We start from the raw sequence: 72,089 nt of genomic DNA, 5'->3' as shown, positions 1-72,089 counted from the left end.
GCTTTCAAGGCCCGACGGACATTTAGAAAAAGCAGATTTAAAAGAAGAAATTAAAACATTTGAAGGGACCACCTAGGTAAATGACGAAGGGGGGGACACTTTGCACGACTTAAGACCCATTACTTAAGTGAATAAAGTAATGCAGAAATAGAACCCAAAGGGTTTTTTTATCAGACATTTTGAGTGATTAAAAAAATAAACCCTTAACCCTTAAAGACCTAGAACAAATTTAGAAGCAACTAATAGAATACCTGACTCAAAATTTCAAAAAAATTTCCAATTATGGGAAAAGAAAAACCCACTTCTTAAACATTGATAACACCTTGGCTTCACTAATGCACATAGGTTTGGCCTAGAGCTCATGTGTTTTTTCATGCTCACATGGGTTAATATCACACATATCTCAATTCACACATCAGTAGGTCCAAAACAATATTTACATATAAATGGAAGAAACACATGTCAAGCACATAGCATTCAATTTCACATTGTAACATGTAATGATCTCCTAATTCAAGAACAATAGAGATAGAATTCAATTTGTTTTTCCTAACAATCCACATGTGGCCATTTACTTATTTGCAAACATCATTGAAATCATATAAAGAAACTATCAAATAGGCATGCATGAATGGGTTAGAACACCATCACTCATAAGTACTAAAATAAAACATAAAGTAGGATACTTATGTTAGAATCAATGATATTCCCAAAGACACTTAGAGGGGGGGGTGAATCAGTGTCTAACCGGTTTACAAAATATTTATACTTATTAAGAACTTTGTCTCTCAAAACAATATACCGGTAAATAAGAATTAATGCAACAAATAAGGATAACAGAGACATCATAGAGAACACACCATAACACAAGATATTTAATGAGGAAACCCGGTGTGGGAAAAACCTTGGTGGGATTTGTGACCCACAATATTCACTCACTGGCCAATGAATAAATATTACTTACAATGAGGGGCCTACACATGCAGGGAGGCTAGCAACCTAGAGCTCACTGCTCAACTACAAAATAGAAGTCTCACTGACTTACAAAATGGATTATCAAAATCTAATACAATGTACTGCTTCAAATCAACATCAACTATGCCAGGTTCAGTACCGCTTTAAGCTCAGTCTATAACCAAAACCTTTGCTGTCAACTATATCACCTTATACACAATTGTCTTATACATCTCATCTATATCCTCCTCTCTCATATCAAAATGACCTATAAGAACTCATACATATATGAGTCTTTTACAATATGCCATGTCAGATTTTACAAGAGATAATTACATTATAAAACAATAAACAAAAGTTTATTCCATGTCGGCTTGAGTGTCGGTATGCATTATTGTCGCTACCAGTGTATGTAGAAGTCTATTGTCAGTGTCGGTAATTGTCGGTTGGTTGCCATCAATGACAACATCAACTATTCTCATAAGAGTGTAGAATGCCAATAATCTCCCCCTTTGGCATTGATGGCAACACTCATGAGAAAAATCCAAAAATTGAAGTCCAAAAAGTTTCCAAAAAGATATGCTCCCCCTGAGCAAGTGATCTCCTCTGTATAATTATTTTTCTCTCCACTACTCCCCCTTTAACATCAATGACAAAGGTTGTCAAAGATAGTCAGATGAGTGCAAAAATTTCACCTCAAAGTCTATAATTGGTTGGTTACAATCTGAAAAAATATCTGCCAAAACTAGATTTAGACTCTACATAAACCATTTGCTATTATTCAAGGTTGCCTTAGTCTGTTGGATCGTGCCGATGAGATAGTGCATGTGTTCTTCCGATGATCACTCTCCTTGAAGTAATGCCTTAGATATTTCAATTCTCTGAGAGATAAGATTGTCCAACCTGGGACCAAGTTTGTTTTTAAGTTCCCAGACATTTGACCTTACCCTTTCCTTCTCTTTCTCAAGTTTCTCTAATTTCTCCTCAAAAACTATCATTTCCTGCTCAAAAAATGATATATGTCCAGATGAACCAATTATATTATCAGCTATGTCATCAATTTTTTTGTGTGTTTTATTGATCTCCTTATCTATGTCCTCTATCAAAAGGTGAGGTTTGAATGTTTCCCTATAAAGCTCTTTGTATTCCAAAATTGTAGAGTTAAGTGTCGGTAATAATGTATTCAAATGTTTTGGACACTTCTTTATAGTGTCTTCAAAGAACTTTTTCTTCTCTTTTTCAACTCTCTCCTTGATTGTGTCCTCATTCACCTTGTCAATAGTTATTACATTATCAACAATAAATTTGGACAATGTGTCCAATTTACCTAAAGAATCCTTAATATGATCTATTTCACAATTTGGTGCAATCAACTTAAGAACTGGTAAAGTGTTGGCAATTGGCTTGTAGGCCAATGCATTGCAATCCGTTATCTTCTTGATTGAATCCAAAAGTACCTATGTAACATTGGTAAGTCTAAATTCACATGTAGATGTGTCGGATGTCTGACCAATTATCTTTATTACCTCTGTTCTTCCAACGGGTGTAACCTTTTTGCTTGAATTTTCCTCCAATGGATCAGTCTTGGTTTGCATCTCAACCTGCAAAGGTTTCTCAGACTATTTTAATGTCTTTGTGATTGCCAATTTCTCTATTTCTGTGTGTACCTCTACCTCAGTTTGTTTTTTTGAAAGATCAACTGCCAGTATCTCTGTCTTCAGTGGCCCTGTGCCAGCATCTTTATCTTTAGTAGGTTTTTCAGTTTCTAATAGTTGCTTTGTTTGGGTTGGGATCTCAACTTCAACAGTTTCTACCAGTTTCTCTGCCATGTTGCCATTGTCAACATTGTTTGCCTTAACCTCTGAATTATCCTTATCCATAATAATGTTTACTTCTTGAGTATCCACATTCATGGTAAAGAGTATCTCAGATTTAGGATTTGTATCATCATGTGTAATACCTTCAGTGTCGATAATCAGCAGATCTTCTGAGTGTACCAGTGCATTATCCAAAGGTGGTGGTGGTAGATTGTCAGTAATCTTGATGTTTGGAACTCCACCAATTTTTCCTTTTCCCTTGTCCTTGTCCTTTTGATACACTTTGAATGTCTTTTTAGGTTGGTTCATTTCCTCTTGTTTTTCTTTCTCCACAAAAAATATATCCCAATTATCTACAATCTCATCTGCAATCTCTTTTACTCTTCCTACCATTAAGCTCACTTGCCGGTGCCCACTGACAAAAATGGGTTGATTTGCTTCAGATATCAATTCATCAATTTCTTCTCTTTAGTTAACAAGATGTACAGCTAGAAGTTTTTCAATTTTCAATTTCTTATCCAACTCCATTATTGCTATCCTTTTTGCTTCCAATCTTCTATAAATTTCATTTGGTAAATCATCCACAACTTCAATTAGAACCTTCTTATAAATGTACAAGTGTAAAATAATAATGTTCTCAATGTTCTCCTTGTTAGAATCATTAAATGTATTATACAGTTTATGCACATTAGCCAAAATGTCATCATCAGTTATTTCATTCAATAAATAATTCAAAGAAGGGGTAACCAGTTGTTGTTTCTTCTTTGGTGTTAGTTTCTTAGGCAGTCCCCTTACTGCTTGTTGTTTCTTTCTCAAAGTCCTTGTTCTCTTAGGTGAAGGAGAGGGTACTGGTGAAGTTTTTCTCTTCCTCCTTTCAACTCTTTTAATTTTTTTTTCCTTCTCACTATCAGTTCCAGAAGATGTGTCAACCAGTGAAATATGTGCCTCTGGTTGAAGTCCTTCAATCTCACTAGTCGATATGCCACTAAGGTTCATGACATTTTCTTTGATTTCCTTTACTTTCTTAGAAGCATCTCTAATGTATTTTTCTCTTTTCTTTCTTTTCTTCAATGGATTTACATTACTCTCAATAGTCTCAGCACTACCAAAGACCTTTTCTGATGGGTCTCTTGGTGCATCCAGTAAAACTTTGGCATATGTCTCCAGAATAGTAAGATCTACTTCATATCCCATCTCAGTGACCCAAATAGTCCTAGGGAGTACTGCCTCCATCCATTTCTCATCTCTTTTGATAACAAAACAAATCTCTTTGTCATATTTATCTACTATACTCTGTGGTAACCTTTCCCTAGCTCGCATCTTAGCATTGAAAGTTTTAAAGTAATCTATTATGTTGTTGTCTCTAGCAGTTCCCATGCCGGTAATGTTGGTATTATGGATGTGTTGCATTGGTTTTGTCATTGATGTCAACACTTGTCAACACTTAGAGATTCTTGGTTATGTTCATCGGCATGTTCAATGACTTATGCATAGTCACCAATATCTGGTTAACTAGCAGGTTATATTAATCACCAACACTGAGGATGATCTGTTATCATCTGGAGATGAATTGGTTATGTTGAAGACATTATTTGGACACTTGGTTTTGGTGATTTGATTATCGGTACAATCAAGTTTGCATATTTGTTGTTATCGGCAAATAGGTCTAGGTTATGGACTGGCAAGCATTATCTATTTCAAATCAGCACGACACGTTATGGAGATGTTTTATTTATTGGTTATTGTTGTAAATGCATTGAGCCAACATCATGCATCGCATATTGATTCATTTGTAATTGATTTAATTGTAATATCTTAGTGAGCCAACCTACATAATTGGTCTTAGGTTTTGGTATATATGTAAGATCTCATATGTGAGATTATGTAGAGTAGAAGAAAAGGTGAAAAAGGATTGTAATAAGGTATATGCGAATATAAGAAGAGCTATACACACAAACATCATTTGAATATTCAAGGAAGGTTTGAAGAAGGCAATTAGAGCTTAACTGATACTGAATCCAACATATGAAGATGTTATTTTGAGCAGTACATTATCATTGGATTTAACCATCCAATTGTAGTCAGTGTGACTCCCATTTTGTGATTGAATAGTGAGCTCTAGGAAGTTGGCCTTTCTGCATGTGCAGACCCCATTTGTACACACATACTATCTGTAGTAGTATCATCTGATTGTGGGTAAGGTTTCCCACTATGGTTTTTCCCCTTATAGGGTTTCCACGTACAAATAATTGTGTTATGTGTTGTGTATGTTATTTGTCTTTCTGTTTCATGCATTAAACTTTACCAGTATTACAATTAACTGTTAAACTGTCTACCGACATTAAAGTTTGGTTTACTGGTATTATGCACTAAGTTTGGTTAAGTTATATTTGGGTTGAAATTAATAGACAACTGATTCACCCCCCCTCTTAGTTGCCTCTGGGTCCTAACAATTGGTATCAGAGCTAAGTTCTCTTTTTGCAGAAGCTTAACATCTTGAGGAGATTCTATGACAACTAACTATTTCAGGAAGGACAATTTGAAGCTTAATGGAACTAACTATGGTATATGGAAGATCAGAATGGAGACTCATCCAAATTGCATTGGAAAAGACATATGGGATGTTACAAAGAATGGCTATATTGTTCCTACTCAAAGTCAACCTAATCCACCAACCTTGGCTGAAGATCAGGAGAATGATTGCAAAGCAAGAGAAGCACTTTTGAGTGCATTGTCAGATCAACAAATCATGGGATTATCAGACCGATCTATTGCTAAAGCTATTTGGGATAAATTGGAAACATTGAATGAAGGTGATACCACTATCAAAATTACAAAACCGGAATGCTTCTGGGTTAGGTATGAAAATCTGAAAATAAAAGAAGATGAAAGGATTTCTACTTTTATGGAAAGAGTTAATGAAATTGTATTGGGTATACAATGTTGTGGAGGATCCTTAAGTGAAGATGAAATTGTTTCTAAAGTTTTAAGAGCTTTGCCACCAGCATACAAAATGAAAGTAATTGATATTAATGAATTGATAACAATGCCTAATGCATCAGTATCTAGAGATACTTTGGTTGGAAAACTTTCAGCTTTTGAACTTGAGTAATTTGGTCCTATTGCTACAATTAGGACAGATTTGGCTTTCAAAGCTTCATCATCTGTAGCATCATCATCATCATCTGAAAAATCTAATTAGAAAGAACTCTATGCTAGAGAACTTGAAGAAATCAGAAGAGAAAATGAAGAACTTGAAGAGCTTGAAGCACTATTTGCAAGGAAAATGCCTAAAGGTCTAGTTGGAAGTAAGTATGAAGGTAAAGAACCATTTAAATGTTTTAACTACAATAAAATTGGTCATATGGCATCTAGGTGTCCTGATAGACATGTAAGATTGAAAGAAGAAGCTAAAAGAACATATAAGCCTAACCCTGAATATCATAAATACAGATTTAAGAAGAATAGAGACAAATCATGTTACTATGCTGATGACGAAGTTACTAATGATTCTGATGAGGAATCGACAGACAATGGATGGGCTTTTGTTGCAATAATAGAAGATCAACTGGCACCTACTGTTCAACTGGTAGAGCAGGCCCTGACAGCTAAAATTGAAGAAAAGGATGAATGGATCATTGATTCTAGATGTTCACATCATATGACTGGTGATAAGAGTAAATTCTTAACCTTTCAAGAATACAATGGAGGTCTAGTAAGATTTGGAGATGACAAAGCTAGTTTGATCAGAGGAAAAGGCACTATATCTTTTGTGTTAGGATTCCCAAAGATACTGAGAGGGGGGGGTCAATCAGTATCTAACCGGTTAACGGATTTTCTGAACTTATTAAATGAATTGCATTCCAAAACAGTGTACCGGTAAACCAGAAATAATGCAGTAAATAAGATTAATAAACACAACATAGAAAGCACACCATAACACAATATTTTTTACGAGGAAACCCAGTGTGGGAAAAACCTCGGTGGGATTTGTGACCCACAATATTTGTTCATTGGCCAATAAGTCAATATTACTGATACAATAGGGGCCTACATATGCAGGAAGGCCAACTGCCTAAAGCTCACTACTTACATACAAAAAGGGAAGTCTCACTGCTTCGGATCAGCATCTACTATGCCAGGTTCAGTACCGGTTTAAGCTCTTGCAATAATCATAAACCTTATTCCATAATCTACCTTAATATTCGCACATATTATCCATCTCGCATATTCTTATACTTACTAATGTTCTATAAGATCTCATACTTATATATGATCCTTATTACAATTCTCCTTGTTGGCTTACAAAAAGATTTTACAAATAAATAAAAAATACAATAAACAAAATCTTGTCAGCCAGGGTGCCAGTGAACATCTTTGTCGCGGCCGCTACCGGTGTCTGTGCCTATGCTGGTGTCTGTCGGTGCCATAGGATTGTAAGGTTGCCATCAATGACAATACCTTCAATCACCTACAATTTCTCAATGGAGTGTGCATTTGCCAACATTTTGATGGTAAGCACAATACTGATAATATTTACTATGTTCAAGGTTTAAAGCATAATCTTTTGAGTGTTGGTCAATTAGTTGAAAAGGGATTTCAATTATAATTCAAGAATGGTAAATGCAAAATCATGAATAGAATTGATTTGGAAATTACAACCAGTAATCAGACTAGAGGTAATATCTTTCATTTGAATAACAATGAGAAGACATGCTTGATTGCACATATTGATGAAAGTTGTTAATGGCATAAGAGACTGTGTCATGTAAATTTTGATTGCATTGTGAAAAACAATAAAACTAAGGTAGTAAGGGATTTACCTAAGATTGTTAAACCTGACAATCCAGTATGTAAGGAATGTCAATTTGGAAAGCAAGTTAGAGAAAATTTTAAGAGTATTCCAGAAAAATCCAATAATCTTCTTGACTTAATTCATACTGATTTATGTGGTCCAACAAGAACTAGAAGTTTACAAGGAGATAGATATTTTATGCTAATCATTGATGATTATTCTAGAATGTGTTGGGTTACTTTTCTCAGGGAGAAATCATAAGCTTTTGGGAAATTCAAACTATTGAAAGTGATGGTAGAGAATGAAACCAGTAAGAAAATCAAATGTTTGAGATCAGATCAAGGAGGTGAATTCACATCTAAGGAATTTAATACATTTTGTGAAGTGAATGCAATTAGAAGACAATTATCAGCACCTCAAACACCCCAGCAAAATGGAGTTGTGGAAAGGAAGAACATAACTATTTTGGATGCAGCTAGAAGCATGATATCAGAAGCAAACCGACCTCATGTATATTGGAGAAAAGTAGTCAATATAGTTGTTTATACATTCAATAGAGTTCACATCAAAGGTGAAACCGATAAGACCCCTCATGAACTATGGTTTGGTAATACTCCTACTCTTAAATATTTCAGAATATTTGGAAGCAGATGTTATACTAGGAGAGATGATTATATTGGAAAATTTGATCCTAGAAGTGATGAAGGAATATTTCTTGGTTATTCATCTAAGAGCAAGGTATATAGATGTTTTAATAAGAGACTGTAGAAAATCATTGAAAGTGCAAATCTGAAGATTGATGAATAGTTTAGAAGGTCTATAGACTCTGAACCGGTAGTTGAGATAATCACAAATGAACCTACAATGAGTACACTGGTACAGAATGTTGATCCAATCACACCAGCATCATCTGAGAATTCCATAGTGACTGAAGAACAACAAGAAGTGAATACACCTAGGTATGTAAGACTGAATCACTCTGAAAGTCAAATAATTGGGAATAAGTATCAAGGAGTTATGACTAGAGGAAGATTGGCAAATGAAGAGGTATGTCTAATTTCTCAATTTGAACCAACAACTATTAATGAGGCATGTGAAGATAAACATTGGATTAAAGATATGGAAGATGAATTGGAACAAATTGAAAAGAATAACACATGGACATTGGTTCCTCGGCCTAAAAACAAAAATGTAATTGGAACTGAATGGGTATTCAGAAATAAACTTAATGAAGATGGTAAGGTAATTAGAAACAAAGAAAGATTAGTGTGTAAGGGATATTCACAGAAAGAAGGAATTGATTACAATGAAACCTTTGCACCGGTAGCTAGAATTGAGGTAGTCAGATTATTCTTAGCTTTTGCAGCACACAAGAACTATAAAGTATATCAAATGGATGTTAAATGTGCATTTCTGAATGGTGATCTTGAAGAGGAAGTTTATATTGAACAACCTGATGGATTTTCTTTGACAAATGACAAAGATATGGTTTGTAGGTTAAGGAAAGCTTTATATGGATTGAAGCAAGCTCCTAGAGCTTGGTATGCTAGATTGGACAAATATCTTTTGAAGCTTGGTTACACTAAAGGTAATGCTAATAGCAATCTATATTACAAAGTGACTAATCATGACATCTTCGTTATTGAATTTTTTGTCGATGATATCTATTGGGACTCATCAAAATTGAGTCAAGTTTAGAGGCCTATTTCAAAATTTTGCTCTGCTTGTCAAAAAAGTACTTGAATAAGTCAGTTTGAATGGCCTAGTTAGAAAGCGGGTAAATGGAGCCGGTTGATTTTCAGAGGGTAAGGCTCGAGATTCATGTCCCACACCTTTCATTTTGCCTATTCAGTGATGTGAAACTTTCAGAATTCAGTTTGGAGAAGTTTACCAAGTACCCATTTCGAGGGGTGATCTGAAAGTGCATTTTAGGCATCAAATGCAAATTTTATTGAGTAGCCTATTTTGAGTGATTACATCTTTTTCCCTATTGATCATCATGGAGAAATTCAAAGTGGATTCAATTCTATGCATAAATGTGAGTTAGCTTGAAAAATTTCAAGTCTTAATGAATCCATTTGCTCAGTTTTCATAGCCAAATCTGTTTGAAGTTTGTGTGTTTTGACTAGTCCCTGTTTCGACAGCTAGTCGGAGCCCTATTTCGCACAACTATAAAAGTTGCCTTAGTAAGCGTCATGCCATAATGTTTGTTCCGAGCTAATTCTGGTATAAATGATGAGCTACATTTAAAATTTAAGCCTTTATCAATCCGTTTGATCGGTTTTCAAAAGGATTCATTTAGCTATCATTTTCAGTTATCCGCACTTCCATTGTTATATCAGTTAATGTAGCCATTTTTGTGTGCATGTCGTTTGCATCCTGTCAGTCTGGTGATCGAACTAAGAATTCAAAGATTTATTATGTACTTTAAGGTACCTATGTTCTGAATTTGAGGACCCACGGAGGTTGTTTGATATTTTTGAGAAAGGTGTCATGTGTTGCCAGGACATTGACTTCATCAGGTCCGCAGTGTCGACAAAGCCAATTGGGCATTTTTGAAAATTAATATATCTTCGCTCGGGACTCGTCTTGAGAAACCGTTTGGTAGAAGTCATCCTTGTATATCAGAGTACATGCCTGTCAGATGGTGAGCTCCAGAAAGGTGTTTTGATAGGTCTGAAAATTACGTCTTCGCGATTAAATGAGAAAATTGTGGCGTAATCGCCTGAAGGTTGTAAAATGCGGATTAATAATCTGAAAATGATGTCGATCATTTCCAGAGGTATGTTTAAAGTTCCTAAAGCATTCCGAAGGTCAGTTGCATGAAAACAAAAAAAAATTTAGTCAGACCCACTTTGGGGCCCGACTTGGCTGGCCACTTCATGTTTTTTTTTCAGGCAAAGCTTTGAATTGTTGTTTTAAATCATATGTTATATGATTTAATAATAAAACAAAAACATTTAGAGGAAGAATGAGAAAACCAGAGGAGGAGAGGAACTGGAAAGAACAAATGAATCTTGTTCCTCTATTGACCGATGGAAGGCTCCAGCAGATGCATCGCCAAGTCAAAATGGTAGCAATATCCCTCTCCATGGTGGTTAACCCAAGCGTGTACAAATCAAGAAAATGCAATAATAGAAGATGCAGCTGCATTTGAGGTGAAGTATGGAAGAAATTCAATATTTTTTTAAAGCTTTCAAAATTTGCCTTTGGCTGGTGTAAAGCCCAGACTTTACAATCTTTCAGCATACTCCTCTCCCCAAGTGGAAATTAATGAAGCCCCTGTATTGAGAGTGGGAAGGTTTAAAACAAAAATGCAATTACCTAGTGTAAAGCCCAACTCTAGTGCCTTTTGCCAATCCTCCCTCCTTCATGAGAGGTGAGTGAAACTTTAAAAAAATAAAAGATGAAACTTCTAGCCAATGCAAACATCAGTTTGACTATTTGCATGGAGTTTTTGGTGGGGGAAATTTGAAATCAAATGCAATGCCAACAATGTCTTCCAGTGTGGCTGGTAAAAGGAAAGTTATAGAAACCTTCAAGCAATTAAATGCTGGAGGAGTAGCGCTGGAGTTTTGAGAAAATGCAAATAGAGACAAATTAATGCCAATGTGGAGTGGGCATTTTGTTTTATAAACAAGAGTCACATGCAAATTCCAAAGTTCACGTGGTGTGGCATGTAAAGGGGCATCTTGAGAGATCTTAGCAGCAGCATTAAACTTCAAATTAAATCCAAACTTCATGCCAATTTGCCAACACTCCTTCTCTGTTGTAACTGTTGAAAAGACCATAGAAAACATTAAGCAAAATGCAAACAACAGCATCCTCCCTCCACGTGAGCCCTCCAAGCGAGTGCAGATGGCATGAAATAAGAAGAAGGAACTTTCAAGTTTCAATAGACCCAATTGGCAGCTATTAAAACCCAGGAAGAAAGCTTCAAAACATAGCTACAGGCACAATAGCAATATCCCACATTGACTGTGGAAGGGAATTTAATAATGTTTATAAGCAAAAACAAACCCATCTATAATGTCTAAGCCATAAAGGCTTTTGACGGATGGTGCCTGTGGGTGCCCAAAGTGGGCCCACGCGCAAGTATGGATACCGAGGCGACGGAGGAGATGACTGAGCGGTGACTAGGTGGACCCCACGTAGGCATGCTTCTCGAGGTAGATAGGCGAAATTTTGCAAAGGAAGGTCAGCTTAATGAGTGAGCAAGTTCGAGATGGATCAACGGTGCGCGCGGTTTCGCGAAGGCGAGATGCACAAATGTTAGACCCTGCGAAGTTGCGAAAGCCAGGTGGCGCACAGGTGGCAGGTACAGTCAGCGGTCCAGCAGGCGGGTCCAGGTGAGGTGGCGATGACGTGGCACAAAGGTGGCGATGATGTGGCACTGAGGTGGTTTACATGTCGCGGCCAAGTGATGGATGAGCAAGTGAACATGTGGCGGTGATGAGGTGTCATCCTAGGTGGCATCCGATCAACCCCATCAACCAATTGGAGGCCGCCACATGCCAAGGCGTTGGAGCAGATTCAGGGCAAAAAATCAAAATTAAAATGAGTAAATGATATAGTCTAAACTATATTAAATTTCAAAAAATTTAAATGATTGAGCACATTGGGGAATTAATTCGCCTAGGGTCTAAATTTTGGCCAAAATATAAAGTGTTATATGTTTTCGGAAAGCTCTTGGAGTGAGGAATCCGATGATGGGGTTAATTTTGACAAATGTGGGATATCTTGGAAGCAGTTTGGCGAGGAGTAAAATTCAGTTAGAGAGAAGATATTTGATATTTTCAATTGTAGATTTGATTTTCTTCCCTCCTCTTTTTATTCCCAATTCTTCTCAGTTGTAAGGGTTCCAAAAATTTAGAAAATGCTCCAGATTTGATGGCTTCCATTTTCTAAAGATCTTGACCCAAGTTTGTAAATGCTTTTGTTTGGTTTCAGGGTATAGAGATTGCAGTGCAGTGTTGTAAATATGGTTTTAATTGCAGGTCTTACTTGTGTCATGCATGAGTAATTTCCCACAAGATTGTCTCTGTGATATGTTTTTTCATTATTATGAATTCAATCCTTAAGGAGGATGAAATTTGTCATCTCAAGGAGATTGTATGATTGTTTGTAGGCATTCTTCAATGAAGAGTTTAAATTCTATAGTCAGTCATAAATAATGAAATATGTATCCAGATATGATGAATTTGTGAATGAATCAAATAGTGCATTAATATAAGGTATTGATGCATGAATATCTTGTTTAAGGAAAACAAACTTGCATCTATGATTTATATTTGTAGTTCTGTGAGTGACTCTGTTGCTCGATGAACAAGGCACTAGTCTTTGACAGATTTGGGAATGGTCTCAGATATACTTTTTAAAAGATAAATCTATTTCCCTTTATGTGTAGGTCTGTGTTCCATTTTTTCCAAGCTCTGTTTCATCCTATTGTTTGTACAGATCTAGCCAATTTGTAATGTTTCCTAACCTATTGAGCTTGTGAAATGATATATCTGCTTAGTGTTGATGCAGTTATGTGTCTGTAATTGTTGTATTCAATGCATCAAAAGGGTGTCCCCCCCTAGGTCTAGTAGAACCTAAAGTGCAGGAGGATCAATTAGGGTCCTATGTTATGTTGTCCAAGCCTTGATGTGTTTTGTAGACTGAAATTGGCCATTTCATAGAAAGATTTGTAGGTGTTCTTGGGTTATCACTTTTGGTGAACAACAAAAATGGCGACTCTGTTGGGGATGGTTGGATATAAATACTTGATTGATATGGTTAAAGATTGAATGTATTCCTAGTCCTGTCAATTTCATATCGATCCAGTCAGTCCATTATGTATGCACAGAGTGTAAATTGATTTTATGGTGAAGAGAATAGTTCTTGTTTTGGATCTGTAACATGATATGTTTTACATGTCATATATTGTATGAAGGAGTAACAATAAAAGTCATATTGCTTAGTTGTGAGAAAGTCCTTGTAGCTGTATGCAAATCTTTCCCCAATTCCTTATTGGGTGGCAACTCTAGTCTCTGTACCGGTGCTTGAAGGAAGTTTGTATTCCAAGACTTTCACAAGATTAGTAGATAATCTTATGAATCATATTAAGGTGCAGATGGTTTAATTAGTAGATTCACACATAAGTGCTTTCATCATAAAAGCTTGAGGAGAAAAGTGCAGTAATAGCCTAGAAGAGTGAATTGGTTGCAACAAGATTGAAAGAGAAACAGATAATTAAACAAGTGTTGGATGGCGTTCTGTTGTTCAAAATATCCTCTATGCAAGAGGTGGCGACTTTGTGATAAAAGACAGTGCTAAAGGTGAAGTAAATCTTCAGATCTACAAGTTTTATAGCTGCAAATCTCCAGGTATTTTCAAAGGATTCAAATGCAAAACAATTTCCTCTGAAAATTTGAATTACTAAAATAGTTTTCCCATTTAGTGAACAACACTAGTAAAGGGGGAAAGAGGGGATCTCAAAGTCCATTTGCATATTTATTCTATTGAAATGTCCAGAGTATATGTTCTTTTGTTATAGTATGCAAATTTGGAAAAGCTCTGTGTCAAGCAGTGTTATGAATAGATTTGAATAAGGATATGTGCTTGAAGTTTTCTATCCAAGATTTTATAATCATTTGTGAAAGTAAGGAAAATGAAAAGTGAAGTTTTTCAACCTTGTGTATTTCCACATAGAGCCATGCCTAATGAAGTGTCACAATCGTATAATAGGAGAAGTTTCATCATGAACCATTATGCTGCTCTAAATTTCAGAGATATTCCGGGTTACCCAAATCCCATACCCACAGAAATTAGAAAGTATTTGCCCATATTCAGTGGGAAGAAATCAAAATCAGCATGTCAACATGTTAAAAGACTTTCAGATTTGATAGGAGAATTCAAAATTTGTCAAGAAGATGTATGCATGAAGTTGTTTATTCAGTCATTAAAAGAGGATGCACGAGATTGGTTTTCTTTTTTGCCAGTGAATTCTATTACCTCATGGCAAGAATTGATTTCAGATTTCATGGATCAATTCGATGAGAAGGTGAGTGATTCTGACTTATTGAAAGAATTCACTTATATACAAATCGGGGAAGATGAATTGGTACCAACGTTTAATATCAGATTTTCACAAGCTTTGTCCAAAATTTCTAGAAAGTATAAACTTGATGATAAAGTATGTCTGGATGTTTATATGAGTTCTTTTGGTAAGAAGATGGGTTTCCTATTGAGAAACAAAGAACCTAAGACTTTGTATGAAGTTTTTAACACAACTAGACACATCGAAAATAATTTGAAATTTGGGATAGCCAAGAGATCTGTGTCTGCTGTAGTTTCATACCAAAGCACCTTCAATGGTGGAATACCATATGAAGTTGAGCAAATCATTCCTTGTCTAGGTGCATCAAGCTCTGCAGTTCCAAATGGCTTTTATGATGCATGTGTTTCAGATTTAAATGAGAGTCAAGAACCTCTGCTGTTAATGCTGATTGTCTCTCATAGTAATGATGGAATGATCAGTGGGAAGTGTTGTGAAAATGTTGATACAGAGGTAGATATATACAAGGGATATGTACCATTTGATTTGTATGCCGGTTATGCTGATTATGTGACTGCTAGTTACCAAGTGAATCATGCATCTCTTCTAAATAATATTAATGAAAATAATGATGGTGATGACCATCAATCTTTACATGATGCTGATGAATTTGATGTTGAAATTCCAAATACAAAGGGATTACTAAGTGTTGTTGTTTGTGCAAGCGAAAATGTGCCATATGATGAAAATCATAATTGTTTAGTGCAAACAATAGTTGATCCTCACTTAGATATTGATAATCTTAATTGTGTTGAGGATGAAGTAAATCTATTTTCAGATTTCACTTCAGATTTCACTTCTTGTAATCATGATGATGATCTTTCTATTTTGAAAGTTATGCACAATGTTAATTCAGAAAATTGTGATGGTATGGGTGATTGCAATGAAGATATAACACACATGGATGGAGAAAATTTTATGAAATCTCAAACGGAACAACAAAGTGCAATGCAATTCCAAAAGATTGCAGAACTTAAGAAAGCTCTTGAAGTTGTGGACAAGAAGGTTCAAATGTTGGAGAGCCTTCAAGCTGTTGACAAAGACCTTCTGCAATATAGTGAAGAGAATTCTTCGGAAAAGGACTGTGAATTGAATGTTTGTATACTTGATGAACATGCTGATCTAACAAATGGTTTTATGATAGAAGATTTTAGTGAACATGCTGAAAACCCATCTGATAAAGTAAATTGCAGCGATGTTTATTTTCATTCTTTGGCTGATGACGAGTATTCTATTGGTGAAGAAGATCAGTTGTGCCAAGATAAGTATGATTATCTTGATTTTCAGAATGATGGTCATAGGATAAAATCTAATGAATGTGAAACATGGAACACTGAGGATTGTTCCAGCCAAGTTTCATTTTTTTCTTTGTCTGATGAAGATGATTATGATGATCGAATGGATGGTGTCTTTAGCAATTTTGCTAATGCTTTATTCAATGCTGATATAGATACGGACCAGCCACTTCAGTGTCATAATGTTCATAATGGGGTTCTTCATTTTGTTTCTAACCCTTTGTATGAAGAAATAACTGATCAGCCAGATGTTGTAAATGATGAACCAGTCCATAATACTGATGGAATTCCGAACAATAATAGCATGGGTTGTAAGAAATTATTTCATGATGAAGGTAAGAGGCATGGATTATGTGATGATCATTTAAAACCACAAATGAAAGTGTTTCAAGTGGATATAAGTTTGGATGAAAAAGATTCAACTGGGGATTTGCTTCAGCTAGAGGTATGCATTATTTTCCATGAATGGGATGTTGAGAATGCAGAGATTTTCAATTTGATAAGCAAAGATAGTACGAGGTGTGATCAGCATAGTGAAGTATCACATCTGAATGGTAATGTTCATGTTCCTTGTTTGCATCAGTTGATTAGTATCCCTCGTTCTATTGATTTAAATGGTAACAAGACATGTGCTGATAGGAATTGCAATGTTGAAAATGAGTGTTTTGTTTTTCAAGTTTAGCATGATGATGTCTTTGCAAGTGGTAGAATTGATTGGGATAATGAGATGTATGGTATCTTGTGGGAAGGCCTCTATGGTGAATTGTCTCATATTTTTACTTGTGTTGAAGTAGTGTGTGATTACAAAGTTCAGAATCAGACAAGAGGTAAGCACACTAGCTGTTTCAGTAATGAGACAAAAGAGGTGGATTTTAAAAGATATGCTCAGTTGTTACTGGAAGGTGCCTTTGTTTGGATCATGGTATCAAGAGATGAGAATCAGATTTTTGACAGAGGTAAATGATTGATTGAGCAGTTTGTAAGTAGTTGTGAGCATGTTTGTATCTATTGTATAGTTGCTTTGCTTCAGTTGTGTGGTTTTCAATAAAGTACCCTACTGTTTGGGTAGAATAAGGATGCCCTATTTTTGAAAACAGATGAGAAGAGAAGAATTGAGAGAAGAATGATTCGTTTTTGGGTGGTTTGCTTAACCAAAGATATCTGGATTCTTGTGTTGACCTTGCAATCAACCATCCCTAGTCAGAGCCACTGTTGGGACTCATCAAAATTGAGTCAAGTTTAGAGGCCTATTTCAAAATTTTGCTCTGCTTGTCAGAAAAGTACCCGAATAAGTCAGTTTGAATGGCCTAGTTAGAAAGCGGGTAAATGGAGCCGGTTGATTTTCAGAGGGTAAGGCTCGAGATTCATGTCCCACACCTTTCATTTTGCCTATTCAGTGATGTGAAACTTTCAAAATTCAGTTTGGAGAAGTTTACCAGGTACCCATTTCGAGGGGTGATCTGAAAGTGCATTTTAGGCATCAAATGCAGATTTTATTGAGTAGCCTACTTTGAGCGATTACATCTTTTGCCCTGTTGATTTTCATGGAGAAATTCAAATTGGATTCAATTCTATGCATAAATGTGAGTTATCTTGCAAAATTTCAAGTCTTAACGAATCCATTTGCTCAGTTTTCATAGCCAAATCTGTTTGCAGTTTGTGTTTTGACTAGTCCCTGTTTCGACAGCTAGTCGGAGCCTTGTTTCGCACAAGTGTAAAATTTGCCTTAGTAAGCGTCATGCCATAATGTTTTCTTCGGGATAATTTTGGTATAAATGATGAGCTATGTTTAAAATTTCAAGCCTTTATCAATCCGTTTGATTGGTTTTCAAAAGGATTCATTTAGCTATCATTTTCAGTTATCCGCACTTCCATTGTTATATCAATTAATGTAGCCATTTTTGTGTGTGCGTCGTTTGCATCCTGTCAGTCTGGTGATCGAACTGAGAATTCAAAGATTTAATATGTACTTTAAAGTACCTATGTTTTGAATTTGAGGACCCATGGAGGTCGTTTGATATTTTTGAGAAAGGCATCATGTGGTGCCAGGACATTGACTTCATCAGGTCCGCAGTGTTAACAAAGCCAGTTGGGCATTTTTGAAAATTAATATCTCTTCGCTCGGGACTTTTCTTGAGAAACCATTTGGTAGAAGTCATCTTTGTATATCAGAGTACATGCCTGTCAGATGGCGAGCTCCAGAAAGGTGTTTTGATAGGTTTGAAAATTACGTCTTCGCAATTAAATGCGAAAATTGTGGCGTAATCGCCTGAAGGTTGTAAAATGCGGATTAATGATCCAAAAATGATGCCGATCATTTCTAGAGGTGTCTTTAAAGTTCCCGAAGCATTCTGAAGGTCAGTTGCATGAAAACGAATTTTTTTTTAGTCAGACCCACTTTGGGGCCCGACTTGGCTGGCCACTTCATGTTTTTTTTTTCAGGCAAAGCTTTGAATTGTTGTTTTAAATCATATGTTATATGATTTAATAATAAAAGAGAAACATTTAGAGGAAGAAAGAGCAAACCAGAGGAGGAGAGGAACTGGAAAGAACAAATGAATCTTGTTCCTCTATTGACCGATGGAGGGCTCCAGTAGATGCATCGCCAAGTCAAAATGGTAGCAATATCCCTCTCCATGGTGGTTAACCCAAGCGTGTACAAATCAAGCAAATGCAATAATAGCAGAGGCAGCTGCATTTGAGGTGAAGTATGGAAGAAATTCAATATTTTTTTAAAGCTTTCAAAATTTGCCTTTGGCTGGTGTAAAGCCCAGACTTTACAATCTTTCAGTATACTCCTCTCCCCAAGTGGAAATTAATGAAGCCCCTATAAGGAGAGTGGGGAGGTTTAAAACAAAAATGCAATTACCTGGTGTAAAACCCAACTCTAGTGCCTTTTGCCAATCCTCCCTCCTTCACGAGAGGTGAGTGAAACTTAAAAAAAATAAAAAATGAAACTTCCAGCCAATGCAAACAGTAGTTTGACTATTTGCATGGAGTTTTTGGTGGGCGAAATTTGAAATCAAATGCAATGCGAGCAATGTCTTCCAGTGTGGTTGGTAAAAGGAAAGTTATAGAAACCTTCAAGCAAATTAAATGGTGGAGGAGTAGCGCTGGAGTTTTGAGAAAATGCAAACAGAGACAAATTAATGCCAATGTGGAGTGGGCATTTTGTTTTATAAACAAGAGTCACATGCAAATTCCAAAGCTCACGTGGTGTGGCATGTAAAGGGGCATCTTGAGAGATGTTAGCAGTAGCATTAAACTTCAAATTAAATCCAAACTTCATGCCATTTTGTCAACACTCCCTCTCTACTGTAACTGTTGAAAAGACCTGTAAAGCGGAAAATCGCGATCAAACCCTAGTTGCTCTCCCCTCTTCCAACTCCAAGGAGAGAGAAGGGAGATTCACTAGGGTTGATGGTTTTCACTTAGGGGAGAGACTTTACATTCAAAAGAGGGGTTGAAACCCACAAGATCCAATCCCACGCAATGCAAGATTGGATGCTAAATGAGTTTCAAGGGTTATGACAGCAAGGCTACCCTCTTTTGTAAAGAATGTGCATAGAAGAATTAAGCTAGGAATGCATAGAAAGTGAGAAAGATTCACTTATAAACTGAGATAGGAATACAGTATGAAGCTGCGGACCTGGAATTAGCAATAAAATGTCGATACGGCGTTGTCCTGCAAATTTGAGCGAAAGTTGCCGGGACGATGGCGCCCGAGCGCCACGGTCCTCCGAAAAATCCGCGAAACGAAGGGGGATCTGTTCGTCTCTGCACAAGGATTCTAGATCTTCAATTTCAGCTGCGTACCTGCAACCTACACACAGAAAAGCGAAGATGATTGGGGGGTTAGGGATTAGGGGTTTGCCTTTAGGTCAAACCCCGGTTTTGGAATTAACCAAGAAATGAGCAATGCAGTAAATGTAAATGTCTGTAATGTAAAACAAGTACTAATACCTTGTTGTAAGGATGTTTGTATCCTTATGTGTGAAGGTATAGATGTTGTATGTTGTAAGTGATCTCCTCTTCAATGGTTGAATCCTTGTCTTGAATGCAACACTTAGCCTTGAATGGAGACTTGAAATGATCAATTGCTTGAAGGAATGCTTGAATGCTTGAATGCTTGAGTATAGTTTCCACGCTTGTACACATATGACCTTCTTACCCAAATGGGAGAGGAAAATGTAGTTTATATACTTGCCAATTAGGGTTAAAAGACTGATTTTCCCGACCTTAGGCCGACCAGGAAATATTATTTCCAATTTGCAAACAAAAAGACCCGAAGTCCCATAAGAGACCGGGCCCAAAATAGGGCCAGGGACCAGGGCACTGGGCGCCATGGTCCCGGGGGACCAGGGCGCTGGGCGCCCTGGTCCTGAAGGACCAGGGCGCTGGGCGCTTTGGTCCCACCTCCCGGGACAGCAGGGTGCAAAGGAGGTTCAAGCCAAGGTGCTTGAAAATGCAGTTTTTGGTGTCGTGGACAAGTTTCGGGGTCTCCATTCAGGTTCCGTGTTGCGTCGCCATCGTGAAGACCGAAATGCAGTCGAAATTGCAAGTGTCACAATTTTAGGACGCTACAAGACCATAGAAAACATTAAGCAAAATGCAAACAGCAGCATCCTCCCTCCACGTGAGCCCTCCAAGGGAGTGCAGATGGCATGAAATAAGAAGAAGGAACTTTCAAGTTTCAGTAGACCCAATTGGCAGCCATTAAAACCCAGGAAGAAAGCTTCAAAACACAGCTATAGGCAAAATAGCAATATCCCACATTGACTGTGGAAGGGAATTTTATAATGTTTATAAGCAAAAACAAACCCATCTATAATGTCTAAGCCATAAAGGCTTTTGACGGATGGTGCCTATGGGTGCCCAAGGTGGGCCCACGTGCAAGCACAGATACTGAGGCGACAAAGGAGATGACTGAGCAGCAACTAGGTGGACCCCATGCAGGCACGCTTCCCGAGGTAGATAGGCAAAATTTTGCAAAGGAAGGTCGGCTTAACGAGTGAGCAAGTTCGAGATGGATCAACGGTGTGTGCGATTTCGCGAAGGTGAGGTGCACGAACGTTAGACCGTACGAAGTTGCGAAAGCCAGGTGGCGCACAGGTGGCGGGTACAGTCAGCGATCTAGCAGGCAGGTCCTGATGAGGTGGCGATAACGTGGCACAGAGGTGGCAATGACATGGCGCAAAGGTGGTGTACATGTGATGGCCAAGTGACGGATGAGCAAGCGAACATGTGGCAGTGATGAGGTGTCATCCCAAGTTTCGTCTGGTCAACCCCATTGACCAATCGGAGGCCGCCACGTGGCAAGGCATCAGAGTAGATTGAGGGCAAAAAATCAAAATTAAAATGAGTAAATGATATAGTCTAAACAATATTAAATTTCAAAAAATTTAAATGATTGAGCACATTGGGGAATTAATTCACCTAGGGTCTAAATTTTGGCCAAAATATAAAGTGTTGTATGTTTTCGGAAAGCTCTCAGAGTGAGGAATTTGATTATGGGGTTAATTTTGACAAATGTGGGATATTTTGGAAGCAGTTTGGTCGGGAGTAAAATTCAGTTAGAGAGAAGATATTTGATATTTTCAGTTGCAGATTTGATTTTCTTCCCTCCTCTTTTTATTCCCAATTCTTCTCAGTTGTAAGGGTTCCAGAAATTTGGAAAATGCTCCAGATTTGATGGCTTCCATTTTCTGAAGATCTTGACCCAAGTTTGTAAATGCTTCTGTTTGGTTTCAGGGTATAGAGATTGTAGTGTAGTGTTATAAATATGGTTTTAATTGCAGGTCTTACTTGTGTCATGCATGAGTAATTTCCCACAAGATTGTCTCTGTGATGTGTTTTTTCATTATTATGAATTCAATCCTCAAGGAGGATGAAATTTGTCATCTCAAGGAGATTGTATGATTGTTTGTAGGCATTCTTCAATGAAGAGTTTAAATTCTATAGTTAGTAATAAATAGTGAAATATGTATCAAGATCTGATGAATTTGTGAATGAATCAAATAGTGCATTAATATAAGGTATTGATGCATGAATATCTTGTTTAAGGAAAACAAACTTGCATCTATGATTTATATTTGTAGTTCTGTGAGTGACTCTGTTTCCCGATGAACAAGGCACTAGTCTTTGACAGATTTGGGAATGGTCTCAGATATACTTTTTAAAAGATAAATCTATTTCCCTTTATGTGTAGGTGTGTGTTCCATTCTTTCCAAGCTCTGTTTCATCATATTGTTTGTACAGATCTAGCCAATTTGTAATGTTTCCTAACCTGTTGAGCTTGTGAAATGATCTATCTTCTTAGTGTTGATGCAGTTATGTGTCTGTAATTGTTGTATTCAATGCATCAAAAGGGTGTCCCCCCCTAGGTCTAGCAGAATCTGAAGTGCAGGAGGATCAATTAGGGTCCTATGTTATGTTGCCCAAGCCCTGATGTGTTTTGTAGACTGAAATTGGCCATTTCATAGAAAGATTTGCAGGTGTTCTTGGGTTATCACTTTTGGTGAACAACAATATCATTTTTGGAGGAGAAGATATATTGTGTAAAGACTTCTCTAATAAGATGCAGGAAGAATTTGAAATGTCTATGATTGGGGAGATAAAATTCTTTTTAGGATTGTAGATTTCACAGACTAATAAAGGTATATTCATAAATCAATCGAACTACTTGAAGGAATTACTTAAGAAATTTGGCATGGAAAACTCTAAACCGGTAAGTACACCTATGACTACAACTGATAAACTATCATTGAAGGATGAATCAACACCTGTTAATCCAACAAGATACAAGTCTATGATAGGAGGTTTATTGTATTTGACACAAACAAGACCTAATATTATGAATGGATTATGTCTTGTTTCAAGATTTCAGAGTAATCCTAAGGAAAATCATGAATCAGTAGTAAAAAGGATTTTCCAGTACCTACAAGGCACAACAAATCTTGGTTTATGGTATCCTAAAGATGAAAATTTTGAATTATGTGCATACACAGATGCAAATTGGGCAGGAGATGTAGATGACAAAAAAAGCACCACCGGTGGAGCATTTTTTCTTAGCAACAGACTATTTTCATGGTTGATCAAGAAACAAAGTTGTACATCACTATCAATAGTAGAATCAGAATATGTTGCAGCAGCAACTAATTGTACACAGGTATTATGGATTAAGAAAATGTTGAAGGACATAAAGGTAAAATGCAAAGAACCTATAATCATTTACTGTGATAATATGGTAGCAATTGATATATCAAAGAATTTGGTATTTCACTCTAAAACTAAACATGTTTCTATCAAATTCAATTTTCTAAAAGAGAATGTTGAAGCAAAAGAAGTGAAATTGGTTTATGTGAATACTAAAGAGCAAATTGCAGATATCTTTACTAAGCCTTTGCCTAAAGAAACTTTTGAATATCTAAGAGAGCAGCTTGGAGTTATACCCTCATCAGTAGAAACTTAGACAGTTGGAGCATGGCATCAGACCGACTAAATTAACAGAGAAATCTTTTTTCTGACTTTGATGAAGGAGAGCTACTTCTCAGGGGGATTAGATTGAATAAATTTGGTTATAGCAATTGGTATTTGTAATAAGTTCTATGAACTAATTGTATTTGGTTTTGTATTGTTTTGGCATTTAATGTCAAAGGGGGAGAGATATCTATGAAAAAACACATTATCTTCTAGGGAGAGATTGTTACTCTCCGTATCTATATTTTAATGATCTCTTTGGGAGATTATTGGTTTTTGGTTTTTGGCATTTCTGCTTTGGCACTTAGATGGTTTTTCCATCTTGTGTTGCCATCAATGCCAAAGGGGGAGATTGTTGGTATTATGGATGTGTTGCATTGGTTTTGTCATTGATTTCAACACTTTTCAACACTTGAGAACACTTGTCAACACTTAGAGATTCTTGGTTATGTTCACCAGCATGTTCAATGACTTATGCACAATCACTGATATCTAGTTAATTGACAAGTTATATTATTCACCGACATTGAGGATGATTTGTTATCATCTAGAGATTACTTGGTTATGTCAAAGACATTATTTGGACACTTGGTTTTGGTGATTTGATTATTGGTACAATCGAGTTTGCATATTTGTTGTTACCGACAAATAGGTCTAGGTTATGGACCGACAAACATTATCTATTCCAGATCAGCACAACACATTATGGAGATGTTTTATTTATTGGTTATTGTTGTAAATGCATTGATATGACATCATGCATCGCATATTGATTCATTTGTAATTGATTTAATTGTAATATCTTAGTGAGCCGACCTACACAATTGGTCTTAGGTTTTGTTATATATGTAAGATCTCATTTGTGAGATTATGTAGAGTAGAAGAAAAGGTGAAAAAGGATTGTAATAAGGTATATGTGAATATAAGTAGAGCTATACACGCATACATCATTTGAAGAATCAAGGAAGGTTTGAAGAAGGCAATCAAAGCTTAACCGGTACTGAATCCAGCATATGAAGTTTTTTTTTTGAGTAGTACATTATCATTGGATTTAACCATCCAATTGTAGTCAGTGTGACTCCCATTTTGTGATTGAGCAGTGAGCTCTAGGCAGTTGGCCTTTCTGCATGTGCAGACCCCATTTGTACACACATACTATATGCAGTAGTATCATCTGATTGTGAGTAAGGTTTCCCACCATGGTTTTTCCCCTTATAGGGTTTCCACGTACAAATAATTTTATTATGTGTTGTGTATATTATTTGTCTTTCTATTTCATGCATTAAACTTTACCAGTATTGCAATTAACTGTTAAACTGTCTACCGGCATTAAAGTTTGATTTACCGGTATTATGCACTAAGTTTGGTTAAGTTATATTTGGGTTTAAATTAATAGACAACTGATTCACCACCCCCCCCCCCTCTCAGTTTCCTTTGGGTCCTAACAGGTAAAAGCTTCCTATAGTTGTTTTCCTACCGGTATATCATAACCAAAATCTTTAGGTCCAGTACCGGGGGTCTCTTTGGTGAAATATAACATTAAACATACCAACAAATTTCCAAAATGAAATGTTCCTTTCTTGTCTCCCTTAATTTTTTTCAAATTGTCAATAAGCTCATCTTTTAACCATTCACACACATATATCATTGCATTATTGTTTACCATCTCATAAGCACTATGTATATAGAGACTAGAAACAGAATTTAGCCTATTAGCATGTGTGGCCTTGTATCCTAGCACCATACTTACAAACCTCACATTGATGTCCTTAATATCATTTACTCTAAGTGATCTATTGTCAGATATTTCTTTGGTTAGGCTTATCACTTTGTTTTTGGGAATCTTCTTAGTCTTATCAGGTCTACTACCAGTTGAGGGTAAACCAGTAACTGCCCTAATTGCTTGTCGAGTTATCTTGCAAACAAAATCCAACCATAAGAATTATCCATGTTCTCTACTCAATACAATCCTTACCACTTCCTTTGGAAATTGAGGGATATTAAGTATCTCCACAAGACCTAAAGTTTCCACAATCTTGTGTTCAGGTTTAACAGTGCCATGTTCATCACAAATGACCTTATTAAATATTTTCATTAATTCCTCAGATCCTAGAACTTCTATATTGCAATGTATATAAATCCTAGGGTCTTCTGCAAATGCTACACCTTTAGGAATTTTTGAAAATGCCCCTATAGAGTCATCTTGCTTCGCAATTTCAGGAAGTATCTTAAACACGGGCCTAGGGCATTTCACATTTTCCACAATGGTAGGGTTCAAAATAAATTTGAGAATAGAAGAAGAGGCCATTGAAAATACCTTTTACTGCCTGAAAATATTCTGAATGTCTAAAGAAGTCACTTCACACCTTCGTCTTGAATGCCTTCGCTCAGTTTTTACACTTTGATAATTTGAATGTTCGGTGAGTCAAAAATGAGGGAAATCAGCTGATTTATAATGACATATCTTCCACCAACCACATTAAATGCTTGTCGGTTAAGTGAAAATTTAACACATCTACTGGTAAAGAAGAAATCCATCTTCTCACCATCAACTGAGGGTAATCTGCATGATTTTCAACTTGCTGCAATACCCCCAAAGGGTTACTTCTTAGTTGGATGAAGAATCTCTTGCTGGTGGATGATTACTCTATTCTACCAGTGCAGAGACTATTTCATCAACTTTCTGATCTCTCTTCTTAGTCCATTGTTTTGAAAATTCTTGCTTTACCTCATCTACCTTTTCTTTGTCTTTCAAGCCGGATCCTTTATTGTTTGTCAGTGAAGTCTTGCTTGTACAAAATTTAGCAATATGTCCAATCTTGTTATAAGCATAACAAGTTACATTATTCCTCTGAATAACCTTTCCATATCCTACACCGGTTTGTGTTCTGCATTGATTAGATAAGTACCCATATCTTCCACAAGCATAACATTTCACATTCATTCTGCAATTTTTTTGAATTATGACCAACTTTGTTGCATTTAGAACATTGACCGGTGGGTGCATTGTTATTTTGATTATTTCTAAATCTACATTGATTTTCTCTATGACCATATTTGTTGCAATTGAAACATTTTCCATTAAACTTATAAGCATTAGGTTGTCTTACTGGTTTGTTCTGATCTAGATTGTTTGCAGTACCAGAACATTCTCCAACTTCAAATCCAAGTCCATTAGTATCTCCATTAGGTTTTTGACTTTTTAGCATGTCATCAAGCTCCTCTGAACTTTTATTGAATTTGTCTTTGTGTTTATTTGCAGTAGCCAACTCATTTTCTAGAATTCCCATTTGTCTCATATGTTGACAAATGCACACTCCAATGAGATATTGTAGGTGATTGAAGGTATTGTCATTGATGGAAACCTTACAATCATATGATACCAACAAGTAGACACCGGCACTGGCACCGACAGACTCTACACTGACATACAGAACACCGACACCGAAAAGGAAGATTACCGACACCCTGACCGACAATAATTTTATATTAATGTATTTTGTAATTAATTGTAAAATCTTTTATAATTCAACATGGTGGATTGTAATATGACTCATATATGTATGAGATCATTGTAGATCATTTAACATACGATAGGATATGACATGATGCGGAATATGAATAGAAGGTGGCAGGCCTAATATGCAAATTAGTCGTTAAGGGTTTATGTATGTAGCAGAGCTTAAACCGGTACTAAATCTGGCATAGTAGATGCTAATCTGAAGCAGCACAAGACATTGGATTAGTATAATCCATTTTTCCAAGTCAATGAGACTTCCTTCGTATTTGAGTAGTGAGCTTTAGGCACTTGGCCTTCCTGGATGTGCAGGCCCCTATTGTAGTAGTAATATTCTCTTATTGGCCAGTAAGTGAATATTGTGGGTCACAAATCCCACCGAGGTTTTTCCCACATTGGGTTTCCTCATTAAAATATTGTGTTATGGTGTGCTTTTCATGTTGTGGTTGTTATTCTTATTTGCTGCATTATTTCTGGTTTACCGATACACAGTTTTAATATGCTTTTCATGTTATAAGTTAATAAAATATTATTACCGGTCAGATACTGATTCAACCCCCCCTCTCAATATCTTTGGGAATCTTAACAATTGGTATCAGAGCTTGGTCCTCTATTTTCAGAAGCCTAATAGCTTGAGGAAGATCTTGTCACCGGTAGAGATGAAAATTTTTAGAAAGCAATTGGAAACAACTCTTTCAGACTATGATGCAGAAAAGGTGAAGAATATCAAACTTGAAGATGATCTGATGGCTGCTTAGGATATCATTCAAGCACTTCAAGAAAATTACACTATAGCAAGGAAGAAAAGAAGAGAACTTTGTGAGAAGATGCAGAAAAAGGAAGTAGAAAAGGAAACTCTTAATGATCTGGTGAACCAACTGAGACAAGATAACTGTACAATGAAGAATGAGATGCAAGATATGACTATGAGATTTTGTAAAGAAATTGAAGTCAGAAAGAAGAATGAAGAAGACTTGGTTAGAAGACTAAATGATGTTGGAAATGAAAACACAAGACTCAGTCATGAAAATGATATGTTGAAGATAGATCTGATGCATACACAAAATGACAGAATTGAACTCATGAGACAGAAAGGAATCTTGGAGAATTAACTGACTACTGCAAATCAACACAAAGAGAAATTCAAGAAAAGTTCAGAAGAACTTGTTGACATGCTGAAGAATCAGAAACCAAATGGTGATACAAATGGCCTTGGCTTTGAAGTTGGTGAAAGCTCTGGTACTGCAAACAATCATGATCATATCAAACTGGTAAGACAACCTAATGCTTACAAATTCAATGGGAAATGCTTTAACTGTAACAAGTATGGTCATAGATCAAATTAGTGTAGATCTAGAAATTATCAGAACACTAATACACCCACCGGTCAATGTTCTAAATGCAACAAAGTTGGTCATAACTCAGAAAATTGCAGAATGAATGTAAGATGTTATGTTTGTGGAAGATTTGGACATCTATCTAATCAATGCAAAACACATACCGGCATAGGATATGGGAAAGCTATTCAGAAAATAACAATGTGACTTGTTATGCTTGTAACAAAATTGGACTTATTGCAAAATTTTGTAGAAGCAAGTCCCCACCAGAAAATAACAAAGGTCCTAGTTTGAAAGGTAAATAAAAGGTTGAAGAGGTAAAGCAAGAATTCTCAAAACAATGGATCAGAAAGTCAAATTAGAATGTTGATGGGAATACTCCTCCATCGGTAGAACATAGTATCACTCCACTGGCAGGACATTCTTCATCTAACTGAAGGAAAATCCCTTGGGGGTTTAGCAACAAAATGAAAAACATGCTATTATTCCCTCGGTTGATGGTGAGAAGTTGAAATTACTTCTATATCGACAGATGACTTAAGTTGTGACTTAACCGACAAGCAATAAATGTGGTAGTTGGAGAAAATAACATTATAAAACAAGTGTTTTGGCTCCTTTTTCATTCATTGAGCATTCAAACCTTTGAGAGTGCGAAAATTCCCGAGCGAAGGCATTCTTAGTGAACAAGTGAAGCAATTCATCCAAGCATTCATCCTTAAGGAAGATTGAGGTATTTATAACTATGGCTTCTTCATCCACTCCTGAATTTATTGTTAACCCTACTGTGATTGAGGTTGTTAAGCACCCTAGACCCGTTTTCAAACTGGTTCCCGAAATAGCGAAGAAAGATGATAGCATAGGTGCATTCTCTCAAATTCCTAAGGGAGTAGTATATGCTGAAGACCCTAGGATATACATACATTGTCATATAGAGGAATTAGGTGATGATGAGATCAAAAATATGTATAGGACTGTGATTTGTGATGAATCTGAAAATATCAAGCCAGAACATAAGATAGTGGAAACCCTAGGTTTTACTAAAATCCTTAGTGTCTCGGATTTTCCCAAGGATATTATAAGGATTGTGCTAAGCAGAGTTCATGGTGAATTCTTCTGGTTGGGTTCAATTCATAAAATCACAAAGGAAGCCGTTAAGGCAGTAACAGGGTTACCTTCCACCGGTAGCAGACTTGACAGAGCAAAGAAGGTCTCAAATGACATAGTGATAAACCTAACCGGTGCAACATTTGACAAAAGGTCTCTAAGGGTAAATGATGTAAAGGACATAAATGTGAGATTTATCACTATGATCTTAGGCTACAAAACTACACATGCAAATAGGTTGAACTCAGTTTCTAGCCTATGTATTAAAAGTGCATATGACATGGTTAATGATAATGCAAGAGTAGATGTATGTGAATGGCTCAAAGATGAATTGATAGAAAATCTGGGGAAGATTAAAGGAGATAAGAAAGGAACATTCAGATTTGGAAATTTGTTTGTTTGTCTAATGTTGTACATAACTAGACAAGTACCCAGTATTGGTGCAAGAGATTTTGGCTTTGACATTCCGGTAGGAAAGTAACTATTGGATCTACTAAACAACATGGGAGAAAACAATGAGAAAAACTTAAATGAACATTTTCAAGCATTGAAACCTCAAATGAAAACTAGGATAAGACTGTCATAGGCTATTATCGACAAATATTAGAAAGAAATTTGTTTTGTAATCAAGAAAGATGAAATCTAGATGGAGGCAGTTGTCCCTAGAACTATCTGGGTAACTGAAATGGGCTATGAGACAAATGACAACATTATTGAAACTTATGCAAAAGCCCTCCTTGAAGCACCAAAGGAACCCACTGAGAAAGTCTTTGGAAATGTTGAAACAATAGAAAGTGGAATTCAGTCTAGGAAAAGGGTTAAGAAGGTTGAAGAAACAGTAAGGAAAGGAACCCGACAGGAAAAAGCAATTAAGGAAGATGTTTTGAAACAAACTGGTATAAAGGAAAGTGAGTTGGAAGGACTTCAACCGGAAGCTCATCTTTCACTGGTTGGAACCTCCTCTAAGAGTGATATGCTAGCGGTATTTAAAAGGGTAGAAAGGAAAAGAAAAACCTCACCGGTACCCTCACCTACACCTAGGAAAACAAGGCAAAAGCAACAAGTAGTGAGGCCTCCAGTGAAAAAGAAGTTGACTCCTAAGAAGAAAAGGAAGGTAAAACAAGATATTGCTCCACTGGATAAACTCTTATAAAATAGTTGAAGATGGATAATTGAAAAACATCAGCAAAATATACAACACACTATATGCAGATGACAAGGAAAGCATAGAGAACAATGTAATCTTACACTTGGATATATATAAGAAATTTTTGATGGAAATTGTTGATGAGATACCAAATGATTTGTATAGGAGACTAGAAGCTAGAAGGTTAGCCATCGTTGTGCTGGACAAGAAAATTAAAATTAAAAAATTACTTGCAGTTTGTCATGCCCAAACTTTTGGGCACGAACGGAATAATTTTTTTTTTTTAAACTTAACCTAATAAAACTAAATTTGCTAAAATAGTACATTAACAAGTTTAGTCTTAACTAAGTTTTGAACTAATCTAATAACTAAATCAATCTGGTAAAAAAAAATACTTTAAATTTAAAAGCGGAATGTTGTTTCTCCAAAAGAGTTATTATTATCTCTTCAATTAATTAATAATTAATTAACTCATTTAAACCAAAGGCTCAAAATTAAATTGACAGAGACATAATTAAATCTCCAATAGCCTTTTAATTGCTAGGAAATAAATTAATGAGACCTAACACTTAGATTATTAAAACCTATATTGCAAAATTGACATTATTTAAAATGTGCCTAATAAACTTGAATTAAATGGCCATCATGACTTACAAACATCACTATAAATCCCTAAAAGTTAATCTCCAAAGAGTTTAAAATTTAAGGCATCATATATATATATATATATATATATATATATATATACAGGGTTTCTTTATTAAAACAAAACTAACACATATTATTAAGTTAAAGGGATGGGGAAAACCCTATTCAAAATTCGTATGGGTATTTCCCCCCTTTTTCCTTTTCTATTTCTTTTTTTTTAAAAAGAATCTAAAAGTCTCTATGCTAACCCTAACCCGAATTGGGTTAGGGTTGCATATATATCTTTGGTGAAGCAACCCTAAACTTGTTCCCCTTTTTTTTTAATCTTATTATTTTTTTTTGTTAACAACATATTTTCCCTAAGGCCGAAACCCATGAGTTTGTTGCAGGGCCGAAGAGAGAGGAGGCGGCGGTCATTTCCAACGGCCCCTCCATACCATAGTGGTGGCGTAGCGGCGTAGAAGTTAGCACAGGAAAAGGGATGGCGGAGGGCTACCTACAAGAGCTCCCTGCAGGGATGACCGCAGTCGTGCCTACGAGTCGCGGCCCATAGAGGCGACCAAGACCATTGTTGTGGTACGCGGCCCGCAGACCCGGCTATGTCGCCGCTGTGGGGCACCACCCACAGGGGGGGCTGAAGCGTCCCCAACTGTGGGTTGCGGCCCACAGAGGCGGTTGCAGCCGCCGCTGGGGGTCACCACCCACAGCGCGGGGGTGCTTCCCCTTCTCCCACCTATGTGCATTTCACAGGGCCGAGGGGGGGGGTAAAACTTAGTTGCTATATTTTTTTGTTTTAAAATATATATATATATATATAAACACGTATATATATATATATAACTATTTTTTTTTTAAATATATAGACTCCCAGAATAAAATATTTAAATGCATATATATATATATATAAAATTATAGGTATATTTTTACAATAACACACTTAAGCAAAACTATGAGTTTTCTTTCTAAATAATCCCTTTGTACATGCAGAATTTAATAATTTCATTTACAACATGATATTAAGTGCAATATTCATTTCTAATAGGCTGATATGTGAGTTTTATATTCTGCCTTATTTTTTTGTTTTAAGCATTCTGTAATTTATTATTTAAAATAAACACTAACAGCAAGCTCCATTTTATTTCTTTTCCCCTTTTTTTTTTTTTCTATCTAAATGCTAACTTTGGGATTAGATGACTATTTAATTTTAAATACATTTTCTGTAGTAATTAAGTGACAGAATGAAATAAACTAGATTTTATATTCTGCAATAGATAAAATGGCAGAATGTAATAAATTAAACCAGTAACTACAATAGCCTAGAAAACATTTAAAATCAACTTAAAGATAGATATATTAAACCTATTTAACTAAATTTGTATTTGTATTTAACTCAAAGGCCTATGTGCATGCTTTTCCCATTTTCCACAAGTTTATTTGCATGAGGAAATAAATGAACTCTACATTTCAAAAATAACATGAATGCAACAACTTTATTTTTTTTGTAAATGAAGGACTTAATAAAACTCATACATTTCATTTTTTTTGCAAAAATAACTAAGTAGAATAATGCATTTCTTTAAGCATATTTAGAAGACATTGTAGATAACATTACAAATGGGTTTGAAAACCCTACTAGTCTCTCCTTTCCATTGAATAAGAAATTAGAATAAAATATATACATTTCTTTGCTTTTGAAAAATAAATACAACATTTGGCTTTTCTTTTACATAGCTGCAACTTAATCACATAATCCCATTTCCTAATCTTTTCTGCAACTCAAGTAAAAACCAGCAACTAATTCCTTTCTTTTTTCCTTCCCATCCCATGTAACCTACAAATAGAACAAAAGGCTTGACCATGGAGTGCTCACCTCCCAGCCTAGGCTTACTAGAAGCCACCCCCGAGCTTGGAGAACCAAGCACTAGACGGGTTACACACAAACAATCACAACAAGCAAAGGGGTAAACACTCAACAACAATTTTTCCAACCAAGGCTACACTTCACCACAACTTGTGATGATATTCCATGGGTGGAAGTGGACCAAATACCATTGGGGAGACTGCAAGCGTGAAACATCTCAAGCCACCTCATGGCAACCAAACACACAAAATACATCCCCACATCCTTATGCCCCCCAAAGGCATATAAGCCATATCTTCTCTCCTTATGACCCCCAAAAGCATACACAAGGCTATGCAGCAAGGGTCGCAAAGAACACCCTTGAGATCACTCTCCATAAAGGAGAGCCTCTCAACCCAAGGTTGTCATACTTCTTCCACCCCAAGACCATCCTACTCTCCCAAGAGTAGAAGGCCTTGGACACTCCCAATACAAGAAAAGCATAAAAAGAAACAAAGGGAAGAAATTACATTTTCTTATACAAAGCAAAATACATATAAACAACTTTTTCCATACAAGCATTTCTCCAAACAAACATATACAACATAAACAAAAGAGAGTAAGGACCAACCTTAATCTGCCCAAAGGTTTTGATAGATTTAGTTGGGGTTGAGCAGCCCAAATCCACACAATCTCTTCACCAACACTTGGCCAAAAAATTCTATCCTACAACTATTCTTCAAAATTTGCATGATCTCCAACAATGGAGAGTGGGTGATTAACTCACTAAGTCCCTAATCCTTGCCTAAGAAGGCCTCTCTCACTCTTCCCAACCCCTTGGGTAGAGTGAGAGTTCCCATTGGTTGGTCTTCCCAACCTCTTACATGTTGCTAAAACTGGAAAAAGAAAAGGTAAGAGAGGATGGGGAAGAGAGTCTGTCACCAAAAGGGAAGGTTGTCTATCCTAGGAGGAACCTTCTAAGTTGAATTTTCGCTCACCTTGGAAAAACCACTTTTTGAGGTGACTAAACAATCACATGGGAGTAGTCACATGTTTAAAAATACCCCTAACCCATAGGTATACCCTTTGGACCTTTGGAAAAGCCCTAAAACTAACCCTAGGAGTCTATTTAACCCCTTAGAAACCCAACTGAAGTTAACCTATGGGTCAAACCTGAGTTGACCACTCCCAAGACTCCCTACCCAAGGCAAATTTGGGACCACACTCAAATTTTTGAAATGGACTTGGTAGAAACAAACTCCCTCCAAGAGACAAGTCAAAATCAATGACACTGATCAACACATGTGTCAAGTGACACAATAAAATACATTATAAAAATCACACATGGAATTTGTCTCTTGTTGGATTACACAAATTAATAAAATCAATTTAGCACACATGCATCATTTACTTTCACAAATAAAATACGATACAAATGGGGTGTTGTCTCTCCAAATAGACAACCCCTGGCTTAACAAACGTACATAGGTCTAGGTTTGATTCTCCATATTATTTCCATGGTCACATGGATAATTTTCTTGCGCATCTCAATTTACACATTAGTAATTCCAAATAACCACAATATATTATTAAACACATGAATTTGAATACACATCAAACACTCATACAATTGACAGTAATAAATTAATATCTCATATATCCCAATTGATCCACATAAGCAATTATCATAATCCTCACAATTGATCCATTCATATTATAAGCATCCTATTTCTATCATCATAATGAAGTCCTGCAAATCCAATAACGACATACATCATCTCAAAGTAATTCTATTCTAGCAACATATAAAGTTTCATATCCATAATTGCATAAAAATGAAGCATCAATATACGTCAATGTTATCCAAATCAGGGAATCATATAAGTTCTAAATCCCTAATGCGTAAAAATAAAGCATCCATAATAGTCTCATCATGAAAATAACAGAAATGCCAAGATGAGTTGGGGTAGGGCCTCACACAATTCATCTAGTTAACTCACCTGATGAGATAGACAAATTAATTAGTGAAGCAAATTGGATAGTATTTTCAACTGCTCATCAGCATGTAGCACTGATGGCAAGTAGAGTGAAAGAAGTCTTTGAGGAAACAACAGATGCATGGGATATATTCTTTGTAGAAAAAGAGAAACAGGAAGAGTTACTAAGACCTAAAACTATTAGAGTATACCAAAAGGACAGAGATAAGGGGAAAGGTAAGGTAGGTGGACCTCTAAGCCTGAAAATAATTGATAACTTAACCCCACCTCCTTTGGATACTCTACTAGTAGATACTATAGACAGTCAACCGGCTACTAAGAGTATGGAGACTCCATTAGAGGATACAAATCCTAAGTCTGAATTTTTGTACACTGTGAATATAGATACTCAAGAAGTAAATGTTGTGGTTGATAGAGAAACCACTGAGGACAAGAAGATAGATGTGACTACTGAGTCACCGACTATAAATGTTGAGGTTGAGGTAAATGAAACTGTAAATATAAACATAGAAAAACCTACTTAGATAGAGAAATCGGCAGAGTATACCACTGGTAAACCATTAGAGAAACCGGTAGATACAATTGAAAAATAGTCAGGAGAACCAACAATGGACAGTGCAGAGGTACAAACAGAGAAACCAGAAGTGCATACAAAGACACAGATTGAGAAACCAGTTGTTGAGAGCTCTGAGAAACCTTCTGAGATACAAATTGAAAAACCAGAATAGAAGCAAGTTGAGACACAAGTTCAGACAGAGACAGTGCCACCAGCCAAAACCGAAAAGCCCAAACCTTTGTTTGTAGAAATGAAAACATAGACTAACCTACCAAAGGTCGAATCAAGCAAGATTATTACTACAACTGGTAGTATAGATGTTGTGAAGATAGGTGGATAGACATCTGGTACTTCCATAGTAGAATTCTGACCTACAAATATAACAAAAGTCTTATTGGATTCAATAAAGAAGATCACAAAATGTAATGCACAAGCCTATAAGGCTATATATGATACAATCCCTATTCTTAAATTGGTAGCACCTAAATGCATAGTGGAATAATAAATATTCTTTAGGTCAACTAGACACATTGTCTAAGTTCATCACTGGCAACATTTTGACAGCTGATCAAATAAATGAGGATACATTTAAAGAGAGATTGATTAAGGAAAAAGAGAAATTCTTTGAGGAAATTGTGAAGAAGAACAAGGAGAAAATGGACACCTTGTTACCAGATCTAGGAAAAACAATTTTGGATTTTAACAAAATATACAAGGATACTTGCAAAACAAACATCTTGACACAAGATATAGATTCAAAGATCGACAAAACTCAAACTGAAATAAATAATGTTGCTGACAATTTGATAGGTACATCCAATTCATTTTTGGAGATCTAGAAGAGAAAATTGAGAAGTTAGAGAAGGACAAAGAAAAAGTTAAGGATAAGGCAAAGAGCTTGAAATGTAAACTTGGTCCAAAACTAGACTACCTCATTTCTTTGAGAAAAGAAATTTTTGAGGCTCTGGTCCCCAGACTTAAGAAACCAGAAGAAAAAATGCACATACTCACCAATACAATTCAGAGAACCAAAGAGGCATTACAGGAAAGCACAAGATTCAATGATAGCCTAAAACTGATTTTGACAGATATATTTTAGATTGTAACCCACCGGTTACAAGAATCCAAGCAGGACTCCACTGACAGTGAATGACAACCTTTGTCATTGGTGTCAAAGGGGGAGTAGTAGACATGAGAAAAATCAAAAAGTAGAGATCATCTGCTCAGGGGGAGCATGCATCTGGTACAATTTTTTTGGTACAGTTTCTGGCAAGATTTTTGGACTTTAATTTTTGGATACACTCTTGAATTTTTCTCATGAGTGTTGCCATCAATGTCAAAGGGGGAGATTGTTGGCAAATGCACACTGCAATGAGATATTGTAGGTGATTGAAGGTATTGTCATTGATGGCAACCTTACAATCATATGATACCGATAGGTAGACACCGACACTGGCATCAACAGACTCTACAACAACATACAGAACACCGGCATCGAAAAGGAAGATTACCGACACCCTGGCCGACAACAATTTTGTATTAATGTATTTTGTAATTAATTGTAAAATATTTTGTAAGCCGACATGGCAGATTGTAATATGACTCATATATGTATGAGATCATTGTAGATCATTTAACATATGATAGGATATGACATGATGCAAAATATGAATAGAAGGTAGCAAACCTAATATGCAAATTAGTGGTTAAAGGTTTATGTATGTAACAGAGCTTAAACTGGTACTGAATCTGGCATAGCAGATGCTAATCTGAAGCAGTACAAAACATTGGATTAGTATAATCCATTTTTCTAAGTCAGTGTCACTTCCTTTGTAATTGAGTAGTGAGCTCTAGGCACTTGGCCTTCCTGCATGTGCAGGCCCCTATTGTAGTAGTAATATTCTCTTATTGGCCAGTAAGTGAATATTGTAGGTCACAAATCCCACTGAGGTTTTTCCCACACCTGGTTTCCTTGTTAAAATATTGTGTTATGATGTTCTTTTTATGTTGTGGTTGTTATTCTTATTTGCTGCATTATTTCTGGTTTACTGGTACACAGTTTTAATATGTTTTTCATGTTATAAGTTAAGAAAATATTATTACCGGTCATATACTGATTCACCCCCCCCCTCTCAGTATCTTTGGGAATCCTAACATCATAAGCTTAGTTTTATCATGTTGCATGTGAATCATATTTGTCTTCAACATATCATTTTCATGACTAAGTCTTAGATTTTCATTTCCAGCATCATTAAGTCTCCTAGTCAAGTCTTCTTCATTATTCTTCATGTCTTCAATATCTTTACATAACCTCATAGTCATATCTTGCATTTCATTTTTCATATTTCTATTTTCTTCTCTTAACTTGTTTGCAAGTTCTCTAAGAGTTTCTTTTTCATCATCATCTTTTTGCATCTTTGATGAAGTTTTTTTCTTTTATTTTGTGCTATAGCAAAGTTCTCCTGAAGTCCTTTAAAGAATTCCTGTGCAGTCCTTAGATCATCTTCAAGTTTGATATTCTTCAATTTCTCTACATCATAATCTACAAGAGCTCCTTCCAATTGTTTTTGGTGTCGACTTGAATTTCATCCTAAGAATGTTACCTATAATAAGTTAGTTTCACAAAATACAAATGGAAATACATACAGGAAATCCAAATTCAACCAATGAAACCACATGAAATATATATGAAATAAAATACTAATATTACCTTCATGGCTTATGTCTCATTGTGTCCTAACTCCACTATTCCTGGTTGCAGATGGTGTGTTCTCAAACAATGCACTGATGGCCTCCAAGATGGCATATGAAGAATGGATTGATAACTTGTAGTTAACTGATACTATGACATGCAAAACTACATGATTATGCTAAAAATAATTATGCTATATGATAATTGCTATTTGCTTCAAAAACTCATGAATACATATGATTGATTTGAAGACTAACTCTCTCTCAACTGAACCTCTTGATTTTATAGACTTTGAGAGGATTAAATGATGTGGCTTAAATCAATGGTCCTGATCAAATCTGCAAATTTGAATGGTTGTGATCAAAGGGGAAGGTTGAGAGAAAAGGGGAAGGAGAAGACAAGTATCACTCATCTCACCTTGACTAGGTTGCTGATTGAGAGAATCTAGGAATGGTTGGAGGAAATTTAGGCATGATAGGACAAGTGGACTCAAGTCCTTCCTAAGATGTAGGGGTACTGGAGAGAATATAATAAATGGTTATGAAATATGTGTACGTACACAATATTCATTAAAATTTGGAAGTTGAAGATAAATGATAAATTAATATTTAAGAAATATTAATTTCCTTAGCCACATGTTTGATGAGTTGGCAAAGGGAAGATGAAGTGGAGATGGAGGGTGAGTTGGAAAAGGGATTAAATAATTTTGAGAATTATTTAATATTTGAGACTATAGGATAGGCGAATAACCATTAAATATTAGATATTTAACTGTTTGAAGGAGATAATTAAATATTAGATATTTAATTAATTAGAAGAATAGGATAAATGAATTAATTAATAAAATATTAATTAATAGAAAGACATGAAAATGAATTAAATAAATTAATCTTTTCAAATTAACTATTTAATAGAAGAATAATCATTAAATATATATAAAATATTTATTTAATTGCTCATAGCCAATTTTTATGTGTATACAGTTTTCTTAAGTTCTCCATCTGTATTGGTGTCAGAATCTTCCTCAAGTTGTAGGGCTTTTGAAAATAGAGGACCAGGCTCTGATACCAATTGTTAGAATCAATGACAGTCCCAAAGACACTGAGAGGGGGGGTGAATTAGTGTCTAACCGGTTTACAAAATATTTATACTTATTAAGAACTTTGTCTCTCAAAACAGTGTACTAGTAAATAAGAATTAATGTAGCAAATAAGAATAACAGAGACAACATAGAGAACACACCATAACACAAGATATTTAATGAGGAAACCCGATGTGGGAAAAACCTCTGTGGGATTTGTGACCCACAATATTCACTCACTAGCCAATGAATAAATATTACTTACAATGAGGGGCCTGCAGATGCAGGGAGGCTAGCAGCCTAGAGCTCACTGCTCAACTACAAAATAGAAGTCTCACTGACTTACAAAATGGATTATCAAAATCCAATACAATGTACTGCTTCAAATCAGCATTAACTATGCCAGGTTCAATATTGGTTTAAGCTCAGTCTATAACCAAAACCTTTGTTGTCAACTATATCACCTTATACACAATTGTCTTATACTTCTCATCTATATCCTCTACCTTTCTCATATCAAAATGACCTATAAGATCTCATACATATATGAGTCTTTTACAATATGTCATGTCGGCTTTTACAAGAGATAATTATATTATAAAACAATAAAAAAAAGTTTATTCCATGTCGGCTTGAGTGTCAGTATGCATTGTTGCCGCTGTCAGTGAAGTGTCTGCCGATGTATGTAGAAGTCTATTGCCGGTGTTGGTAACTTCCTGTTGGTTGCCAAATGATTGCCAATTTCATCAATGACTACATCAACTATTCTCATAAGAGTGTAGAATGCCAACAACTTCATATCCACTATTGTCCATGAAAATCGTAAGTCACATGGCCTCAAGGGCCATGATGAACCAAAATAATATTCACTAAACCACCCATCAAGCATGGTCCATCACAACATATCTCTAGAATCAAGTTATAGTATAGTGCATCAACCATCCATGTGAGCTACTACAAAGTCAACCATGGTCAAACTAAATTTGAAGAGTTTGATCAGGGAGAGATATTACAGAAAACTAAATCAAATGATTCCTATCTCTTACAAGGGTCACAAGCCAGCCTTAGAAGATTTTTGGGTTAATTTATAGGATAGGTTTGAGGTTAGAGAAAAAGGATATTACAGATTGACTATTCCACAGATTAAAGATTTTGAAATTGAAACAAATATTCTGAAGGAGCTAAAGGATGATGGTGAGCTACTTGATCCTGTATTCAAAGAAAGGGGAATTGATAAAATACCCCTTACTCCTACTAGATAGTCCAACCAAGAAGATATAGATGTTGATATTGTTATTACAAAGGTTCTAGATAGAACAATTGATGAAGGAGCATCCCCGGTTCTTGGCAATCTTGCATAAACCAAAAATAATAATTTTTTGTTTGTTTTTTGTTTTATAGTTTCAGCATTTCATTTTGCATTTTCTTGCATTGGCTCACTGGATCTTGTGGAGTTGGATTTTGCTTGAGGACATGATCATATCCCTTATTCCTAAACTATGAAACATTTGGATAATTTTTTGGCAAGTTATTGATTCCAGATTCTGAGACAGTTTTCTAGAATCAGAACCATTTGGACCTATTTGCATTGGTGAATCTACCGGATCCCTTCTATAGGTTGCAAGGCCTTGTGCATTGATTCTGATGTTTTTTGGCATGTGATCAACCTTTGCTTTGATCCGCATGTCATCCTTTGGATTTTATGCAGGAATCTCTTTAGCGGAGGCTGACTTATTGGTTTTATACGTTCGGTCTTGTTCTTTGGCATTTGATCCCTTTTGGGCTGACCAATTCTTCTTGGATCATATAAATTATTGTAATTAAGTATTAGAAGTCAGCCAAAAGGAAATCATATAGAACATAGTAGACATGTCTTAGGCTTGGAGGTTCAGGAGTGACCTATTCTGTAATTAAGCATGTTTGTAGCAGGATAGTGAGCGGAATCTTGTAAACTGGATGTTACTAGTTATCTGTAATCAATTTTCATGATATAATTTACTCAGTTCTACATTGCCTCCATCATAACCTATTGTTTCCATTATGTTTACTCTTGCTGCCCAGTATAGATTGATCTCTTTTGAGGTCCCTCCTAACCAGTGATTGCACCAAGTGGTAATTTACTCAATTCTGTATTGCCTCCATCATATCCTCTTGTTTCCATTGTGTTTACTCTTGTTGTCTGCTCCGGATTGATCTCTTTTGAGGTCCCTCCTAACTGATGACTGCGCCAAGTGGTATAAGAGCAAGATTTTATTCCAAAGATTGCGTTATCCTGAGAATTTTGTTGTGGGGTGGCCAATTGTGGATCCAACTTGTAACTGCAGAGGACTGGCACGAAGATGGTGCAAAGAGGAAATAGGAATGGTGGAGTGCATGGGAATGCAGACCCTACTGTGATGGAAATGTTGCGAGGAATTGCAGCACAGTTGGAAGTTGTTGAGACAGCCCAAAGAAGAGGCTGACATATTGAGGATGTGAGTGAAGATGAGGAAGAAGAGGCCCTGATAGAACAAGTAGCGAATCCACTGATGATTGATCCAAATGACGAAAGTTTCTTAAGGGTTTTGAGTAGGGTGAACACTAAACCATATTTTACTCCACCAGAGTATGATGGAAAGTTGGATTTAGATGAATTGGTGGATTGGATCTTGGAGATGGAGAAATATTTTGATTTTGAGAACACCACAGAGGAAAGAAAGGTGAAGTATGTTTGTACATGGTTGAAAGGTCATGCATCTCTTTGGTGGGAACATTTGTGGTTTGATAGACAAAGAAGAGGTAAAGAGAAGATTAAATCATGGGAGTGGATGGTTGCTAAGTTAAAATCAAAATTTGTGTCAGTTGATTATCAAGTGAACCTATTATAGAAGTTGTAGAACTTGAAGGAGAAGGAATCTAGTGTCATGAAGGAGTACACCAAAGCATTCTACAAGTTGAATATCAGATCCAGACATGTCGATGATGAGGTTGAACAAGTTGCAAGATATTTGAATGGACTGTGGATGTCTATATAAGATGAACTTAGTTTGATTAAGTTACAAAGTGTTGAAGAATCTTATCAATATGCCTTGAAAGCATAAGAGAAGCTAAACAAAAGATAGAGAGGTAGAGGTGGAAGTTTTTTCAGAGGAATATTTCAAGGAGGAAGAGGATATTCTAGAGGAAGAGGAAAATGTACGAATCAGAACAAGGACAAGGAAGTAAGCAATGAAGGTAATTCATACCAGAAGGATGAAATAAATTTCTATCGGAGGAGAGAACCTGATGGCCACCAAAATGAGGGTTTTGGAAAAGATGATAGAAGACAAGACACAAGAGTGTTTAGAGGAACTTTCTTTAATTGTGGAGGATAACGACATCATTCTTTCAAATGCAAGAAGATAGAGAACAGTAGGAGAATAGAATTGGTAGAAGAAAGACCCATCGGATCATATAACAAACAAGAAGATGGGGAACTGTTGATGATGAGGAGAGCATTGTGTCATACCAGAGAAGATGACAAGCCCTTACAGAGGAGAAATTTGTTCAAAACTAGATGTAAGGTATCCAGTAAGTGTTGTAAAGTTTTTATTGATAGTGGTAGTTTAGATAATCTTGTTTCAAAAGAGATGGTGAATAAGTTGAAGTTGGAAATATTGAAACACCCTAAGCCTTATCAGATAGCATGGATTCAGGATGATCCTAATTTATTAGTAAGTGAGCAATGTTTGGTGAAACTAAAAAATTGGAAATTATCATGATGAAGTCTTGTGTGATATTATGCCTATGGATATTTGACACCTTTTGCTGGGTAGACCTTGGCAGTTTGATAGACATGCAATCCACAATGGGAGAAAGAACATATATAATATTATAGAAAATGGGATGAAATAAACCTTGTTACCCTTGGAGGAGCCCTTGCAGAGTGAAGTTTGTACGAATGCTAGAATCTATTTGGTGGATGGAAGGAAATTCCTGGATGGAATGAGATATGAGAACATGTGTTTTTCTTTAGTTCCTAAGAAGACTGAGCATCCAGATCATGAAACAGAACAACCAAAAGAGATAAAGAAATTACTAAAAGAGTATGAAGACATCATTTTAGATAATGTGCCCGATGGATTACCACATGAAAGAAGTATTAGTCATTGCATGGAGTTGGTTGCCAGAGCTAGTTTTCCAAATAAAGTTGCACACCGGTTGACACCAACAAAAAATGAAGAGTTGAATAGACAAGTGCAGGAATTGTTGAAGAAAGGTTTGATCAAAGAAAGTCTGAGTCCTTGTGCAGTACCAGTACTATTAGCACCTAAGAAGAATGGAGAATGGATGATGTGTACCGATTCTAGAGCAATAAACAAGATCACAGTGAAATATTGGTTTCCTTTACCTAGGATGGATGACATAATGGACTATTTGAGTGGAGCCAAATACTACACAAAGATAGACTTGAAGAGTGGATATCATCATATCAGAATCAAAGAAGGAGATGAGTGAAAGACAATGTTCAAGATAAATGAAAGATTGTATGAATGGTTGGTGATGCCTTTTGGGTTGACTAATACACTGATTACTTTCATGAGGTTGATGAATGAGGTATTGAATAAATTCTTGGGCAAGTTTGTTATTGTATATCTAGATGACATTCTGATTTTTAGTAATACAAAAGAGGAGCATTTGTTGCATTTAAGATAATTTTTGTAGAGGTTGAGAGAAGAAAAGTTGTTGATAAATCTTAAGAAGTGTCATTTCATGAAGGAAGAGTTAGTCTATTTGGGATCTATGATATCTATGGATGAAATGAAGATGGGCTCTGAGAAAGTAAAAGAAATTGTTGAATGCATTGGAGAGGTAAAATCATTTAAAGCTCATTAGAAATTTCAATTCAGTTTGTAACCCTATGACAGAGACAATGAGAGGAGATAGGAAGGAATTCAAGTGGACAACCAGAGAAAACAAAAGTTTTAAATTGTTGAAGTAGAAAGTGACTAAGCAGCCTGTGTTAGCTTTACTGGATTTCAACAGTGTTTCAATTATATTGTGATGCAAGTGGAACCGCAATTGGAGAAATCTTGAATCAAGAAGCGAGAGTAGTAGCTTATTTCAATGAGAAGTTGAATGTTGCCCAGAGGAGATATTCAGTGTATGATCAAGAACTTTATGCCATAGTTCAAGCCTTGAAGAAATGGAGACATTACCTATTGTCTAAGGATTTTGTGTTATATACCGGTCATCAAGCCTTACAATATTTGAACATTCAGAGTAAGTTGAATCAGAGACACATGAGATGGGTAGAATTTTTGCAGAGTTACACCTTTGTGTTGCAACATAGGAGTTGGAAGTCAAACAAAGTTGTTAATGCATTAAGTAGGAGGAATTTACTGATAGAAATGAGAGTGAGAGTGCTAGGATTTGAGGAGTTGAAGACCTTGTATGATGATGACCCAAAATTTGCAGAACCTTAGAAGGCATGTAGAGAACTGGTTATGGTAGATAGAAGCAAGTGGCTGGATTACTTCATTCAGGATGGGATGTTATTTAGAGGAGTTTAGTTGTGTATACCTAAGAGTTCTATGATGAAGAATCTGATAAAGGAGAAGCATAGTGGAGGATTAGCCAAACACTTTGGTGTTGATAAGATAGTAGTATTGGTGAGTGAGCATTAATTCTGGCCTCAAATTCATAAGGATGTTAGGAAATTTGTATAGAGTTGTAGATTTTGTCAAGTTGCAAAAGGTAGTAGTTTGAATGTGGGATTGTATAAACCTTTGATAGTACCAAAAAGACCCTAGGATGATATAAGAATTGATTTCATACTTGGATTGCCTAAGACATAGAGAGAGAATGATTCTATATTTGTGGTAGTGGATAGACTCTCAAAGATGGCTTATTTCGTACCTTGTAAGAAAACATCAGATGCAGTACATATAGCTGACCTATTTTTCAAGGAAGTGGTAAGATTGCATGGATTACCTAAGAGAATTGGTTATTTTTGGAGCACTTTGGAAAAACATGAAGATAGATTTGAAATTCAGTTCTACTTTTCACCAACAGTCCAATGGATAGACAAAACTAGTAAACCAGAGCTTGGAAAATTTGTTGAGATGCTTGGTTGGAGAAAAGACCAAAAGTTGGGATTTCATTATTGCACAAGCAGAGTTTGTTAGGAATCCCACAGATACTGAGAGGGGGGGGTGAATCAGTATCTAACTGGTGAGTAGAATTTCTTGAATTAAAACATGCAGAACATATTATAACAGTGTACCAGTATGCAAGAAATAATGCAATAAATAGAATTAAGAACATCCACATGAAAAGCACACCATAACACAAGGTTTTAATGAGGAAAACCAGTGTGGGAAAAACCTCAGTGGGATTTGTGACCCACAATATTCACTTACTGGCCAATAAGAGAATATTACTTACAATAGGGGCCTGCACATGCAGGAAGGCCAACTGCCTAGAGTTCACTGCTCAATGGGAAGTCTCACTGACTTACAATGAGGATTATACAAATCCAATATCTTGTACTACTTTACAATAGCATCTATAATGCCTGATCCAGTACTGGTTGCTGCTCTGCTTCTTACATAAACCCTTAGCCTATATTTTGCATAATAGGTCTGCCTAATATTTTCCTTAATGCTTCCTCACTCATTACCAAATGTCTACAATGATCTCTTTTATATATAAGAGTCATTTTATAATTTGCCAAGTCAGCTTACAAAGTTTTTACAATAATAAACAAAATATAATATAACAAAATTTTGTCGGCCTTTGTGCTGGTATACTTCTTTTCTTTGTGCCAGTGTCGATGTCCTAAGTGTCGGTGTAGAGTGTGATTTGCTGATGCCAGTATAATGCCTTTGCCGGTGCCATAGGATTGTAAGGTTGCCATCAATGACAAAACCTTCAATCACATACAATGTCTCATTGGAGTGTGCATATGCCAACAATCTCCCCCTTTGGCATTGATGGCAACACTCATGAGAAATTTCAAAAATGTATCCAAAATTGTCAAGTCCAAAAATGTTACCAAAAATGTGTGTGCTCCCCCTGAGCATATGATTCCTGTGATATTGAATTTTCTCATCCCACTACTCCCCCTTTGGCATCAATGACAAAGGTTGTCAAGATGTCAGTAGAGTTTGTAGTTTCAACCTTGTAACTGGGTGGTTACAATTTGAAAAAGATCTCCCAAAATCAAGTTTATACTGTCCATAAACTTCTTGCTATCTTTTATTATTGTCTTTGTTCTCTTCACTATATCGGCAAGATGCTGCAAATGCTCTGTCGCTATTTTCTGTCCCTGTATTAGTGCTTCAAATACTTCCTTCTATAGTGATGCTAGATAGTCCAATCTTGGACTTAGTTTTAATCTCAAATGTTTTGCCTTATTCACTCTTCTTTCTCTCTCTCTTTCCAATTTAAGTAAATCTTCTTCAAAATTTGTTATCTTCTCCTCAAAAACTGATAGTGTATCAGGTGAGTTAACAAAATTATCTCCAAGTTTATTGATTTCATCCTATACCTTGCTCATCTTTTTGTATATATCTACACTCAAAAAAAATTTCTTACAGGTGTCTTTGTACAGAGTTTTGTACTCTTTCAATAAATTACACAATTCCAGTAGAAGTGTGTCAAAATCTCTGTTACACTTCTTTATTTGCTCATCAAAGAATTTTTGTTTTTCAATTTCTACTTTATCTTTCAATGACTCTTCCTTTATTTTCTCAATGTTTTCTATGATATATTTACACAGTGTATCAAGTTGTCCTAAAGAATATTTATTGTCTATATTACAGTTAGGAGCAATTACCTTCAAAATTGGTATGGTATCATCAATTTCCTTGTAAGCTTGTGAGCTACAGTCTGTTATCTTTTTGATTGAATCTAATAGTACCTCAGTCACATTGGTTGATTTGTAGCCTAATGATGAGCCAACATTCTGACTACCATCAGTGGAAGTAACCAAGCTTGTATTGACCTCTGGTAGGTCTGTTTGTGTCTGCATTTCTTTAAGCAATGGTTTTTCTATTTCTCCAGTTGTCGGTGGCATTGTTTCCTTATGTTCCTGTTCCTATTGTTGTTGTTCCTATTTCGGAACCTTTTTCTTTGTTTGTTGCATTGTCTCAGTCTGAGTCTCTACCTTTTGCTCTTTGTCTTCTACCAATTTCTCTTGTGTGTTTCCAGTTTTCTCAGCTACCGGAGGCTCACTAGCCATGTCAGTCTTATCAGCTGTATCTTTGTCTACCACTATGTTGATCTTTTGAGTATCAACATCCATAGTATATAAGACTTTAGGATTGGGATTACCATCCTCTACATCCATACTCTCAACTGTCGATTGATCTTCTGTAGCTATTTTTTTTACTGGTGGAGTAATCAAAGGAGGTGGGGGTAAGTTGTCTCTAACCTTGATACTAGGTGGTCCACCAACTTTACCTTTACCCTTGTCTCTATCTTTCTGATAAACTTTTATGGGTTTGGGGTTCCTTTATTCTTCTTGTTTTTCTTTTTCAACTAGGAATATATTGTTAGGGTTCCCATAGATACTGAGAGGGGGGGGGTGAATCAGTATCTGTGGGAACCCTAACAATTGGTATCAGAGCCTGGTCCTCTATTTTTCAGAAGCCTAACAGCTTGAGGAAGATCTTGACACCGGTAAAGATGGAAAATCTGATGAAGTAACTTGAAGGAGCTCTTACTGACTATGATGCAAAGAAGTTGAAAAATATCAAATTAGAAGATGATTTAAAAGCAGCTCAGGACATTATTTAGGCACTTCAAGAAAATCTTACTATTACAAGAAACAAGAGAAGAGAACTTTGTGAAAAATTGCAAAATGAGAATGATGAAAAGGAATCACTAAATGATATGATAAGCAAATTGAAACAAGAGATCATGACAACAAAAAATGAAATGCAGGATATGACTATGAGATTTTGCAAAGAGATTGAGGACAGAAAGAAGAATGAAGAAGAATTGACCAGAAGATTAAGTGATGTAGAAAATGAGAACACAAGACTTAGCTATGAAAATGACATGTTGAAGACAGATTTGATGCATACTTAGAATGAATCAAATGAACTAATGAGACAAAAAGAAATCTTGGAAAGGGAATTGGAAACTCCAAATCAACACAAAGAAAAACTCAAGAAAAGCTCAGAAGAACTTGGTACCTTATTGAAGAATCAAAAACCTAAAGGTGACACTTTTGGAATTGGATTTGAAGTTGGAGAAAGCTCCGGTACTGCAAATACCCAAGATCACAACAAACTGGTAAGACCTTCTAATACTTACAAATTCAATGGAAAATGCTTTAACTGCAATAAATTTGGTCATAGGGCAAATGAATGTAAATCTAAGAATTATTAGAACATCAATCCTACCACCGCTCAATGCACCAAATGCAACAAAATTGGTCATAACTTTGAAAATTGTAGAATGAATGTAAGATGTTATGTTTGTGGAAGATTTGGTCATTTATCAAATAAATGCAGAACACAAACCGGCATAGGTTATGGGAAAGCTATTCAGAAAAATAATGTAACTTGTTATGCATGTAACAAAATTGGTCATATTGCTAAATTTTGTAGAAGTAAAGGTACACCGGTAGATAACAAAAGCACTAGCTTGAAAGGTAAAGAAAAGGTTGAAGAGGTTAAGCAAGAATTTTCAAAGCAATGGATTAGAAAAGGTGATATAAATATTGGGGTTACTCCTCCACTGGTAGAACCAACAAATGCTTCACCGGCAGGACAATATGATGCTCCACCGGTAGGACTAAGCAATGCTCCACCAACAGGATGTTCTTCATCAAATTGAAGAAAATTATCTTGAGGGTTTGGCAATCAAATGACACATGTGCTATTATTCCCTTGGTTAGAGAAAAGAAGTTGAAAATCCTTCATTACCGGCAAATAAAGTTAAGCTAATACATTGCCAGCAAGCAATTAATGTGGTAGGTAGCAGAAAAGACTTTATAAAATAAGGTTTTTGGCTCCATTTCATTTCACTGTGAATTCAAACTTTCAAAGAGCGTGAAGGTTTCCGAGCTAAGGCATCCCGAGCAAAGAGGCAAAACACTTTAGCAATCAATCCATCCAAAGGTAGAAAAAGGTATTTATCATCATGGCATCCTCCTCTGCACTTGAATTCATAGCAAACCCTACAGTACTCAAGGTTATAAAATGACCTAGGCCCATGTTTCAGCTAGTTCTTGAGGTAGATAAGAAAGATGACAACACAGGTGCTTTTTCAAAAATTCCAAAGGGTGTTGTTTATGTAGAAGACCCTAGAATGTATATTCATTGCAACATAGAGGAATTAGGTGATGAAGAAATCAAAAGCATGTATAAGTCTATTATATGTGACAACTCCGGGAATGTGAAACTTGAACATAAAATTGTTGAAACCCTAGGATTCACTGAAATCCTCTGCATTCCTAAATTTCCCAAGTGGTTAGGATAGTTCTGAGTAGGGTACATGGTTCATTCTTTTGGCTTGACTCAATGCATAAAATTACAAAGGTAGCTATGAAAGAAGTAATAGGGTTACCTTCCACCAGTAACAGACCCGACAAAACCAAGAAGGTCTCCAATGACTTGGTAACAAACTTAACTGGTGCAACATCCGACAAGAGATCATTGAGGGTTAATGATGTGACCGATACAAATGTTAGATTTGTTAGCATGATTCTAGGTTACAAAGCAACTCATGCTAATAGGCTTAACTCAGTTTCCAGTTTATGCATAAAGAGTGCTTATGACATGGTTAAGGACAATGTGAAAATTGATATCTGTGAATGGTTAAAAGATGAGTTAATTGACAATTTAGCAAAAATCAAGAAGGATAAGAAAGGAACCTTTAGATTTGGAAATTTACTTGTATGCTTAATGCTACATATAACCAAACAGGCTCCCGGTATAGGCTACAAGGATTTTGGATTCAACATACCGGTAGGAAAATAATTGTCTGACTTATTCAACAACATGGGTGAAAACAGAGAAAAGAATATCAATGAGTATTTTCAAGCACTAAAAGTCAGAATGAATAAAAGAATCAGACTATCACAGGAAATTGTCAACAAATACAAGGATGATATATGTTTTGTAATAAAAAAGGATGAGATTTGGATGGAAGCAGTCATCCCAAGAACAATCTGGGTTACAGAGATGGGGTATGAAACAGATGACCACATAGTGGAAACTTATGCCAATGCACTTCTGGGAGCCCCCAATGAACCAAAGGAAGAAGTATTTGGTAGTGCTGAGACCATCGAAAGTCAAATTCAATCTAAAAAGAGAGTAAATAAAGTTGAGGCATTTGTGAGGAAAGGAACCAGACAAGAAAAAGCCATAAAGGAAGATGTATTAAAGAAAATCGGCATAATAGAAGAAGAGTTGGCAACCCAACAACCTGAAACTCATCTATCATCGGTAGATACTTCCTTAGAAGGAGATATGCTAGCAACTTTCAAAAGGGTTGTTAGGAAAAGAGACCCCTCACTGTTAACCACTCCTTCACCTAGAAGGACAAGACATAAGCAACAAGCTATGAGGTCTCTAGTCAAGAAAGCCACACCTAAGAAAAAGCTGACCCCCAAAAAGAAGAAGAAGACAAACACTGACTTGGCCCATTTTGACATATTACTGAATGAGATCACAGAGGAAGGTAAATTGAAAAACATAGGGAAAATCTATGACACCCTATCAGATGATGAGAAAGGACAAGTCGAGGAGAGTGTTATATTACATATGGACATGTATAAAAAGTTTTTGATGCAAGTCCTAAATGAAATTCCTGATGAATTATATAAAAGACTTGAGGCCAAAAGGCAAGGAATAGTTGAGTTGGATAAGAAAATTAAAATAGAAAAATTACTTGCAGTATACCCAGTCAACTCACCTAAGGAAATTGATGATCTGATAGCTCAGGCCAACTGGACAGTTTTTTCCACTGCACATCGGCAAATATCACTAATGGCAGATAGAGTTACTGAAGTTTCAAAGGAAACAGAAGATGGATGGGATACATTCTTGGTTGAAAAAGAAAAACAAGAAGAATATAGGAATCCCAAGCTCATTCTGGTATATCAAAAGGACAAAGGGAAAGGTAAAATTGGTGGACCACCAAGTATCAAGATTAGAGACAACTTACCCCCACCTCCTTTAAATACTCCACCGGTAAAAACAACAACTGCAGAAGATCAACCGACAGCTGAGAGCATGGACACAGAGGATAATAATCCTAATCCTGAAGTCCTATATACTGTGAATGTTGATACTCAGAAAATCAACATAGTGGTAGATAAGGATACAACAAATAAATCAGAAAACAAAGAGCAACCGGCAACAAAAAACAAAGAGCAATCGGCAACAGGAAACAAAGAGCAACCGGCAGCAGATTTAGAGAAAAAGATGGAATCTGGAACACAAACAGAGCAACCAACAGAGTTAAAGGCTCCAGAATAGATGCCGCCGGTAAGAAATGATGTAGGAAAACCAATGCTTAAAGAGATGGAGACACAAATAGACCTACTAGAGGTCAATACTAGCATGGTCACTTCTACTGGCACTCAGTTTGTTGGGTCACCATCAAATGTAACAGAGGTATTGCTCGAATCTATCAAGAAAATAACTGATTATAGCTCACAAGCTTATAAAGCGATAGATGATTCAATTCCAGTTTTGAAATCAATAGCTCCCAATTGTAATATAGCCATCAAAGATTCTTTAGGCCAGTTGGATACACTTTGTAAATATATTTTTGGAAATTTTGAGCAAACAAAGGTAGAAACTATAAAGGAAAGTGTAGAAAAAGAGAAACATAAATTCTTTGAGGAAGGAATAAAGAAGTGTAACAAGGAATTTGACACACTTCTACCGGAACTATGCAATTTATTGAAAGAGTACAAAACTTTGTACAAAGACCCCTATAAGATAAACTTTTTGACCATGGATGTAGACAAAAAGATGAGCAAGGTATAGGAAGAGATCAATAAACTTGTTGATAATTTTGTTAACTCACCCGATACATTATCAGTTTTTGAGGAAAAGATAACAAATTTTGAGGAAGAATTGCTCAAATTAGAAAGAGAGAAAGAGAAAATAATAAACAAGGCAAAATTCTTGAGATCTAAACTAAGTCCAAGATCAGACTATTTAGCATCTCTACGGAAGGACATGTCAGAGGCACTAACACAGGGTAGCAAAACACTGGCAGAGCACTTACAACATCTCACCGATACAGTATACAGAACTGAGATAGCAATAAAGGAGAGCAAGAAGTTTATGGATGGCATAAACTTAATTTTGGGAGATATTCTTCAGATAATAACTACCCAACTACAAGGTTGAGGTTATGAATTGGTACAACTACAAAATCTACTAATCTTTGTCATTGATGCCAAAGGGGGAGTAGTAGATGAAAAAATTCAAAACACAGGGATCATATGCTTAGGGGGAGCTCTCACATTTTTGGTAACATTTTTGGATATCTTTTTGAAATTTCTCATGAGTGTTTCCATCAATGCCAAAGGGGGAGATTGTTGGCATATGGACACTCCAATGAGACATTGTGTGTGATTGAAGGTTTTGTCATTGATGGCAACCTTGCAATCCTATGACACTGACAAAGCATTACTCAGGCAACCTTGCAATCCTATGGCACCGACAAAGCATTACTCAGGCAACCTTGCAATCCTATGGCACTGACAAGACATTATACCAACAAAGCATTACTCAAACAAGACAGTGCACCAGCATCAGCAAGATCAATCTACACACGCACCGGCACAAAAGATGTACACCAGCACAGAAGGAAATATGTATACCGGCACTGAGGCCGACAGGATTTTTGTTATGAAATATTTTGTTTATTATTGTAAGCTGACTTGGCAAATTGTAAAATGACTCTTGTATATAAAAGAGATCATTGTAGTCATTTGTAGGATATGGATAGGAAGTAGAATTTTTTTTTATAAGGCAGACCTAATGTGCGAATTGTAGGTCAAGGGTATATGTGAAGAACAGAGCAAGAACCGGTACTGAATCTGGCATTGAAGATGCTATTGTAAAGCAATACAGATTATTGGATTTGCATAATCCTCATTGTAAGTCAGTGTGACTTCTTATTGAGCAGTGAGCTTTAGGCTGTTGGCCTTCCTGCATGTGCAGGCCCCTATTGTAAGTAATATTCCCTTATTGGCCAGTAAGTGAATATTGTGGGTCACAAATCCCACCGAGGTTTTTCCCACACTAGGTTTCCTCGTTAAACATCTTGTGTTATGGTGTTCTTTTCATGTGGATTTTTTTGATTTTGTTATTTGCATTAATTCTTGCATACCGGTATATTGTTACTTTATGTTCTGCATATTCAGTTTTAAGAAAATCTCATTACCGGTCAGATACTGATTCACCCCCCCCCCTCTCAGTATCTATGGGAACCCTAACATATATCCCATCCATTTTCTGTTTCCTTAGTCACCTCATTAACTCTTCCAACCATTAAAGCAATGTGTCAGTGTGCAGTAGAAAATACTGACTAGTTGGCTTGAGCAATTAGGTCATCAATTTCTTTGGGTGAATTTACCTGATAAACAACAAGTAGCTTTTCAATCTTTATTTTCTTGTCCAGTTCTATTACTGCTTGTCTTCTTGCTTCCAGTATCTTAAATAGTTCATCTGGAATTTCATTTACTACTTCCATCAAAAACTTTTTATACATATCAATATGCAATATAACACTATTTTCAACTTGTTCTTTTTCATCAGCTGTTAAAGTGCCATATATTTTCTCTATATTTTTCAATTTACTTTCCTCTGTAATTTCATTCAGCAGTATATCAAGAGGGGCCAAGTCTTTGTTTGTCCTCTTCTTCCTTTTGGGTGTCAGTTTCTTCTTTTTTGGTGTAGCCTTTCTTACCGGAGATCTCACTGCTTGTTGTTTTTGTCTTGTCCTCCTGGGTGAGGGTGTGGTTGCTGGTGAGGGATCTCTTTTCCTTACAACTCTTTTGCAAGTTTCAGGTATTTCACTCCTCAAAGAAGTACCTACTGGTGATAGGTGAGTTTCAGGTTGTGGTGCTGCTAACTCATCCTCTGTTATACCAGTTTTCTTCAACACATCTTCTTTGATGGCCTTTGCTTGTCTAGAACCTTTTGTTACAACTGCCTCAACCTTTTCTTTACCTTTCAAGCTAGAACTTTTGTTGTCTACTGGTGTTCCTTTACTTCTACAAAATTTTGCAATATACCCAATCTTGTTACATGCATAACAAGTTACATTATTCTTCTGAATAGCTTTCCCATAACCTATGCTGGTTTGTGTTCTGCATTGATTAGTTAAATGTCCAAATCTTCCACAAACATAACATCTCACATTCATTCTGCAATTTTCAGAGTTGTGACCAACTTTGTTGCATTTAGAACATTGACTGGTGGGTGTGTTGATATTCTGATAATTTCTAGATCTACATTCATTTTCTCTATGACCATACTTATTATAGTTAAAGCATTTTCCATTGAATTTATAAGCATTAGGTTGTCTTACCGGTTTGTTGTGATCCTGAGTATTTGCAGTACCAGAGCTCTCACCAACTTCAAAGCCAATTCCAGAAGTGTCACCTTTAGGTTTTTGATTCTTCAGCAAGGTGCCAAGTTCCTTTGAGCTTTTCTTGAATTTTTCTTTATGTTGATTTGCAGTTTCTAGTTCTCTTTCTAAGACTTCTTTTTGTCTCATCAGTTCATTTGAGTCATTCTGAGTATGCATCAGATCTGTCTTTAACATGTCATTTTCATAGCTAAGTCTTGTGTTCTCATTTGCTACATCACTTAGTCTTCTGGTCAATTTTTCTTCATTCTTCTTCCTATCCTCAATCTCTTTGCAAAATCTCATAGTCATATCCTGCATCTCATTCTTTGTTTTCATGTTCTCTTGTTTCAACTTGCTTATCATATCATTAAGTGATTCCTTTTCATCATTCTCATTTTGCAATTTTTCACAAAGTTCTCTTCTCTTATTTCTTGCAACAATAAACTTTTCCTGAAGTGCCTGAATGATATCCTGAGTTGGGCTTAAATCATCTTCTAGTTTGATATTTTTCAATTTCTCTGCATCATAGTCTGAAAGAGCTCCTTCAAGTTGCTTCATCAGATTCTCCATCTTTACCGGTGTCAAGATCTTCCTCAAGCTGTTAGGCTTCTGCAAATAGAGGACCAGGCTCTGATACCAATTGTTAGGAATCCCATAGATACTGAGAGGGGGGGTGAATTAGTATCTAATTGGTGAGTAGAATTTCTTGAATTAAAACATGCAGAACATATTATAATAGTGTACCAATATGCAAGAAATAATGCAATAAACAAAATTAAGAACATCCACATGAAAAGCACGCCATAACACAAGGTTTTAACGAGGAAACCCGGTGTGGGAAAAACCTCAGTGGGATTTGTGACCCACAATATTCACTTACTGGCCAATAAGAGAATATTATTTACAATAGGGGCCTGCACATGCAGGAAGGCCAACTACCTAGAGCTCACTACTCAATGGGAAGTCTCACTAACTTACAATGAGGATTATACAAATCCAATATCTTGTATTGCTTTACAATAGCATCTATAATGCCTGATCCAATACTGGTTGCTGCTCTACTTCTTACATAAACCCTTATCCTATATTTCACATAATAGGTCTACCTAATATTTTCCTTAATGCTTCCTCACTCATTACCAAATGTCTACAATGATCTCTTTTATATATAAGAGTCATTTTACAATTTTCCAAGTCGGCTTACAAAGTTTTTACAATAATAAACAAAATATAATATAAGAAAATTATGTCGGCCTCTGTGCCGGTATACTTATTTTCTTTATGTCGGTGCTAGTATCCTGAGTGCCGGTGTAGAGTGTGATCTGCTGATGCTGGTATAATGCCTTTGCTGGTGCCATAGGATTGTAAGGTTGCCATCAATGACAAAACCTTCAATCACATACAATGTCTCATTGGAGAGTGCATATGCCAACAAAGTTTGCCTACAATAATTCACTGAACATGAGTACTGGAAGAACACCTTTTGATACTGTTAGCGAAGCACACCCTAGAGATATATCAGAATTTAGAGATGTCATTAATGAAGACATGTAGAATGTAGAGGCAAAAGAATTTGTAGATCACATGAAGGCCTTGCATATTTAGGTTAAGAAGCATTTGGAGGACATGAACAACAAGTATAAGGAGAAAGTAGATGAGAAGAGAAGACATAAGTAATTTGAAGTTGGTGATGAAGTGATGGTATATCTAAGAAAAGAGAGATTTCTAGTTGGAACCTATAACAAGTTGCAAATGAGGAAGTTTGGACCTTGTAAGATCTTGAGGAAGTTTAGTTCCAGAAATGCACATGAAGTGGAGTTACCAGATAGTTTGAGTATTTCACCTATATTTAAAATTGTAGATCTACATCAGTATCATGAATCAAAATTCATTGAGGATAATATTTCAGACTTGGAGAAACAATTGCCCCGGAAGGAGCCAGATCAGTTTGAAGACATTTTGGACAATAGGATTAGGCGTAGCACCTAGAGTAGTCAATATAAGGAGTATCTTGTAAAATGGAAGGACAAACCAATTGAAGATTCATCTTGGATTTCTCAGGAAGAGGTGGACCACCTTGGTTTTTCTCTGACCCCAAAAAAGTGAGAGACTCACTTTTTCAACAACCCCAGATGTCTGATGCAGGATCATCCCCAGTTCTTAGCAATCTTGCATCAACCAAAAAAAAATATTTTTTGTTTGTTTTATGTTTTATAGTTTCAAAATTTCATTATGCATTGTATTACATTGGATCACTAGATCTTGTGGAGTTGGATATTTCTTAAGGACATGATCATATCCCTTATTCCTAAATCATGGAGAATTGGGATCATTTTCTAGTAAGTTATCGATTCCGGATTTCGAGATAGTTTTTAGGCACCGGAACCATTTGGACCTATTTGCATTGGTGAATCTACCGGATCCCTTCCGTATCTTGTGGAGCCCTGTGTGTTGATTTTGATGTTCTTTGGCATGTGGCCAAATTTTCCTTTGATCCACACTTCATCCTTTGGATTTTTTGAAGGAATCTCTTTGGCGGAGGCCAACCTATTGGTTTTACACGTTTGGTCTTGTTCTTTGGCATTTGATCCCTTTTGGGACGATCGGATCTTCTTGGATCATATAAATCATTGTAATTGAGAATTAGAAGCTAGTCAGAAGGAAATTAGATAGAACATAGTAGACAATGTTGGCATATTGGCATAACTGATAGAGATGATGATGTATCGGTAAAGGATGATGTTGATATGATGATATATTGATAGACTCTTGGTGATGATATAACTATGATATTATGCTTTATGATTAGTTATTTATGTTGTCATTTATGGCAACCACATTTTTTTTATGTTTGGTATATCATCTAAGTTATCCAAGTATAGCCTAACTGATAATTAATTGAGTTGGACAACGAAACTGCTAAGTTGCAGTCAACTGATAAGAAGGAACAATGAAGGAGATGATTGCAGTAGAGATCCATGTTGAGTTAGGTGTTGCATTTTAGAATGCATCCTTATGAAATTATAATGAGTCTATGAAAGGTACCACATCATGTTTGGAGAACTGAAAGTCATGTTTGTAATTGACTATTGTATATTCAATGCAGGGTTTGAGAACCGGTGACAAGATCTTTAACCAGTGATGTTTTATGGTTTGGCGATGAATCTTATCATGTTCATTACTTAGTGATGATGTGTCAGAAACCATGTGTGATGATAAGATTGCATTTGAGCATGATCAAGGAGTGAATTTCTTGGGAAATAGTAAAGTGCTTAGCAAAATGTGATAAGAGTTTGACAGATTATCAGATCAATATGCGGTGATGTGTTATGAACATTCAACAACTATAATTGTCTTGAAATTTATTGTAATGATTTGTATGATGAACTATAATGATTTGTAATGATCTAAAATGTAAATTCAATATATTTTGAATGTTGTTAGGGTTATGTAATTGACCTACTTGTAAAGTATATTTAGGTCAAGTTTGAGAAGGTTTAGTGTGTCGGTGATCAGAGAAGGAGAGTGTGCTGAACCAAATTGAGATGTCTACATGTGTGAAGCAGATTGGAGCTGAAATGGATCTATACTAGCAAGAAGATAGTGTATTGATCAGATCATTTATTTGTTGTTCCCTAACAATTGCAATAGTATTAAAATTCCTTAACCGGGTAGGTCCTAACAAGCCTGATATTGTAAATCCCTTCACCAGGTGGCTCATTAACTTGAGTTTAAATCCTTTAGCAAGGTTAATCCTAATAGGGTAGAGCTCCTAGCAGGGCTGAGGTTAAAATCCCTTCACCGGGTGACTCCTCACATGGTCTTCTCTTAATCGGGCATTATTGTAAAGCTCCTAACTGGGCTAGGCCTTTAATAGGGCACATTCTGAAAGAGTGCAAATATTTTGTGGGTGCCAGTTCCCACTGTAGTTTTTCCCATTTGGTTTTCCACATGAAAAAACTCAGTGTTCATATGGTGGTTGATTTGTCTATGTGTGGATTTGATATCTTTACATTGCTTACATGTTGATGAACACATGAATGAGTAGTTTGGTAAATTTGCTTTAAGTGTTTGATTGAGTAGTTATCAGTGTTGGTTATGAACTATTTTTGAGAAGTGTTTTCAGATTGGTGAAAGATTGTAGTTTATTGTTATTAATGATTCAACCCCCCCTCTCAATTATAACCGGATCCTTACAATAACAATTGGTATTAGAGCATTAGTTCCTCTTTGTGCATAAGCTTAACCGCTTGAGATAAATATCCTTAAGGCTAACATGGGGGAAGGTTCAATGAGTAAAAGAGAGCTTTCACAAAAGCTTACAGAATCAGAAGAAGCCTATGATGAACTAAAGGTAAAGTATAAATCTGCATTGGCTAAGAGAAGAGAGTTGGCTGCATAGTTGATTGTATTCATTGAAAGCAGTTCATCTGATGAAGAAAACATCGATGCCTTGGTTAATGAGGTGGAAAAGTTGAATGATGATAAGGCAAATCTAAGGAGAGAGTTGGAAACCCTTACAATCAAGATGAGTCAAGAGATGGAAACTATAAGGATAGCTGAAGACATAATAAAAGATAACGATCATGAGATCTTAAAGCTGAATCAATAGATTAGTACCTTGCATGCACAACTTCATGAGGAAAAAGAGGAAATACAAGCTAATCTAGACATGGTTGTCTCTTAGAGAAATTCTTACAAAAAGGAATGAAGATATTTTTCTAAGGAGTTGGTTGATGCTAATGAGATACTAGCTAAATTCAACAAGAGCACTGCTATGCTTGATGAGTAGATTCATTCACAAAGGAAGAATGGAGATACACATGGATTTAGATCCATAACCTTTGAACAAGGAGAACCATCAGGTACCAAGGACACCATGCATGAAGCCAAATTTGCACCGAAGACACAAAAGAAGAATACCGATAAGAGAACCTACAAAATAGTATGTTTTAACTATCATAAGGTAGGTCATACTGCTAATATTTGTAGAAGTAGATCCTATACTTTTGATGGATATAGATCTAATGCATATGAAGGTTATAAGCCTAGAAATTTTAATGGATATTGCTTCAATTACAATAAGTATGGGCATATAGTTGTTGAGTGTAGGTCAAGAGTGAACAATCAGAGATCTTACATGGGTCAGAGTTCTAATGGTGAATGGAAGAGATCTTACAATGACTGGAGGAACCCTACTTGGTAGAGACCTTATGTGAACTGGTCTAGTCCATATGAAATGGAGAATAGATGGAATGTGACATATTCAATATGAAACAACTTTCGTCATGTGGCTATGAATTGCTAGATAAGAACTGGTAGAGGCAATGTTGGACCTTGGAGAGCATCTGGAATGACATGTTTCCATTGTCACAAACTAGGACACCTTGAAAAGTTTTGCAGAGCTAGAATGAACCAACCGATTAATTAGTCGGTTGACCAAAAAAGAAAAAAGAAAGTAGATGTGGAATAAACAAAAAATAAGATGAACAATGTGAGGCCCTACCCCGAGCTGTCATAGCATTTTAGTTGTTTTCATGTTGGACCTACTATTGATACTACATTTTGATGCATTATGGACATAAATTTTATATGATCCAGTGTTTGGATAGCATTGATATGAGTATGTTATTACTTTGATTTGTAGTACTTTGTTTTGATGCTAGAAAATTATGGATGCATGCTCTATAAACGATTTAATTCCATGATGATTATTATGATGCCATTTAGTACATTATTTTATGTGGATGTTATTAGATAATTGGAAACTTTATTATTACAAATGAAATTTTATGCGATGTCTGAATTGTATTCTTTCCATATGATAATATTATATGTGATTTTTAAAATTACTAATGTGCAAAGTGAGATGTGCAGGAAAATTATTCCATGTGACCATGGAAACTATTCGGAGAATCAAGCCTAGACCTATGTGCATTTGTGAAGCCAAGGGTTGTCTATTTGGAGAGACAAAACCTCATTTGTAAATGTGTTTTAATTTGTAAATGTTATGCTTGGATGTGTGTTTAATTTATAAATTCCAAAAAAGGGACATTTATCATGTGTATTTTAGTGATGTCTAACTCTTTTTGTGGTGTCACTTGACACATGTGTTTTGTAAGATGAGTTGGCAATGACATGTCCCTTTGGAGGAAATTTATTTTGCCAGTGCATATTTTTCAATTATCCTAGTATGGTCACAAGAAAATCTTGGATAGGGAGCCATTAGAAAGGTCAACTCAGGGTTGACCTATAGGTAAACTTTGGGTGAGTTTCTAGGGGGTTAAACTAACTCCTAGGGTCAAGTTAGGGACATTTTTAGTTGTTCATATGATGTACCTATGGATGAAGGCCAAATTTAGCCATGTGTCCACTCCCTAGGGACTGTTTAGTCACCCCAAAAATTGAGTTTCCCAAGTTGGCCGAATTTCAACTTTAGAGGAGCCTTCCTAGGCTAGACAACCCTCCTCATGAGTGGCATTGCTCTTCCCCATCCCTTATAACCTTTTTGAGGTGCCTTGGATAGAGAGTTTGTAAGGTGTTGGGAAGACCAACCAATGAACATACTTCACCATTCCCAAGTGGGTTGGAAAGAGTGAGGAGTGTCTTCTTAGAGAATAGTTTGGGAGGGAGAAGTTTGATCACCCACTCTCCATTTTAGAGACTTAGATTCTTGAGTAGTTTTTGTAAGTTTTTGGAACATTTTTGGCTAATTCTTGAGGGGAAAAGATAGTGGATTTGGGCAGCTCTTCTACAAGATTCATCACCTTTTTGGCAGATTTAAGGTTGGTTGTTTTTCTAGCTCTTATATGTTGTACATTTGAAAAGATTGCTTGTTATACTTGTTTTCATTGTTGATATCTTAGTGTGTTAGGAAGATGTTGAGTTCTTCCCTATATGTTCTTTTATTTTGTTATTTTGATTTTTGAGTCTTGTTTTTGGGAGTTTTCAAGGCCAAACTCACCCTTGGGAGGGTATAGTGGCCTTGGGGTGAAGGGTTGTTTGACAGCCTATGAGTGTAAAGGCTCTCTTTGGAAGAGAGTAATTTACAAGGGGTTATGGGACCCTTGCTACATAGTATTTTTTTTTATGCAATGGGGGTCAAAAGGGGAGTTTATTGGCTTGTATGCCTTGGGGGACATAAGGAATTGTTGGGACAAGTTTGGAACTTGTGGATGTGTTTATTTTGTAGCCTTGCAATGGCATTATGTTTCCTTACTTGCAGAATTCTCCTCTAGGTATATGGTCCACCTTCACCCCACTTGAAAACTCACAAAAGTGACATTGTTTATCCTTGGGTTGGGAGTGTTAATGTTGTTATGAGTTTTCTTTCTTGTATACGTTTTGAATGTGTGTATCCTATCTAGCCTTGGTTCTCCTAGCTCGAGGGTGGCTTCTTGTAAGCCTAGGTTGGGAGGTGAGCCTCCATGGTCACAACCTACATCTTTTAATTGTAGGTTTGCTTGGGAAGAAATTAGAATGGAAGCTTGAATGGTCCTATTGTTTATTGTATTTTATTTGCAGAAAAGAAAAAGAATTTCTTATTGTATTTAGTTGCAAAAAAGAAAAAGAAAAAAATTTCTTATTGTATTTAGTTGCAGAAAAGAAAATGTAACTATTGGAATAGTTTTTATATATTTTTGCAAAAAGAAGAATACATTTGTTTATTAATTATGTTTATTGCTTATGAAAGATAAAAATAAACTTGCTTTTTGTTTTTATTTAATAGTAAAATGAAAAACCTGTTGAAAAGGAAAAATAGATGTAGCTTTAAGTTGTTTCATTTTGCTTTCATGTTATTCTCTAAGAAAAAGAAATGAAATCATCTAATTGTTAGTAGTGTAGTTTTTAATAAAAGAGGAGAAATATTTATTTATGTCTATAGTTAAACACCAAAAATTATTAGGCAACTTAGAAATGGTATTTAATCTTACAATGCATCTTGTTGTTAATAAACAAATAGATTTTAGAAGAGGTTAATTGCAGCTGTAAATAAAATCATTTATTCTATATTTACTATTCTGTAAATACATTTATTGTTGTTATATTTTTCTTTAAATCTGAAAAATGCATGCGAAGTGGAAAATAGACTAATCTAGATATTGTTATTTTATATCAAAAGAAAACTGCATGTTAATGGATGAAAATAAAACATAATCCATTTTGTTTTATTGAAAAATAACCTACTCTAAATAATGCAAAGGTAGACTTAATCATATATATATATATATTTTGTCATATTTAATATTATTCAATTGAAAAGAAAGAAATACATCTACTTAATATTCTGTTTATTTAATAATCATACATGTATTTTTTTATATATATACATATTAATATATAATATCACACACACACACACACACACACACACACACACACACACACACACACACACACGTCATTATATATAATATTATATCTTAAATAAATATTGCATTTAAAAAAAAAAACAGGAAAAAAAATGGAAATGTTTGGGAGGTCTGGCTGGCCCGGCTGCACTGTGGGCCGCAGCCCACAGAGTGGCTTTGGTTGTCTCTGTGGGCGGCGACTAGGGTCATACTATGGGCCACAACCCATAGAGACTGCTACGGTCATCTCTGTGGGCAGCGACCCATAGAGCGACCATGGTCGTGTTGTGGGCCACGACCCACAGCGATGGCCTCAACCGCCATTGTGGGTCGTGGCCCACAAGCTCGGCCATGGCCATCCTATGGGGTGATGCTCATAGGAGTCGACACCTTACCCCAGCCATTGGTCCCCCTCTTAAAACTTGACCACTCTCTTCCAAACCTCTGCCTCTTTGGCCTTGAGCCATCTCCCACCTGCACACACACACACACACAAAAAAAAAAAAAAAAACCCTAACCCAATTTTGGTTAGGGTAAAACCAAATAGAAAAAAAGAAAAAGAAAAGAAAGATAAGTGTGTTTATAGATTAAAAAAAAAAAGGAAACCTAGCTAGGGCTAGGGATTAAAATAATAATAAAAAGAGGGGGGGGGGGCGGTTTCTTTAAAAATTTGAAATGGGAGTTGCCCATTTAATTTTTTGTGATTATTTTATTTAGTTGATTATTTTATTGAGGAGATCCCCATTTATTAAGTTATTATGAATTTTGGTATTATAAGCTAAAATTGGGGATTGATTATTTATAGAGTAATAATATACTTATACTGAGTAAATTTATTAAAGAGGTTTATTAATGGGAATTTTATATAGTTCAATGATTAAATTTAAACCAAGAGGTAATTTAAATGTCGAATATTAAATATTTAGTATTAATGTTTGGGGGAGTTTTCTTTAAATATTTGAAATGAGAGTTGCCCATTTAGTTTTTTGTGATTTTTTTATTTAGTTGATTCTTTATTAAGGAGATCCCCGTTTATTAAGTTATTATGAATTTTGGTATTATAAGCTAAAATTTGGGATTGATTATTTATAGAGTAATAATATACTCATATTGAGTAAATTTATTAAAGAGGTTTATTAATGGGAATTGTATATAGTTCAATGATTAAATTTAAACCAAGAGGTAATTTAAATGTTGATTATTAAATATTTAGTATTTAATGTTTGGGGAGTTTATATCGTCAATAAAATGAGATTATTGACTAGATCTTTATTATATTTTATTTAGTTAAATTTAATCAAGGAATTTCAAATGTTTTACTATTGCTCAATTAATTATTATAATGTCAATAAAATATGTGTTAACATGATTTTAATTAGTCCAAGAGCATTTAAATAATATTTGAGATAATTCATATCTCTGGATTTATTATTGGAGAATTTTAATTAGGAGAAGTTAATTAACTTAGCTAAATCAATTAACTAAGTTGTGGTGACCCTTTTTGGGGTATAATTAGTCTACTCTAATTATTGACGCTACAATGATTGAGTTAATTAAATCAACTTTAGTAAACCATTCCATTTAGTCCTGAGTTAACCCTTAGTTAAGACAAAACTTATTTATTCCTTTTTAAATGTAGATTATTTAATGTATTTATGTTGTTTTAAAAAAAAAAAAATTGGTACATTTTTGCCCAAAAGTTTGGGCATGACATTTTGGTATCAGAGCCAAGTTTCCAACACTAGGAACCTTTCTCCATTACATTTCTCTTTTAATATTATTTTTTTAAAGAATTATCAGTAATTTATTTATTTACTTTATTTTATTTTATTGATCTTTAAGGATGTCGTTGTAATACCCTAAAAATGGTCATCTAAACCACGAGCCCCTAATCTCGACAACATCCCCAAGGTCCTAAACAAAGGCAATTAAATCAACCTTGAGCACATTATTAATTCTTTAATCATCAAAAATCACATGGCAAATCAATTACTCAATATTAATTAAATATTTATTTAATTAATTGAATCATTTCCAAGAATATCATTTTGATCAATTATCCTATTTTAATTTATTAAATATCCTTGCATATTTAATTAATTAATAAATTTTCCATTTAATCATGCAAAAGGAATTAATTTATTGCAAAAGAAGAATTAATTACAAAGCAAGACTTAAATTGAAATTAAACAAAAAGAATTGAATTGAGAGAGAAATCAAACTTGAGATATTATTTCTTTTTCTAAATTTAGAACTTAAAATCAGAAAAGCAATTAAATTGAATTATTGAATTATTCTCTAAAATTAGAACTCAAAGCTTTTGAGAAAAAGAAGTTCAGTTGCATTGAAAAGACTCTTTTCTTGAATAAATCAAATATATGCAAAGAATTATCTATTTTTATCACAGATGCATGGAATTAATTTAATATTATTTCCAATGCAACTTGGACTTCTAATTTGAATGCATTTCAATTAAACTATAACCGGAATCTATCTCAAGGTTAACTAAACCCGATTTCTCAATTGTTTTCAATTAATCCTAAATTGAGCTTTTCTCTTGTAATTCTCTATAAATTCAGTCTTCAGCTCTCATTCCAATTTACCCCAAAGATTTTCAAGAACACATTTGGAGATTATTATCACGCTAATTTTGCTCTAGAGTCATTGAAGATCATTGTGCTTTTTTAGATTATTTGCATCCATTATTGCTTGAATCCATATTGCTTGAATCCATTATTGCTTGAAATTGTTATTTGCTTGAATTATTCATCCATCGTGCATCCATATAGTTAATATCATATAGATTAAATCCTTCATCTTGGTGTAGTCTAGTCACTAGTATTGCTTATAAAAATCTAAGAGCAATCTTATACTCGCATCTTTTAGAAGGCAATTAGTCGCTTTGTTATGGTTTATTATTGATTGATTATTATTTACTAACCATATATGTAATGACTTAATTGAAGTGTTGTGCTTGCAGCTACAGATCCTTTTTCACACACACATCTTTGGAGCCCACCGTGGGGCAGAAGACTGCATTTTTCAGCCTCTAAGACTGACTACTTTGTTTTTTGTTATTTTCTAGATTTTAGATTTTTTGGATTTTCATCCTTAGATTTCATACAATAATATTTACAGGCTGAAACAACAAACTATTGGTATCATACGAGTAGGAATCTTGTATCGTATGAGAGGGAATCCTATATCATACAAGCTAAAACTCTATCGTACGATTATATTTTTTGGTTAAAAAGGTAAATTTCATGATTTTGGTTTTCTGTTCAAATTGATTATTCTAACGACTGACCCTGGTTGTTTATCTATCTATCTTAGATTTTTTCACAGCCTAATTAGTTTTTGTAGAACGCTTGTCGAATAATATGCTTGTCACACAAAGACAATATGACTACTAATTTGTTGTCTTTGCAGGTTGCCTAAGGAAAATTAACTAAACATCTTGTATTCTTTAAATTCATTTTTAGGAACCTAAATTGCTATCTGGTTAAAGAACAAATCTATATTTTGTGTTTTTAGAAGATTCTGAGAGGTAGGAGAGTATGTTCTTGTCTTTTTCTAGACAATCAGAAATCCAAACCCTTGAGGCTTTTTCTTTGTTTGAGATTTGTACATCTTTAGAAGGCTTGCCCTCCTGAGGGGTTGAAAAACTCTTAAAGTCGTTATGGTCGGTGTGAGGGGAATGACCTAACTGGGAATAGCTAAACACCAAGTACTCTAACCCACTATAAAATAAACATGATTTGATGAAAATCAAGTCAACGACAGTGTTCGGGAATAGCTCTCCTCCGTACCTTTGGGTATATTAAACCTTAGTTTTCAAGGTTGGGAGACCTCTTAATTGAGTTTATACCTTGATGCGCCAAATGGATCCCTGACTAGTTCTAATTAAAATTAGAAGCTACCTGGTTCATCTCTGAAAGGGGGATAATCTTTGTGCAAGAGAGATAGTAACTATCCCAAGATACTTGTCATTTCGTGCCCCCATTAGCATTTAGAGTCGGATAATACAACGTTGAGAATCCATTGTGTGAGACTCAGTGGACATATTCTGATTAGCTATTGGGTGTGCACCTAAGTCTATAAGCATAGGTTTTCTTTCCTCACCAAATTCCTTAGGGTTTGCATGCTGTGATTGGAGTTACTATACATACTACTTGTTTTCTATGTTTTCATCCCTGAAACAAAAGATGAAATACCAAAAATTGGAGAAGACAAGAAACAACTCAGTGATTAGAAACTCTATCCATGTCAGAAACTAGTCCATCCTAACTCGAAACTCTGTTCATGTCAGAAACTAGTCCATCCTAAGTCGAAACTTTGTCCATGTCAGAACTAGTCCATCCTAAGTCAAAACTCTATCCATGTTAGAAACTTGTCTATCCTAAGTTAAAATTTTGTCCAAAACTAGTATATCCTAGTCAAAAATCAGTCCATCTCAGAATTGGTCATACTCAGTTGTCATACTTAGCAATCAAAAAAACTTAGGATTTTTAGTCTCTGCCCAATGAACAGTCGTACAAAACTGATTATTCATCGTCCTGCATCACATTCTGTGTCATACGAGTTTTGTCATTTATTGTCCTATGTCAGATCCTGTGTCGTATGAGTCATTTCATCTGTTGTCTAGCTCGGTGTCCTATGTCGTATGAAACAAAACTGTCCTAAGTCTTTTTTCATTCTACACATACCCATGTGTCATACGGTACAAGAGAGCAACTCATACGAAACAAAACTATTGTCATCCTGTATCTACTAAATTGCCGCCTAGTTCAGAGAAACCTATCATATGAGTCTTTGGTTTTGTCAGAACAAAATAGTCAAACTTGCCTAAAAATAGTCTACAGTGAACATAATCCTGGTTATCATCACCCTAAGAATAAAAAGATCAAGACAGTGTACCTTTTCCATTTGCGTTGCACAATTTGGTCGATCATCTTTTAGCTAGTTCAATCAACTACTTATCAAATTTAAGTCACTTAGATAACATCTTACACAGGATAGATCGTTCATGAAAATAGACTGAATCTTATACTACTCTTAGAATCAACTTAAATAGACGTCTTATATAGGATAGATCTTTCCTGAAACCAAACTGAATCTCAGTTGTTTCTCTCAAACAATATTGTAACAGCACAACTAGCTCTGAAATTGATCTTGACCTCTGCATCACAAACAGCTTTAGGTCACACTAATCCATAAAAATGCCTACACAAACCAGGAGTTCTTGTAAGAAAGAAGCCAAAGGCAAAGAACAACCCTTCAAATATCAAGATAATCCATTCTACGTGAAGGATCCACTCACTGACATATCATCGTCATCAGGCGAACCAATTTTTGATGAGCCTAAATCTCCCACTATGTATGAGATGAAACACAATGATGGAAACAAGGACGATAATAACATTCCCAAAAATGACAATGATTCCTCATCAAGTGAGGCTGATGAAGACACAAAACCTCCAGAAAAAGATATCCTTGACTGTCACAAGGACAAAGACTTCAGAAAAATGATGAAAGCTATCCTGACTTGAGAGAAGGAAGACTATTTCTTAGAACTAGCAAAACAAGGTGCCAAACTTCCTACTGGATATGATGTTCAGATAATTGTTACTAAAAAGGAAGAATCGCATATACTCATGGTACACAAACAATTACAAGCCTTACGGATGGACGTCACAAAATTGAAGAATAAGGATAAGTCCCCAAAACAATATTCTCTGGGAACAATATGTCCCTTTCCATTTGACAAGAATGTATACATGCCTCCATTTCCTTCATGAGTGGAGATCCCAAAATTTGATAAATATGATGGTACCTTGGATCCTCAAGATCATATCAAAGATTTTTGTGCTACCTGTATGGAGTTCATGCATGATCAAACGTACCTCATGCACCTTTTTCCTGTTAGGATTCCCAAAGATACTGAGAGGGGGGGGGTGAATCAGTATCTAACCAGTATATCAAATTACTTGATTTAAAACATGAAAAACATATTAAAACAGAGTACCAGTAAACTAGAAATAATGTAGTAAATAAGAACAATAATAACAACATGAGAAGCACACCATAACATAGTATTTTAATGAGCAAATCCGGTGTGGGAAAAACCTCGGTGGGATTTGTGACCCACAATATTCACTTAGTGGTCAATAAGGGAATATTACTCTTACAATAGGGGCCTGCACATGCAGGAAGACCAAGTGCCTAGAGCTCACTACTCAATTACAAAAGAAGTCACACTGACTTAGAAAAATGGATTATACTAATCCAGTGTCTTGTACTGCTTCAAATTAGCATCTGCTATACCAGATTCAGTACCGGTTTAAGCTCTGCTACAACATAAACCCTTAACCAATATTTTGCATATTAGGTCTGCTATTACTTTTCCATACTTCACATCCTATCTCTTGTCTACAAAATGATCTACAATGATCTCATACATATATGAGTCATATTACAATCTGCCATGTCGGCTTACAAAAGATTTTACAATTAATTACAAAATATATTAATACCAAATTATTGTCGGTCAGGATGTCGGTATTCTTCCTTTTTGTTGTCGGTGTTTTGTGTGCCAATGTAGAGTCTGTAGGTGTCAGTGCCTGTATCTGCCTGTCGGTATCATATGATTGCAAGGTTGCCATCAATGATAATACCTTCAATCACTTACAATTTTTCATTGGAGTGTGCATTTGCCAACAATCTCCCCCTTTGGCATTGATGGCAACACTCATGAGAAAAATTCAAGAATGCATCCAAAAATTGAAGTCCAAAAATGTGTGCTCCCCCTGAGCAGATAATCTCTACTTCCTTCTGACCATTTTTCTTATCACACTACTCCCCTTTGACATTAATGACAAAGGTTGTCATTCATTGTCAGTGGAGTCCTGCTTGGATTCTTGTAACTGGTGGGTTACAATCTGAAAGATATCTGTCAAAATCAAATTTATACCATTACTGAATGTTTTGTTGTCTTTTATTTCCTCTTGTGTTCTCTACACTGTACCAGTGAGTATGTGCATTTTCTCTTCCAGTGTCTTCAGTCCGACAACTAGAGCCTCAAATATTTCTTTTCTCAAAGAAATGAGGTATTCTAGTCTTGGACCAAGTTTGCATTTCAAGTCCTTTGCTTTATCCTTTATTCTCTGTTTGTCATTATCTAACTTCTTGATTTTCTCTTCTAGCTCTGAAATCTTCTTTTCTATCTCCAAAAATGAATCTGATGATCCTATCAGATTGTCAACAACATTGTTAATCTTGTCTTGTGCTTTGCTGATTTCTTTGTCAAGGTCTTCTGTTAAGATATTTGTCTTACAAGTGTCCCTGTACAGTTTCTTGAAATAAAAAATTATTTCTCCAAGTTACGGTAATAGGGTATCCATTTTCTCCTTGTTCTTCTTCACAATTTCCTCAAATAATTTCTCTTTTTCTTTAATCATTCTCTCCTTAAATGTATCCTCATTTATTTGATCAATAGTCAATATGTTGTTGGTGTTGAACTTAGACAATGTGTCTAGTTGACTTAAAGAATCCTTATTATCAACAATGCACTTTGGTGCTATCAATTTAAGAATTGGAATTGTATCATCAATAGCCTTATAGGCTTGTGCATTACATTTTGTGATCTTCTTTATTGAATCCAACAAGACCTCTATTATATTTGTAGGTTTGAATTCTACCATAGATGTACTAGATGTTTGTCCAACAGTCTTTACAATAGCCATGCTACCAGTTGTGGTAATCACCTTACTTGATTTGACCTCTGGTAGGTCAGTCTGTGTTTGCATTTTTGGAAACAAAAGTTTTTTCTTTTCAGTTTGGGCCAATGGCACTATCTCTGTCTGAACATGTGCTTCAACCTGTACCTATTTTGGTTTCTCTATCTGTATCTTAGAGGGTTTCTTCGTGATTTCAATTGTTGATTTCTCAGATGTAGTCTCAGTTTATACCTCTGAACTCTCTTTTGTCAATTCTTCATATGGTTTTTCAGGTGTTTCTACCAGTTTCTCAGTGGTATCCTCAGCCGGTTGTTCTGCCTGTGTAGGTTTTTCTATGCTTATTTTAACCTCTGCAGCTAGTGACTTAGTAGTCACATCTTCCTCCTTATCTTCAGTGGTTTCTCTATCAACCACAACATTTACTTCATGGGTGTCTACATTGACAGTATACAAAATTTTAGACTCAGGATTTGTATCCTCTAGTGGAGTCTTCATACTCTCTGTGGCTGGTTGACTGTCGGTAGTAGCTACCAATAGAGTATTTGAAGGAGGTGGGGGCACATTGTTAGTTATTTTAAGGCTTGGAGGTCCACCTACCTTACCTTTCCCCTTGTCTCCATCCTTTTGATATACTTTAATAGTTTTTGGTCTGAGTAATTCTTCCTGTTTTTCTTTTTCCACAAAGAATATGTCCCATGCATCTGTTGTTTCCTCAGAGACTTCCTTTACTCTACTTGCCATTAGTGCTACATGCCGGTGAGCAGTAGAGAATATTGTCTGGTTTGCTTCACTTATTAGTTTATCAATTTCATCAGTTGAGTTGACTGGATGTACTGCAAGTAGTTTTTCAATCTTAATTTTCTTTTCTAGCTCAACGATGGCTAACCTTCTAGCTTCAAGTCTCCTATACAAATCATTTGAAATTTCATCAACAAATTGCATCAAAAATTTCTTGTATATATCTAAGTGTAAAATTACACTATTCTCTATGCTTTCCTTATCATTAGCTGATAGTGTATTGTATATTCTGTTGATGTTCTTCAACTTACCATCCTCTATAATTTCACTAAG

This window comes from Cryptomeria japonica, chromosome 6 (genome assembly GCF_030272615.1).
Source record: "Cryptomeria japonica chromosome 6, Sugi_1.0, whole genome shotgun sequence".
NCBI classification, from domain to species: domain Eukaryota; kingdom Viridiplantae; phylum Streptophyta; class Pinopsida; order Cupressales; family Cupressaceae; genus Cryptomeria; species Cryptomeria japonica.
Note: the sequence above shows the minus strand (reverse complement) of the source record.